Source organism: Microplitis demolitor, chromosome 7 (genome assembly GCF_026212275.2).
Source record: "Microplitis demolitor isolate Queensland-Clemson2020A chromosome 7, iyMicDemo2.1a, whole genome shotgun sequence".
Taxonomy (NCBI): Eukaryota; Metazoa; Arthropoda; class Insecta; order Hymenoptera; family Braconidae; genus Microplitis; species Microplitis demolitor.
The window spans coordinates 13,862,409-13,934,497 of record NC_068551.1 but is presented as its reverse complement, the minus strand read 5'-3'; the positions used below and the strand labels follow the sequence as shown (position 1 = coordinate 13,934,497).

Here is a 72,089-nt window from a genome sequence, read left to right as displayed (position 1 = left end):
GATTAAAGTGTCCATTGCGAACTTTATCGCTTTGAACGTAAGGTAGACTCCAAAGAGTGTTACGCTGAATGTGCCTATGGTGTTGAAGAAATTATACACCTTTCCCCAGGCTTTCGCGAGAGACAGCCTAATGGCTTCTTCATCCAGTAGATTATTAATTTTGATATTGTTGTCAGCCACGTATTGACCCGTCGCACCTCTGGCGATAGTGTTTAGTACCGCAGTTCGTTCCAATGGGAACATCATGTAGTCCTTGAGCTTTACAATGTCGTTGTCTGAATAGATACCGCCTGTTGCCAATCCTTGGGCGGGAATATACTTCCAAGAATGATTTGTTGAAGCAGTGAGCTGTTCCGGATTGGGGACTGATGACAGTTTCGGATTCAACTCATACCATGAGTCTTCTAGTCGATACATTGGCGCTAATAAAGGATTACAGTCTATTTGCGTTCCAGTTTTGACTAATATGTGCGTTCGTGGCAACATATAGTATGTATCATTGCCTCGGAGTACCGGAAATTCTTGATAGCATTCTTTCGTGTCCCGTCGTCTTACATCAACAGCTATACATTTAGCGAATCTTATTACTTCGCCTGACACGTGCGCTATGTATCCAGGCTTCTTCATAAACTGGAATGCGAATTCGTCAGGTGCCAGTGTGGCTAGGATGAGTGCATTTTGTAGGACCTTCTTTTCGAGTTCACATTCTTGTCTGATCATGTCATGGTAAAGCATCATAACTTGACTCTGCACATGTCGTTCGAGGTAGACAAACTTCGTATTTACGTATGTGAAGAGATCCATTGATTTTGTGTCTATGCGATTGGCGTCGTGGAAGAATTCACTATTGTCAGAGTCGAGTATAAAGAGTCTCGGATGTTCTGTCTTGATTAATTTAGTTGCACAGTTGGAAATATGACCTTTAGCTGTTAGTGCGAATGTTACACCTCCAGTAGTGACTGAATATACTTCCTCTCCAAACTTCCGGTTGGTACGATCTTGTATTTTATTTGCAGATCCTTCGTAGAGTATGGAGAACTTGCGTGAATTACATTGATCTGGAGGCAGTAAATCCCAGAAGGTATTTCCTCCTTCGATATCCATACACTTACCGCGTTGATATTTGCAGCGAACTCCAGATCTTAATATTACTTCGTTTTGATCCAAATTAATTGGAGTGTAGTAGTCTTGTAAAGTGAAGGTGGCATACCCGGTTACAGTAACATCTTCCCAGTTACCGTAAGCGTCGGAGTATGTTCCCCTATTACACCAACCACCGGCCGTAAATGAGCCTGCTAGGGTAATTGGGAATCTGCTCGTTGCGTTCTTTTGTATCCCTGCATGTGTTGCATCGCGATACATAAAAAGTCCGGTTTCATAGATGGTCTTACAAGTTTCGTGGCTCAATTCATGAACAAATTCCATGTTATTGTTTACTTCTCCAAATAGATGATCAAGCTTCCCGCAATGATAAATAGTGCGTTGAATAGTAAGTTTGCATTGAATGATTTTAATGTTCGAAAAACTAGTGGATTGCAGTAACTGGACTCGGGTGTCTCTTATTGTAGGCTTCCCAGTAGGTATGTTGCAATCCTTAATATCTAGCAAGGATAGCGAAGTGACATTTATCGACGGAGTCCCGCAATCATAAGCGATGAATCCGCGTGCCAGTTGGATTGCAGATGTTAACCAGAGAATAATCTTTGCAAGCTCCATAATGTTTACCTGTAGTGATTTATTTAACTAAAACGTGATGATTAATAGAACAAATAGGAAGTAGTAATTGCGTTAGTCAGATTGGGTATCAGTGTTAGAGTTAGTTGAATTTCTAGTGTTACATATTTTTAACTTATCCACATGCTTAAGTGATCGTTTACCCTTTTCATCCTCTATTATAGCTGTATTATTGTCTAATAGTTCAACTATAACATAAGGGCCTTTATAGTGTGAATCAAATTTACCTTTTCGTGGTTCTTTCATAGCATAAACCTGATCTCCAACATTCAAGGTACTGGGGTTCAGGTGAGCGTCATAGTAACGTTTGGATCGGTGTTTAGATTTAATTAAACTAGAAGCCGCGAATTGTCTCATGTCATCCATACGGTTGACTAGATCATGTAAATACGAACCATAAGTTTCGGTTTTATCAGGTGGTGGAAAGGAACTAGGTATACGAGCTCGTTTACCGTATATAAGTTCGAAAGGAGTGAAATTTGTGGATTCGTGTACAGAAGTGTTATATGAAAACATTGCAAAAGGAACGAGTTTGTCCCAGTCATCATATTTATTTACATAATGTTTAATAAATTCTGCCAACACGATGTGACTACGCTCTAGGGCTCCATTAGTTTGTGGATGATACCCTGAGGTAGTAACCTGTTTAATTTTAAAGATTTTAGCCAAATGATGAAATATTTTACCAACGAATGATCGACCTTGGTCGCTCAATATTACACGAGGTGATCCGAACTGAATTATAACATTTCGCGCAAGTGCATCTGCAATGGTTTCAGCTTTTATGTTAGGAATCGGCACAGCTATACAATATTTTGTGAGATTGTCTTGTACAGTCAAAATATGCATATTACCTGATGGTGTTAAGGGTAATGGACCAACTGTATCGATTGATATTTTATCAAAGGGTTCTGCTGGAGTGTCAGTGATTATCATTGGCTCCTTAGTCTTAATTCGGACTAATTTTTGCTCTTGACAACTTCTGCAGGTTCGGATGAATTCTGTGACGTCATCTCGCATGTTAGGCCAGTAGAAACGTTCACGGATTCTTCGATATGTTTTGGTGATGCCTTTATGACCACCCGTCAAACTTTCATGATACTCTGCAATGATATCTCGACGGACATCTTCATCAGGCATTGTTACACTTCCATGACAAATAGTCAGCGAACATTCACAGTCACTCAGGCATTCTTTGAGAAGGTCAATGACGATTGATTGGCTCAAGCCTTCCAGCATATCTCCTGGCTTTGAGATTCGTAATGATTTTATGTTATAATGGTTTAATACATTTTTGACAGTTTTTAGTACGTCTTTCAATTCTTGTATGGAAAATGAGTCAAAGTGGTTCCTTTTCAACACCGCGCTAAGAATTCTATGCTTACCATGCGGTGTTATAAGTACCTGATTAACTTTTGGCTTTTTCAATTTTAGATCTTGAGGATCTATTTTGTCTGTCTCTATCAATAGTCGTGAGGTAATAGTTGTAAACTCGCAGTCAGCGGAAATAAAGTGCAAGTAGTTGTCCCTGAAATATGTCAGATTTTCATTAGATGTATGCAGGGTTAGTTTACTCTCAATATTTTTCATTCCAGGATAAAACAATTCACAAGGAACAGTTTCAGCTACGGATTTTCTTCGTTCTAGCTGTGGTTGGGGTACTTCAATTTCTTCATCCGTATCTGTACTTGAAAAACTTTCGTTGATAGGTGGTAAATTAGCCCATCGTCTACTTGCTGCTCCTGGCGGTATTCTTTCGTCAATTTCTGATCCTGATGTTGATCCTTCAGAAGTTACTGCGGGGGTTGATCGTCCTGCAGGATGTCGAAAGGTTATGCCAGATGGTCTGCCGGGCTGAGGTTCTGGTGCCTTACCAGGACCCTCAGGTCGTGGAGATTCATATGATGGATTTTCAGCACGTCGATCCCAATAGTAGTTTTCATTTTCTGATGACGGTCCAGGTGACATTTCGACAATATTTTTAGGTAGCGGTACCTGGACAGGTTCAGTTAATGAAGGAGTTTCTTCGTCTTCTTGATTATTCACATACGTCAATTGGTAATCAGTCGATCGAGTTTTTGTAGATAATGGTCCTGATTTATCAGAACTTTTGGAAGGTGGAATACGATTAGTTGTGAGGCTAGGAAAAGCACTACTTCTACCGTGAGCCACTGGTGGTGCTGGAGCCACTGGTTGAGTGGTCTGTGATTGCTTTGAAGGTCGACCAACCTTACGTGTTTCTGGTTGAGATATCGGAATTCGGGCTATTGTTTTTGCACGCTGGATTGGAGGCGGAGGTGCTAATGAAGGGTTACTTGCTAATCTTCGCAACCTTACTCTCTCACCTATAGTGCTAGCGTTCGCTATTGCTGCATTTGTAGCGGATGATCGCAATCGCTCTAAATGCTTGGCGATTGAGCTAGATTGTCTGGCGGCTGTTTCAGACTTGGTCGTAGGTAATACCATAATAACAGGATTTCTTGACAATGCATCTGCATTTAAATTCAATCGTCCTGGCTTGTAATAGAAAACATACTCATACTCTCTGAGTCTTGTTCTCCATCGAACCAAGCGTTGAACAGGTGGTTTAACAAAGTCGATCCATTTCAGTGGTTCGTGATCACATACAAGAGTGAATCTCCGACCGTATAAGTATGGTCGAAAATGTAGGATACCATAAATAACTGCCAAACATTCTTTCTCAGTTGTCGTATAGTTTCTTTCGGCTGGTTTAAGAAGTCTTGATAAATATGCTATTGGCCTATCTTCACCAATTTTTCCTTGACTTAGTACGGCACCGATGGCGAGATCTGAAGCGTCAGTAGTAAGTATAAAAGGTTGAGAAAAGTCAGGATATTGCAGAACTGGAGATGTGCATAATGCTTTACGCAAGTCATCAAAACTCTCTTGTTGAGCTGTAGTCCAGATGAACGGATTATCTTTCTTTAGCAATTCTGTTAGCGGTTTTGCACGCCCCGAGAAATTTTCGATAAAACGCCGATAGTATCCAGCTAGACCGAGAAACTGTCTAATGTTTGTTACGGTTTTTGGTCTGGGAAATTTCTCGATGGCTTCTGTTTTCTTTGGATCTGGGCGCACACCACCATTGCCAATAATATGACCAAGGTATGCGACTTCGAGATTCAAAAATTCACACTTATCAGATTGTAGGACTAGATTAGCCTGAACTAGTCTATTAAAAAGTCGCCGGACACGTTTGCCATGCTCTTCGAGTGATGATGCAAAAATAACAACGTCATCGAGATATACGAAAAGTTCGACGTCTTGTAAACCTAGAAGAATTCTGTCCATAAGTCGCTGGAAGGTAGCTGGAGCATTTTTCAGTCCAAATGGCATTCTAGTATATTCATAGTGGCCATTAGGGGTACTAAATGCAGTTTTCTGCTGGTCTTTTGGATCCATTTTAATTTGATGGAAACCACTAGCTAAATCAAATACTGAAAAATACTTAGCTCCTCCGAGTCTGTCAAGAATTTCGACTATGTTTGGAAGGGGATAAGCGTCGCCTATGGTTTTCTCATTTAATTGACGAAAATCGATTACCATACGCCAACGTTTATTACCTTTGGAATCTGGTTTCTTTGGAACTATCCAAAGTGGTGAATTATATGGGGAAACAGATTCAGTTATTACATCGTCATTTAACAGCTTATTCACCTGTCGGGCAATTTCTTCCTTATGTACAGGTGGAAAACGATATTGTCTGACAGATATAGGAACTTCGTCGACAGTCGGAATAGAATGTGTCATCATCGTAGTAGCAGGAAGATCGTCTCCAGGGAGGTGAAAAAGAAGCGGAAATTCTCTGATAAGTTCATACACATGCTCTCTTTCTAGTACGTTTAAATGATCAAGTCGGAGACTGGCGCATATTCGCTCAAATCTATCTTGATCGGTTTCTGGAACATCACTTTCTTCAGAATCATCAAAGAAATCTTCAGAGCTACCGTCACATTCAAAGGGAATAATTTCTTGAGGAGGTATAACTAATTCTATGTCATCTTCATAGGCATTAATTGCATAAACGCAGCAAGTATAATTATTATTTGTAACCAAAGCATTACCAATAAAGATATTCTCGCGAGTTTCAATGCGGGGCAAAAATCCAGTTTTCAAATCTGTTTTGCAGAGATTGATTGGAACTATTGTGCGAGTTCGTGCTTTTAATACAAGTATCGAGGGTTCGTCTTCTAATTGGAGTGTGGTTATTTGTGGTGTATCGAATGGGTCACCGTTAGTATTTTCGAGCGGAATCGGATGTATAGGTTCGGAATCTGCGACTATGGTATTATGATGAAAAGATATTTCAACCTTTTCATTTGTTAGAAAGTCAATACCAATTATTCCGTCAGTTGGAATAGGTAGTGGATTCTCGAGAACATGAAATTTCTCGGGATTTGAGAAGAATGTGATTTCTGTTGTACCCAGAGTATCAAGTCGTTCCGTAGTGATCCCTTTTATTGAAACAGAGTCCCAGGTATCAATTACTGTGCGAGGGGCCAATGCATCTTTTCTAATTACGTTTATGTCAGCACCTGTGTCAACTAGGAAACGAGCTCTGCCGTTTCGCAACTCAGGGGCTGTTAGAGTGACGACTGGTCCTCTACCCTGGACTTCAGACCACATTATGAATTTTCGACTGTTAAGAATCTGATTGTTGGGGGACGCGCTTCCATGAGGTTCGCGCTGTTCGGCGTCGCGTCGTTCCGCCGAACTGCGTTGGAGTTTAAAGGCTCCTTAGGAGGTGCAGGGGAGTTTGGTCTCGAATTATTTTGTTGGTTTTGGGGATTACCGGAATTATTGTTATTCCCGTAATTATTTCTGTTGTAATTATTATAACCGTTATTGCCATATCTTTGATTATTATTGTTATTATTATTATCGTAATTATTACGACTATTGTAGTAGTTGGGGTTACTATTGTTGTAATTATTATTGGGACTACATTGATTGTTGTCTTGAGGAGGATAATTTGGGTAGTATGGTGGGTTATAAGAAACTGGAGGTGGATATGCTCCAGGGGGTGGATATTGGTATGGCATGGGGGGTATATATGGCATTGGAGGGAAGTAGCCCGGTGGAGGATAATATGGGTAGTAACTTCCAGGTGATCGACTTCGTGAACGATAAGGTTCTGAACTACTACGCTCAGAATAATTACGTTTATCACGTGGTGGTGTCGTATCTCGCACCGGAGATCTACTATACGAGTTAGAAGATCTAGTATTGTCTTCGCGAGCGAATCTAAACGGTATTGTGTTTCGACGCTCCTCGTCTTGAAAACTGACCATTCGAGTTCTACGCGGTAGGTCAAGATTCGCGGATTCAGATTGCGCGTAAGCTAAATAATTAGAATTACGGTGAGAGCTACCTCTCAGGTCTTCCTCGAGCCGTAATGCAATTTTATATGCATCGTCGAGAGTACCAGGATTTTGGACACTTACTCCGTATATTAAATCGTCCGGTAGTCCGCGTTTAAATGACTCGAGTGCTAATCCGTCTAACATTTTCTTCATCGCAGCTACCTCAGCGTCATTGTTAAAGCTTCCGTTTAGTGCAGTTATTGCATTAGCGCGAATTTTCTTTATTCGGGTATAGTAACTCAGGATCGACTCATTTTGCTTGAGTCGAATGGCTTGAATATCCGCGCAATATTGTGGATACGTTTTCTTAGTGGCGAAATATTCTTTAAGCGCGTCTCTAAGAGTATTCATTGTATTAATTGTCTTATCCGCGATCGCGTCTCTAGCCGTGTCCTTGAGCTTAGATTTTACTCCGTTAAAATAAGTGTTTACGAGATTTTCTGGTACGATTGTAAGGCCATTTTCTACGTCCTGTAAGAACGCTTGTAAAGGCATGTTTTTACCGTCAAAACTCGGGACTTGCATTAACGCTTGATGCAATGTCATACTTTCCCCGAGGGACGTGATCATTTGATCCGTAATGTTCGCGTGGCGGGTAATATTATGGACTTGTTGGTCTAAATCATTATTGTTAGCCTGTGGATCTAATCCATCATTGGCTGGTGGATTCATTTTGATTAATTACTTAGGAAAAGGTTATAGGAGTAATATAGAGATAGTAAAAATGAGAATTTTGGTAAATAGTACGAAGTTAGCAAGAAAATCTGCAATGGTCAAACGCAGATGAAAGTTGCGTTAATCAGAACAAAAATTATTTACCAATTAATTGTTACCAAATTAAAAATAGCGTTGAATTGAATTTATAATTGTCTCTTGTAAAGTGAGTAGTGTTTGAGATTTGTTAATTGCTTGAATGAAGTGTTGTGTCTGTTTGTGTTTGTTGATCTTTAGTTTTAGGATTCTTATCGACACTACTGGTGGGTGAATTATCTGTTTCCTGAATGTTTACAGTATTTGTTAAATTTTCCTTTTTACAGGATACGGACCCAGTGATCCTTTATCCAGTATCGCTATTAACTTTCGTATCTGAAATTTTCTCCCGGCGCGTTTACCGCGTTTCATTGAGTGTTTGAAATGTGAGTAAAAATTAAAGTGAAATAGGTTTATTTTATGGAACTACAGTTATTTTCTCCTCCGAATCTGGATGATTTATTTCCTGATTTTGTAAAGTGTTCGTTGGATTTTGTAAATATAACGGTATTGTTACGGGAGTGTATGATAACTCTCCCCTATGGTATATTGCAACTAATTTTCGCAACTGATACTTTCTTCCAGCACGCTTTCTGCGTCTCATCAAATATTTCCAAGTTGTACGTGCAAGTCACCCTTCTCAATTGCTCCAATGATCAATTAAAGAGTAAGCGTACTACAATAACTGATCTTACGAAACACTACAAGCTCTCATGGTTTTTTGAAAATGAGTGGATGAGTGAATAATGAATGAATCGCCTGGAATCCGACAAAAAGTCTGCGGTCTCCCAATTAATTCGATGAAAGATTGAATAGAATCCGTCAAAAAGTCTGCGGTCTTCTAAACAACCGTGATTAATGAGATGAGTAATGAATGAATAATAACTGATCCAAAGTACCAAAAATAACTTGCGATTTCGGGCGCAAGAAGGTGGCAAGTTATTTGCACGTAAAACGCAGTAGTACTATAGAATGAAGAATCACTTTAGGAAATCACAATTTATTTTCACTGAAATTGATTCTAATTTTAATAATTAAATTTATCGATAATAAATTGATTTTTGTCTGATACTTGCATACGCGGGTCTAGAGGCGATAATCTATAATTAAATTTCAAAAATCTTTTAGGTATGTCGATTGATGTAAGTTTGTAATTAATAGAACTTTGTGACCGATTTGCGTGTAAATATTTTTGTATAAAAGGGCACGATGGTGCGTCTTCTATGATTGCAACTAATCTTTCGATGTGATATTTAATTTTAGTTCGTTTAGTGCGTTTTAGTGTAGATGAGTTGGGCATGAACGTGTAGTAGTGATAATTTGTGTAGCTAGTAAAATTGTAGGTAACAATAAATTTGAATGTATTAAACTGAAAGTACAGCACTTTTCAACTAAAGCCTTTATTTTTCTTTTCGAAAATGTAGTAAAGGTTAAAGATTTTTTTTTTTTTTTAAAGATAAATGAAAATAAGTTTTAAGAACAGAATAAAGAAAAAAAATTTATTGCACAAGAATTTTAAGGTAAGAGTCTTAGGAGTGATTTAAAGATTTACTCCAGGATTTTATTAAAAAGATTAACAGAAATTAGTATAGAAAAAGATTTTAGATAAAGTTTATAGGTTTTTAATAAATATTTTTAATTTATTTAAATTGATTTCGATGCGTTTTGATTTTCTGCGATTTTTAGCGAAATTATTTAAAAATTTGAGATAATTGTTTCGGTAATTAATTTCAATGATGGAGTTAAGAAAACTGAATCGGAGTTATTTTTATTTTTAAATGTTAAGAGAAAGATTTCGCTTTTTAAATTCAATACGAATGTTTTTAAATTTGTAAAAGAGATTCCTTTTGAAACAAATAGTGAATATTTTTATCTTCAATTTTGAATGGTTTTTATTTTTGAAATCTAGGAAAAAAAAAATTTTGTATTAAAAATTTTGAGGATTAAGATTTGGAAATTGAATACTTAAAATTACAAGTTGAAATCTAACTCAAAAATTTCAACAAGGCAGAACGTTTATTTTTGTTAAAATTACAAGAATTGAATAATATTATAAATTTTTAGTGAAAAGAACAATTCACCAGCGCATCCCACCGCTGTCACCAAATTTTTCGACTGTCACGATCGAAGTGAGTGAAGGCGACGGGCGAAAGGGTAATTTTAAATCTATTATTTAATATCAGAATGCTGATTTTCCCCTTTCTATAACTCAGCCAAGGAGTTCGATTGAACCTCACGTGGTTAGTGTGAGAATATAGGGATTTGAGCACCGATTATTAATTAATAGATTAATGCATGGAATTATTTTTATTCTGTCATCCAACCAAGGAATTACAATCACGTGGCTGATATAAGAATGTTATAATTTCGTGTTGCTTTACAACTTATTTGTCTATTTGTACCGAGCGGATGTACTATAGACAGTCCCGTTCAATGACCTGCGTGGCGTTAGGGTAGGTCAGGGATTTTCTAAGCGAGAGGGATATTGGGTCGATGAATATGGGCCCTCGAGAAGACCGTGTTCTTTCTCTGTCTTACTTTAAAGTTACTATGACTTAAATTACCAGCACTCGAATGCCAGAGAAAAGGACAGTAAATGAAAAGACAAATGTATACAAAAAAACATGTGTAGTATATTGACAGATTTTAATTTTACAAAATATTATAATAATGAACTTACCCCAATGGGTTGATATACCTGCACACACACTCACTTCAGATTCACCAATTTGAATCTTGTGTATACAAGAGTTTACAATGTTTTTACGGTTTTATCGAGATTTACAGATTAAATCTTTTCACGAGAATGCTATGCACGCTGAACCGATAGGCCGGCTTTGCTTTCTAGTGAATTTACGATGATATATATATGTTCTTTAAATGATTTTTATAAAAAGTATTAACTATTCCCGAACAAGGACTCCGATTGCCTAAGCGGTGGACGTCACGTGAAAGAGTTTAGTTAATTTTATCGCGAACTCAAATGATTTTACTCTAGGTATCCAACCTAGGAGTCCAGATGCCTAGGCGTAGGACCTCACGAGGAAAGGCTTTAAGAATAAAATTCAAGTCGCGTAATTTATATTTCAAATAAAAGAATCGAGTTACGATTATCGATCTAGGACCCCCGATTGCCTAAGCGTGGAGCGTCACGAGAACGAATTTTGAAATCGACTCAGTGAGTCTTACTCGTGAATGAATCCGATTATCGATCTAGGACCCCCGATTGCCTAGGCGTGGAGCGTCACGAGAACGAATTTTGGATTCTTACTCGCGGATAGATCCGACAAGGATTTTAGTTGCGGCGGTAATGACTTTTTGATGTTTAATAAAAGAATCGAATTTCGATTATCGAACTAGGACCTCCGATTGCCTAGGCGTGGAGCGTCACGAGAACGAATTTCGAAATCAACTCAGTGAGTCTTACTCGCGGATAGATCCGACAAGGGTTTTAGTTGCGGCGGTAATGACTGACTTTGATTATTTTTCCGGGGTTTTTATATGAAAAAGTTTGAAAGAAAAGTGGGGCCGAAGATGCCTCTTGCATAGGTTAAAGACGAAGAAGGCAATAATATAGAAGGGTTTGATTTCTTTTGGACAGCTGAGAATGACATTTTATTACGGAAGTTCTTGGAATTTTGTAGTAAACAGGATGTAAATAGAAAAATAAGTCCGTGGTGTACTGCTTAAAAATAAAGTAATGAATATATGATGACATTTGTGATCGATATATTACATACTCTAGGAAAATATAATTTTAAAAATAATACAAAATTGAGATGAAAAATCTTTAGTGATAGGTGAAGGAACGGAGAGGTTCTGTGGGGGACCATATAAATTTTTAGAGACTGCGTGTCTATGATGACATTTATTATCAATATTTTTTTAGGTGATTCCGAGAAATGTAATTAAAATTTAAAATAGAAGAGCTTCCTATGGTGGAAAAGGGAAAAGTAAGGATCCGCGGGAGACCGTGAGATTCTGTAAAAACGATGTTTCTCCAAAATATATAGTGACATTTATTATCGATATTTTGGACACTTCTGAGAAATGCAATTAAAAATTAAAAATAAAATAAAATTAGAGATAGATTTCTATATTGGAAAAGAAATAGTAAGGATCCGCGGGAGACGTGAGGCCCATTGGTAACAGATGGTTAAAATAGAAAGGTCGTAAAAATTTGAGTTGAACTAGAACAGAGAAATGTTTTGACAAATTTATTGAGCCCTTTTCGGTGACTTTTATGATGACAAGGGACTCGGAGCCGCGGAAGATTCAGAGAAATCTTTTCGTGGGACATCTGGAAGACATTGAGTCGGTGGATTCTTTATAAAGGATCGACCGTAGTGGTGCATAGAGAAAGAAAGACGTACTATTTCCTAGTTGCTTGTTCTTATCTACGTCTCTCTTTCTTGTAACTTGACCGCTCATACTCGCATATCTTTCTGTGGGAATTCAGAGCAAGCCCAAAATACGTCATAGATATCTATATATGGTCAACGTACGCATACATAACACACACATATGTACAAAACTCATGCACATATACGTATGTACGGATACCCCTGTATTATTGTATCTTTGGTGAGTGTGCTCCGAATTCTCCAGGTTAATTCTCATAATATATATATATATATATATAAAATTAACGGAAAAAATTACTGATCTTAAGGTTCAGTTGAGTGGTGACTCAGGTGTACCGATTGTTACAAAGCGCTAGAAAAATTAGCGCTCACCACAGGGCAGAGAATCTGGCGAAGTTTAATTGACTTCGGATCCGTTACCGCTAGCATATTGTCAATTATGTTGGTATTGCGACTTCTGAAGTTCATTTTCGACACGATATTTCATGCATACGCATTGTACGGCATATGGGGCTGCAGCTTAGTCTTAGTAACAGCAATATGGGACACATTGGCGAATCTCATACTGCACCACCATCACTGCAGAAGGTACGACTTGGATTTAGAGAGTCAAAGAAGCAAGGCTCCCATACCTCGCCCGAGGTCAAGTATATCAATTATCGATGAAGAACCTGAACCTCATAAGTCTGCGCCACCTCAAGAAATATCATATGCAGAGCTGAATCGACAACTCGAAGATCAACCACTGAGGTCCAATATCCATGAGTGTACAAACAGTGAGATGTTAGCTCGTTTTAGAAACCGTGCAGAAAACCGCGAGTGAACATTGTGAGTGAAAATCGCAAGTGAACGCGAAAGCCAGATTGTGCCAATTTCATATAAACATTTTAGAAATTTAAGGGAACTGTCTGGAATACAATAAATTAATTGTTAAGGACCTGTTATTAATTACCTGTTATTATCAGGAAAATTTTATATTTGTCAATAACTATACGCAGTATATTAGTACCAGATAACTAAAAATGTTTACAAACATGAATTTAGGTTTAATTACTTTGTTTATTATAAATACAGATAAATATAAGAGTTGCTAACTGACTCAAGTCGGGAGGTAGCTACCTCATTATTCAGTATGAATTACGACTTAAGCAGTTACTTCTTGAGTAACTTAGAAATTACCGCGAAGCGGACGTATATCAATACGAATTTAGATTAATCATTTCAATAATACCAAACGACCGAGTCGGGAGGTAATTAAATTCCTAGATACTGGCAGCCTAATACTCTCATCTGTTTTGGGCGCTGATACCGGCAGCCTAAGCACTTCCCTTCCGCATCCCAAAAATTCATGCCGAGGAGCCGAAGGTCAGGCAAAAAGGCCCAGTTCCGCCGGATCATTCGAACGATCCACGAGAATCTCGGTCGTTCAGTTCACCAACGTTCCCGCCTAGAGATCGTTGCCGAGGAAGTCCTCCTCGATCTGGTAACGTTGGTCATTCCAAACCCGGTTAATAAGTTACCAAGTTGTGGTATCGCGTCGAGTGAAGTTCGTGACCCGAAGTTCGAACCGGGCCCTCCAGGCTCGTCTTGTCCAGAGGAAGCATCAAGGGAGAACACAGTCTTCTGGACTGGTATCAGTGAGGGTTGGCAGTTGATTCCAGTGGACGTTCCATCCGTCCGTCCGCCTAGTGGGAGCATTCCTTTCCACGACCCTCGTTACGGGTATTATTCTGAGGCCTATTTCAAGGCCGCCGGCAAGGACGAGTATGCACCGGCGGAGGAGAAGAAACTACGTAAGAAAGGGATTATTTGGGCCGACTTATGGAGCCCATAATCTCCCCCATGGTAAGTCATCAAAACATTTTCGCATAAAAAAGAGGAAGGTCAACAGCTGACGCACCTGGGGTCTATTGCCACCCTAACGACGTCAACCTGGTCAATTTACAATTATTCTGTCTAATTAATAGATAAGCCAGAATGTAACAATATATTTCATAATTAATTGTTAATATGATTTACCGATAAATCAACCAATGATTTATTCATAAAACTAGTAAATTTATTTATAATAAATAAATTTACCAATGCCAACTGTTGTGTTGACGCGCATGCGCCAACCAATTCAAAATAATCATTAGCACATAAATGAAATGCGCAACTAATTCTTTCAGCTCTATGAAAATCCAAATATATGCTCACATTATTCAGTGAAATCTCCTGATTCAAATACAATTTATACCTAAGAAACCAAAAAAGTATTATTAACGCCATAATTAAAACAAAATCTTATAAATAAACAAAATAATCATATTTACAAACTATCGGATGAAACGTGTGAGCAGCGTGTGCTGCCCTCTGTTGCTCACCGACCTGATGCGAGACTGCCGTTATATCTAAATATCGTGACATTATTAACCCGCAATATTTTACTTAAACCTAATCTAATTAATACCCGCAATATTTTCTTTATTAAAATTGGCCAACTACCTTTGGCATTTTACACACACACAATTATTTTAAAATCGCTTAAGCTTTGCGAGACATAATTACTACAATTTTTCCATTATAATCCTGATTTATCACTCACACACTTACTCAGTCCCCTGAAGTTATTTTTTACACACACTGAGCTTAAAATAAAATTTTCCCGCACTTTTTTTAATAAATTAATTAATTTAAAAATTTAAATAATTATTAATTAATTTATTTATTATTTAACTTTAATTTTCCTTTTATTATTATTATTCCTTTTTCACTTTCTTTACCAATCATTTTACTCCAAAATCTAAGACTTCAAAACACGTTTACCCAAATACTCAACTCAAGGTTCCGCAATTACAATTTATACATTTTCCACGTGCTCTTTCAGGTACTTTTATGATCATAATAATTATCCTTAATTCATGTACTTAATTTCCTTAATTATTTTATTCAACTTAATTATTTATTGTTTCAATAATTTTTAATAATTTAATTTTACTTAATTTCACTTAATTTTTCTTAATTTATTATTATCGGTGACTTTGATCGCGGAGCTTTTTACACTTTTACCAAGTCAATTTACTATTACTTTTATTTACAATTGTTTTATTTGTTTTATTATTAATTTTATCATAATCAATTAATATTACCGTCTAGCAATTATGACCAGATTTGACAGTTTCCGGTGCATGAGTTAGACGATTAACCTGGAAACTTCTAGAATATTTCCAGCTACCTTCCTGGAAATATTATACTAATGCAATAGCTCCAGCTACCTGCCGGGAGTTAATTAATTAATTATTTTATTGTCAATTCCGGGTTAATTTATCGACTTATAATGTTTGAGGTTAATTGTTTAATTTACGAGAAATAAATTTAGACGCGACGCTACCAGACGAAGGACTAAATATTAAATAAAATTTTCTGGCTTCCTGCCTGAAAAAATTTAAAATAAATACCCTTCCAATCAAAATTCTCTAGTATCTGATAAAAGATTTTAACAATTTATCGCTTGGTTCCACAATAAAACTCAAGCTTTCCATCAAATAATTTTACCTGATATTAATTCTGCGTCTTAAAGTCAGCGTCTGTTATGATGTCACTTAGATAATTCCTTTTGCCCTAGCACGTCTCGATGGTCCGGTCGTTCCGATGATGAATGTCATTTCACGTTCTGGTCCCCGTTTATAATTCCTCGCTCCCCACACGACTTCGGGCGTCTTCGGACTCCTACTTAATTCTCATTGGGGGACTGACGCTCGATCATTGGGAATTTTCACTTCCGGTTGACTAGTCGCATCCTATCCGGAATACCCTGGGTAGTGAGGTCACGTGATCGACCGTGCGCATAATAGATTTTATTTCGACTTAACTTCTACGCGGTAAATTCAAATTTACCCCGTTACAATATATAGTTATATATAAATATAATCGCGATATTAATTTTACTGGGTATCCCTGTATTGAACAAGAATTACTTTGAAACCATTTTTTATTCAATAGAGTATATGTATTGAACATCAAATTTATATATAGTAGGATATTTACATAAACGCGACTTAGTAACGTTAAGTTTGGGCCCATCGTGATACACACATAAACTCCGCATTGCAATAATACATTTTTTATAATTAAACATTTAATTGTATAACATTTTAATGAATTGTATCATACACATACTTCCATAAAATTTTATTTAATATATTATATATACTTATTAATATATGATATATATTTTGATTAAACTTACCCGTAAAAAATGAATCAAACATGGTCATGCATGGCCGTATATGGTTCATATATAAAGCATATATGGCCATACATGGAGCATATACGACCATACATGGGCATACAAACTTTTTAATATAGTTATACATGACCATATATGAATCATACAAGGCCATGTGTGGCCATACATGGTTGTGTATGACTATGTATGCCCATGATTAATTAAACATACATGGCCATGCATGGCCGTATATGGTTCATATATGAAGCATATATGACCATACATGGAGCATATATGGTCATACATGCGCATGAAAACATTTTAATATAGTCATGCATGGCCATATATGAATCATACAAGACGATGTATAGCCATACATAGTTGTGTATGGCTATTGTAACATGATGACAAATTCGACATCGACTCGTGGTTCGAATTTATTTGAAATTATTAATAGTTACCGGATGAGCAAATTCTAGTGACATCTAGAATCAACAATTTCGACTTCGACCGAGCAATTGATCCAACGCATGGATTGTGACGAGAGATTCGGGATAGACTCCGTACTGAACGGTCACGTATTTTTTGATTGAACAAGTCAACCCGACCAAACGAACAATTTCGACTGTAAGAACAAACTGAGTGCTCAACGAACAATTAATTGCGATAAATAAAGTTTTGTGAACAAATAACCGCCGTCGTGAACAAATGAATGAGCCGAAGCCTCGGCACGAGAACTGAGTCAAGTGTACGACTGATTGATTTTGTGTATTGAACAAGTGAAACGCGTCTTGTGTAAATAATAATTAATTACGAGTAATAATTTTATGATAGAGTAATTTACGCGTTACCGAAATAAGATATTATTTTATATTTTATTTTATTTCATCGAGCAATTATGAGAATTACGGATTATCTGTATCTCATTCGCATCGGCCGTCTTGTAGCCTTGCCGCGTAAGAATACTCTGACGTCATTAGTCAAGTATGCCGTAGTACGCAGATTGTGTGTGTACGTGAAAAATAGAATAAGTTTATTTTATTTCGTTAACCGACTGTTTTTTTTTTTAAACCGAACTGATTTTGAGTTTCGATCAATTACGATTTCTAAGAGCAATTTGTTTTTTTGTTTATATAGTGTCTAGCCGAAACCGGCAAAGTATTTTGTTTTGTAACTGATAATTTTGATTTGTGATACCGATCAATTATTGCTTCTATTTAATATACGAATATTTTTTTTGTTTAATTCTGATCAATTATTTTATCGTGATCTTAAGTGCCTGACCCTTCCCTGATTCGCCACCCTGAGCCGATTTCTGAAAATTGTTTATTGGTGATTACAACATCACCTGGCGCCCAAATTCAACAATTTCTGAACAAGTTTGCCAAAAATCGTAAGTGTATTCGGACTTCACTCCATTAGTTTCCCGGTAGTGAAAAACCCGTTACACTATATATGCCCATGTATGACCATGATTAATTAAACATATATGGTCCATGTATGGGCATACATGGTCACATATAGTTATGAATGGGCATATATGGCCATACGAAGCTATGTATGACAATACATGACCATGCATGTTCGTAACTTATTAAACATATATTGCCATATATGACCGTTTATAGTTCATGTATGGGCATATATGGCCATACATAGAAACGTATGACTATTAGGGTGTGTCAAAAAAAAAACAAAGATTTTTTGTTTAGGTTTCATAGTCTCAAAAGTTTCGTTGGGGCCTAAAAAGAATCCTCCTAAATAATCAGCTCGATATCTCAAAAATTGAGCTGGTGGTTTAAAAGTTCTTTTTCCCATTTAAAATACATGTAAAAATTTTTTTCTTAGTTTTTCGAGGAAAAATCGACGAAATAAATTTTTTTTTGGACAGTAGTGGATACAGTCTAGATAACACACAGCACTGTCTGAAATTTTTTTTTACAGAAAGAATTCAGCACTATCCCAAAGAGTTGCCATTACTATATTGTTTTTTCCGTGTATGATATACATTTCTTAAAATAGAAATCTGTTAAACTATATTGAATATAATTTCAACTATATATTTACTCGTGAGAATGAAGCATATAAGGCCATGCATGGCTATATATAGTTCATACATGGGCATATATGGCCATATATAGACATATAGATTTTTTATATAAAAAATTTGAGCTGACTCTTACAATTACTTATAAACAGAATGTAGCAGTGTAAAATAAATAGGAAATTTTTTTGATATCAATAAAAGCATATTGATGATTGTATTTTGCTTTTTCGAATGTGATTATATTCTTTCAATCTTACGTAGCACAACTAAACTTCGTTGTAACTGTCGGTGGCATAGCCCAGTCGTCAAATCATCAGTCTCTCGTACGGAAGGTCCCGGGTTCGAATCTTCCTAAAGTTGGTGCGGTCACTAGTAAGTCTAGCGTTTTTTCTCTAAATTGAAAATTTCCAATTCGATTAGGAATTCAATTATTCGCATATCTGATAATCTTTGCGTCTCCAAAATAATTAAAAAAAAAGAAATTTTTTTTTATTTTAGTGAAAATTTCAATACATAGTCATATCGAGTCATATATGGCCGTATCGAGCCATGTATGGTCATACATGGCCATACCTGGCCAATTTACACGCATGGTCATATATGGCCATACATGGTCATATGTAACCACATATGGTCATGTATAGTCATATATGGCCATGTCTGGCCAATATTCATACATGGCCGTGTATCATTCATATTTAACGAGTACGTGTAACTTAGGCAACTCTCTAGTTTTATAATTTTTTTACGATCACGCTCGCCAGTCTACATTTTTATGCATTTATACCCTAAGAATAAATTTTAAACATACATATTTTTCTTTAATGTGAACTCTAATTTCTTTTTATGTCAAATATAATGCTTGCATTTAACAAGAAAGACAAATTTCGGAAGTAAATTATAATATTATATATAAAAGTCATAAAGTCAAGTCAGTTATAAATTAATTAAAGAAACATGTCAAACATAAAGTATGATTATAGAAAATTTTTAAATTATATTAAATTTGTCAATTTTTATAAACAACAGTTGTTATATCATCAAAAGAAATTATAAATAATTGGGGTGCGTTAAAAAAAATAATAATATTGTGCTTTCTTGACCCACTTTAAAGATTAATTGAAAAAAACAATTGTTAGTTTAGTATTTGAGAAAATAAGTTTGTCGATTACGATTTTTCTTTTTTGCTCTTTTGAATTTATCGATCCATTAAAACATCGCACTCTTTAGTTGTCCCTTGGTAGGCACTACCCATCCCTGGTTAGTTACATAATCTAGAGAAAAGTCTGTAATACAAAGTTTTCAACGCGCTATAGATTATAAACAATAGAATTTACTGTAAGTAATAAAGTAATAGCATTAGTACTTACCTACAACTGCGTTTCAGCAACTCGGTCTAAAGGTTCAACTTTCTCAGATTGTCTTAGTTTACCTAGGGTAGAAGGAGGTCGTCTAGTGCGAGTACATTTCAAGAGTTCCTCTCGCTTAAATACACCATCCATCAACCTTCGTAGAAATGAAATTACAGATTTTCGACTTAGATTTACCGCATCATCATAAAAACTTTTTTTGCGGTAGATATTGTTCTTTAACATTGTAAAATATCAAATTAGAATTACAAAAAATATTTATTTTGCTGGATCAGGATGGTGAACGAAATAAAAAGCCACTTATTTTTGTGGTTTGTCCATATTTTATAAAATAAATCACAGATAATATTGTTGAGTACATGGAATGAGCACGATTGTGATTAACAAAGCACATTTTTGAAATAACATTTGATTGCGAGTAAGTTTTGTCGAGTAACATGTTATTGTAAATTACACGACACCGTACACATGAATGATATGGATATAAATTGAGCTTAGAGTTCAATAAATTATTAGCAATTAATAATTGGTATATTTATGGTATAAATCATCATCATACAATCATATGTCTTTTATAACGCGACATTAATGTATATTGATATACAAGTTTGAACCGAGCATATAAATTTAGTTTGACGACGAGTTGAGTACAGAGATTTATCGCAGACTGAGTAATTTGCCGTCACAAATAATATTTTATAAAAGATTTTAGAGATTAACTGAATAACTGGATGGATTAAGTGATGACATCGAGCACACCAGTTAACATCGAGTCCAGATAAATATTTGAGTGATGAGTAATGCATGAAATAATGTAATTAGTATGTTAATTATAATGTGGATAATAATTATCTGTAACTGCAAAGTTCACATACATGTGGTCGTTTATATAAGATATGTAGCCGGCATGGCGAAGTTAGAGCGCGGTCAACAAAGTGATCACAAAGTTTATAACGAATGTAAAGAGAAAATTGACAATAGATGAATGATAAAAAATACCTGATAAATCAGCGAGAAGTGATCACGATAATTGATCTCCTGACGTTAATTAATTTAATTATATCAAGGTAATTTTTGTAAATGCTTACTTTGTTAAATGACACGTGGTAAATATCAACTAGTGAAACAGAATAATGGTAGTTGCCGCGTAGTTGGCTGCCGGGTTGGGGTTCCAAGCATCAGAGGGCGCGTCAATAGCCGAACCACTGATTATTATCGCCTCCACCTAGCGGTTCGTTGGAGATTTATTTCTTTAGTTTTAACTTTATCGAAAGGGTCGATTTGCCCGGGAATAATGAAATATTCGACTTCGAGAGCGCGATTTATTTATAAATGAGAAATAAATTAAATTGAATTAAGTTGCGGGTTTTTCTAAATAAAAGAGATTAATAAAAACTAAGTTTCAAGAAATCTGTATTCTATCGACCAGTTCACAAAATTACGTCTTGTCGATTCGACTTACAAAATTTTTCTAATTTTAAGAAAATTATGGCAAGTCTGCGCTGATGGCTTGAGTGGGGGTTGGGTCCGTCCCAGGGGCTGGTCCATCTGATATCACGTGAGCGGCAGAATCAGGTATCCTCTTGACCACCGGCTTCGTCCACTCTGCAGCTGCGCTGTTATCCAGCGTGGTTAAAGGTTTTTCCCAGGGTGCGATGTTTTATGACAAAGGACTTGCCTTTTTACCGACGTTAGAGTTTCCCAAGTTTATTGGGCTCTCTAACTGACTTAACTTTTTCTATCTTAGGTACTATAGTGACGATATTTATAAATTTTTTACGTTTACAAAAAAAAAAAGCTTACGTTTAGAACAAATTCCATCTTCTAAATAAAAGGACAGACTTAGGGAAAATAAGTTTCCCAAGACCGTGAGTTTTCCCGAGATCTTACAATTTTATGATCTCGGAGAATAAGGAATTTCTTAAGTGACCAGGCCTAGCTTAAATAAATGGTTTGGAAATTCTCAAAAATATAATGTTACAACTAAAATACGATAGGATATATATTATATTATTAAATTAGGTATTAAATTATATATTATTAGATTGATACGTTTTAAATAATCCCGCGCGATTGCGTTTATCTCATACTCTACGCGGTGTCGCTTTAGACGCTCATACGAACCGTGATAGGATATCACATGATAGAGTAGAGCGCGGAGTTACCAAATATTCTGGTGCGAACATTTGATAATTACGCAACAAACAGAAAGGAATGTGAAAAAATAATCGATTATGGAAATAATCGATTAAAAAAGGATTATTATAAAGTAGAAATCGATTTTACAACGTGATTTTTTTTTAATTTATAATCGATTTTTTATATAAATGCACCCCGATATTACGTTTGGTCTTCTGGCTCGGAGCCCGGAACACGAACTGCTAAAGAATACTATCATAGCTCCATAATATTATATTAACGCTATCTGTGCATCTATGATGGCATTCCTTCTGTGCTTTTGAAACAGTTTAGTTGATTCATTTAATCAAACATTCACTAGATGGAGTTAAACGATGAACTGTACTATTTTACCAACATTCGTTTGATATGTCATTCATTATTCGTTGCTGAAACTTCAATTTTTAAACAATTTAAAAGGTTTTCGTGACAAAAAGTTTTTAGTGTTTTAAAAGTCTCGTTTTTAACAATGTCTACGACTAAAAGAACGACAAGTAGGTGGCATCAATATTTTAATATTGACAATAAATCTGGCAATGGCAATGCTAAATGTAAATATTGCCCTAAAATTTTGAAAACGTGCAGTAATACTACCAATTTAAAACAGCACATGGAAAGGAAACACTCTGGTGTCATTAGTATTGAAAATAAAGAGGTAAGTACCTACAAATTGGATTTAATTAAAATTATTAATTACAAAGAAACTGGATCACTTTCTAAACAAATACTGATTCGTCAATGATTTGTTTTCTAATAAATAATTATAATAAGAACACTATTTGCCATAGCACAACATTTTCGTAGCTGGTTATCGTTTTGCGACATGGTAACATGGTAACCAGGAACCAACCAAATGATAAATCAGGGCCAGTCAGGACTATATTATATTTTTATAGGTAATGCCCGCCCGAACATTAAGATTATTGACAATTGACATGTCAAAGTTTTCATTTTGACAGTTGGAGTTTAGGGTTGGGCGGATGCAAATCGGAAAATATATTAACCGATTCAGATATCAAATCGATTTACGATGTAAACAGTGGCTGATCAAGTCAAAATTTAGTTTTATTTTGATTGGCTTAAATTATTAGAAATATTCTTTTAGTTTAGTGGCTATAATATGATAAAGGATATTCTTAACCAATTTAATTTTGTTGTAGGATCATGCTGTCAAGTCGGGAAACAATTCGCAGGAAGAATTAATTGCAGACTTGTTTCCTAAGCAATCGACATCTACACGTTCTAAAGAATCTGTGATTATGATACCGACTACTTCCACATCTTAAATTGAAGATCCTGTACGGTCTTCAACTCCTTAACGACAAAAAATAGGCATAGAAGCATCATTCTCAAAAATATTGGAATTTGGATCAGGGGGTTCAAAAGACAAACAAATTACAGATGCTATAGCAGAACTGATACACCGCGACAATCTTTCCTTCAGCGTGGTCGAAGGAGAAGGGTTTGGAAAATTGATCAAATTACTTGCTCCATTATATGAACTACCATGTCGCAAAACGATAACCAACATCATTGATGGAAAATACGAGGAAAAAAAAGCTATTATTATCAAAAAGTTACAATCAGTTACCAATATATGTTTAACGATTGACGAATGGAAGGATTTACAAATAAAGAGCTATCTGGGAGTGACTATCCATTTTATCAAAAATTATAAGGTTGTTTCTTTCAATATAGCTTGTGAGCCGCTTTCGGAGAGTCATACCGCCGAATATTTATCAACCACCATTGAAAATATTTGTGAAAATTGGGAAATTCCTGATGAAAAAATAGTGGCCATCACTACAGACAATGGTGCAAATATAGTAAAAGCCATTGATATAGCATTTGGAAGAGCAAAGCATATTCGTTGCATAGCCCACACATTAAACCTTGTTGTGCAAAATTCGGTCACGGTGAATGAAATAAAAATATTCATTGATAAAATTCGCAGAATTGTACAATGGTTCCATCAGAGCGGAGTTGCTGCAGACCAATTGAGAAATTCTCAAAAGCCTGAAAATGTACCAGAAGGAAAAATTAAACACCTGGTAGGAGATGTTTCAACGCGGTGGAATTCACAATTGCATATGCTTGAAAGGTTTATAGCTATGATTGGGGCAGTGGGCGGCATTTTGTTGAATTACCCTAATGCTTCTCCTATGATTCAAGCTAGTGAAATTGCTGTACTGAAAGAGGTCGTAAAAATTCTCAAACCGTTTGAAAAAGCAAGCGAGGAGATGTGCTCTGAAAAATATGTTAGCGCAAGTAAAGCTATTCCCATTATAATGTGCTTGAAATAGTTTTTGGAAAAAACAGATCTATCGCATGATTTGGCCATTTAATTAAAAAATTCAATTATAAATGAATTTAAGAAAAGACTTAAGCACATATAAAAAGTTCATTTATTTAATACTGCAACATTTTTCGATCCTCGTTTTAAAAAATTACACCTTGATGACGGAGCATCTTTGGCAAGAACTATGAACTACATTAAACGATCCATTGATGAAAACCGAGAACCTGAAGATTGCCCACTGTTAATAACTTCGGCCGCTGATGATGTCGATAATGATGACATTTGGGGAACTCACCACAAGCTGTTGTTGGAGACTATGAGAACCAGTCGAAGTCACATTCAGACATCAGAATTGAGCTTGTACACAGCTGCGCCTCTAATAGGATTAAAAGAAGACGCTTTAGAATACTGGAAAAGCTATGAGGGAGCTTATCCCAAACTCACAAATTTGGCGTGTAAGCACCTATTGGTACCGTTTTTTTCGGCTCCAGCAGAGAGATTGTTCTCGAAAGCTGGCGCTATATTAACGAAGACCAGGAGCCGAATATTATCCAAACGCTTACCTAAGCTGTTATTTCTGAACTCGTTGCCTACGGATTTCTAGTTTTTTTTTTTATTTGAATAATTTGATTTTGTTAATTTATTTTAATTTGATTATTCTGAAACTTTAATTTGTGTTGATTTTATAAGAATTTACTATTTCAAAACGAATATCTAGTTTTTTGAATTTGAATAATTTAATTTTGTTGATTAATGTAAAAAAAAATTTGATTGTTTAAAAACTTTAATTTGTTTTGATTATATAAGAACTTACTGATTCTGTTGTTTATTTCTAATAAATAAATCTATTGATATAATACATATGGCCTTTATTTTGAAATTAATTGAAAAATTAAGAAAAAACCTATTTATATTATAAAATCGATTTTTTTCTTAAGAAAAGTCGATTATTTATTAATCGATTTTTCAAACGTAGAAAAAAAAACGATTAATTAAAAATCGATTTTTTATGTACAATGTCACATCCCTACAAACAGAATAGTCTAAGTGGAGAAACAAAAAAGAACGGTTAAATTGACGGAACATTATCAGTTATATCATTATTGTTATTAAACTCTCTAAATTTACTGAATTAAGCATAATTTTTTTTAATTTCAAAAGCAAAAAGCTATGAAGTTTGCTTTACTTCAATAGTAAATATTATTCTAATAAATATATTTTAAGTGCTTTAGCTTCATAAGCTTTACAGCTTCAACTATTACTTACCGATTCTCCACAGTCTTTTCCATACAATTGAGAATTCGAACTGCCATTTCCATCCGTTTCAACTTTCTCAGCTTCTGGTGGCAGTAAATCAATCTTATTATTAACGTTTTCGTTTGGTCCATCATAAATTTCAGTCTCGTCACTATTTTCATGATGACTGCTATCATCAGAATCAGAGCTAACATATCTCTTCGAGTGTACCCGAGAAGGTTTTTCAGCTTTTTTACTTGTAGAGCGTTGGACTAAATAAATTAGAATTAATTATTATTGCAATGTTACATACATGCCAGTTGCAGATAAAAATATTACATTTCTTCATTTTACGTAATGATAGTATCTTTTTCTGTTATTCAACCATTAGTTTAAGGTCTCCTTTACTTGGATTCTTCTTAGAATTATCAGTGGCTAGCACGCTTTCATTTTCCTTTTTATTGCTTTTATTGTTTTGGATCGCTGTTTTAACTTGGTTTTGGAGATATCTGGATTTATCATCAGGTTTTTGTTGAATTAGAAGTTACTTAATTATTAAAAAAAAAAAAAAAAAAAAAACGATAAGTATTCTTATGATAATATTTTGAATATTTTATTTATTCATTTTTGATATTGTAGGATATACTTTTTTGGGCTTTCCCCTTTCAGAATTATCTGAATTTTTAGTGAAAGACTAACTTTTTTTAGGCTTACGTGGTCGCTTTTCAGGAAGTGGTGACTAACTCGAGGAAGTAAAAAGTTTTCGCTTAGATTTCAATTTTCTAAAATATTACAATGGATTTGGAATATTTATAAAGTTTTGATAAATTTTTTTTTTTTTGTACACAAATTATAAATTATTAGAAAGTGTAATAAAATAACTCTTGATGGATTCTTGAATTTTAGTTTATAATATATTTACATGACAAAAAAATAAGATTTGGATAGTAAATTTTTAAACAATAAATAGCTTACGATAAATCAACTATAACTCTGGAGTATTTTTGTTTTCCCCAAAAAAATTGCAAATGGTCGTCATTTTCTGGTGGTTGATTGATATCATAAATAAGTTCAAAATCCTCCACTGTGCAATAGGATTTGTTAGTATCACAAATGATAAGATAAACCATCTCAGCAGCTTCTTGCGATATATTCAATCAAAATGTATGTAGTATCGGATTATAGGATGGGATACTAAGATTGATAAAGATGTTATTATTATGGGATCACGGAGCAGTTAAAATGTAAGTGTATTTATTAGCAGTAAAATTGCAGAGACAAAAGGATAGAGGTCTGTCTTACATCGAAGTTAGTTCGAAACTGCCTCTTCGAGTCCCATACAATTTGGTTCTTACTTGCTACCTGGGTTTCTCACCCCACACATCGGTCATACTTCGCTCTTACACTATGGGTACTTGTAACATACATTTTTTGCCCCGAGAGAAAACTATACTTACGCTCCCACGTATACAAATATTTTCTGAAATCTTTTAACAAAACATCTGTTCATTTGGGAATTTTTCTAAATCTCTTTATTTACAACCTTTTCGAAAAAAATACTTACTGCTAAGTACAAAGGTGCAATAAAACAATAAAATAAAAAAACTTAAACCTAAAAATAACCATTCCACATGTTTGTGCACAGATTAAAATTGTTTAATTAAAATTTTCAGACGCGGTGATTAAACTGAAATTAGCCGATAGCTGTCAAATTTCAGAACTTTTTTTAACGAATAAATTGTGTTAAAAAAATTACTTTCAAAAATTGAGTTCATACTTTTGGTAATTTCCTTGATGTGGGATGAAAAAAAATTTATTTACTAGAAAGAAAATTCTAAAAATTAACAGCTGTTTGCTAACTTCAGAATCGTGTCACGGCGGGGTATCGCGGCAATCAAACTATTAATATATTCATCATCATATGTATGCATACAATATGTGTGACATAACCATTTAAATGGATGTATTTGTTTACAACTTAACCCGTATATAAATATTTTGATGGTTTAAAAAAGTTATGACTGTTGTAAATTCAATTTAAATTTATATAAATTTATGTCATTTAATCCATAAAGCTATCAATAATATGTCATTTTAAAATTTAGAAAATGGATCTCCGTCAGTAAAAACGAAAAAATACAAAATTTACAAAACAAATCCCAACGCACCAGTAAGTATAAAGTATATGAGTATTTTTCACATTTATAAACAAATTATCGCAAAATATATTTCGTAAATGTGCGTATCAAAATTTTAACATATGCTTCATTTTACAAATCAAAAAAAAATTTAATTAAATGTAAATATAATTTATAAAAATACTGTTGACAATGTTTAATAATATTTTTTTACTGTATACATAGGTTCCAGTAAGAACATTGGATAGATGGGAAGCTAAAAAACTTGTCACTGCTGATGAAAAACCAAACTCATCTATTTTTCTAGAACTTAGTGATAATGAATCTATTAATTGTATAGAGGGAGATATCCGCGATGATAATAGTTGTGATAGGCTAAACAGTGACAGTAGTTATAATGAACAATGCCATGATAATAGTTTTGATGAACAAATAAATAATGATAATGAGACTAACAGTATTATTAGTGATCACGAAATATATAATATTGAAGACTATGAAATTGGTGATGGGAATAATGAAGTAATTCGTTATGTAGATAATAACGATAAAAGTAATGCTAGTTATATATTACTATATGAAAATAGCAATATCACTGTGGATGAAAGCGTTTTTAATTTATTAGATTTTTATATTCAGCACCGTCTTTCTAAGTCTGCTTCAAAGAATGCATTAAGAACTCAATTGGTAGGATTGCCTAGTGATAATAGAATGCATAAAACGGTATCGAAGTTGCTGCAGTTTATTGATAATATATCACCTACCTATGAAGTTATGAAGCACTATTATTGCAAAAATTGTTTATTCTACATTGGCATTAAAATTGAACATGTTTTGGAGTGTCCTTCTTGCAATATAACTAAAAATGATTTTGATTTTTTCTTTGAATCAAACCTCGAAGACCAGCTAAAATATCTTTTTGAAAAGAATAATCTCGCAACAAAAATAACACTATCGCCGATATCACATAATACGGGTATAATAAGTAATATAACCGATTTCACTGAATATAAAAGAGTAAATTCTCGTGAGAACCGAGGGAAATATGACTTAACTTTAATATTTAATACTGACATAATATCTTTGGTCAAGAGTGCAAGTAGTCGTTGCTGGCCTCTAATGTATAGGATCGCTGAACTACCGGAGAATATACGAGAATCATTTATTATAATGTTAGGATTATGGTATGATCCAGATTTCAAGCCAAACATGAATACATTCCTTCAACCATTTCGCACTAAATTGCAAGAAATGTAAAATAAAGGTTTTACGTGGGTACATCTGCAACCCAAAGAAGAATTTTCTTCAAACGTTGTAGCTCCTTTATTAATTGCAGATGCACCAGCGAGATCTAATTTACAAAATATTCTACTGCATAATGGTACCTATGTTGTAATATCTGTGAAATAATGACTAAAAAGTGCAAAAAAATGAAAGGAAACAAAACTACACGTATGTATCCATTTGAGGTAAATTCATCAATGTTACGGACTGGTGACTAAATGATGAGGCAAGCAGAAATCCGCGAGGTTATTGAAAAACCTCATTCTAAAGGAGTTAAAGGATTTTTAATATTATCATCTCTACCATTACTGGATCTTGGAATGTGTGTTCTATCTGAATATATATATTCAGTACTTTTTGGAGTTGTTAAGCAATATATCAATTTATTATTGAATAAGCCAGGTGCTTGGAGCATAAAAAAAGATGTTAAAAAAATTAATAGTTTAATAAATAGTATCAAACCTCTTCAATCATTTAACCGATTGCCAAGAGCAATAACTGAATTTGAATTTTGTAAAGCTTCGGAGTTCTATAACTGGATACTATTTTATTGTTTGCCAACTTAAATTGAATATTTTCCGGAAAAATACTTTCAACATTTAATGCTATTAGTTATGGCATTGTACGATTTACTTCAAGATAAAATTCTTGATCCCTATCTTTTATGTGCTCAGAATTGGCTTGATATATTTGTAGAACAAACTTCAAAGCTATACAGCGATAGAGAAATGACTTACAATTTACACCAGTTGAAACACCTTGGGCTTTGTGTTAGACGATGGGGTCTACTTCGGTCGACATCGGCTATTCCATGAGAAAATGAAAATGAATATATTTCTCAATGCGTTCATGGAACAAAAAATAAGGAATCGTTGACAACCTGAAAATTGTTCGAGGAGTCCAAATGCTTAAAAGTAGGATATTAGAAACAAATTCTAGTAAATAAAGTCGAGAATTATGAAATGATATATTGTCGGGCAAGCAGTCAATAATGGACTTTCCGAGAATAATCGTTTATTACTTATATCGGAGGGATTTAATTATGAAAATTTAAATGTTCATGCGAGAGCAAAAATTTTTCATGAAATTTACACGTCACTATTACACAAAACTATCAAAACCAATAGTTATACAGTGGAGACACAAAAAATTGATACAGCCTGTTTTTAAATTTTTCAGTTTTTCGAAAATTTTTCAGTTTTTTAAGATTTTTGAAAAATTTTTTTGTTTTCTTGAAAAATTTTCGGTTTTATGAGAAAATTGTGACATTTTCGAGTTTCTGAGAAAACAAAAATTTTAAGTTTTTCATACTTTTTGGAAATCTTTCCTTCAATTTGCTGAAGAAGAAATTAATTAATTCTATCATTTCGAGTTGCTGTCAAAGAACAATTTTTAATTGTTTAGGTTCCTGAAATCATAAATAATTTGTACTGTGTTGTGAAATTTATCGTTGACCTGGGATCCTCCATACTAAAACCTACTTTGCACATTGAATTTTGAATTTTTAGTAGTGTCTATGTCACATGAGAATTCTGTTTTATTATTTGATAATTTGAAAGTACATATTAATCTTTTATTCGCCGGGGTTTCCTTATTATTTCTTGCCTTCATAATTTTTATTCTCATTAGAATAATATTATTTTTCCTCTCACTCACTCTAGTGTACGAAAAAAACTTGCGCTTTGATCGTGGATGCATTGTAGCTCCACGATTTTATCAAACATTCTTATGTATCTAATTACTTCTCTTATGATGCAAATAGGTTATTCGCCTTGGAGCATCTGTGAGAGAAGGTCGTTCTATTATTTTTGAGTTGGCATAAGTCTTTTTTTTTTATTTGCAAAGATTTCCGAAGTCGGTTACCCCGGACAAAGAGAAAAAAAATTCATTAACATTTAGATTATTCTATTTAAAATTTTGTTTAATTGTGAATCTTTAGATTGAAGTGAATTTGTCTATAGTGTTATTTACTATTTAGTATTCAAGTGTATTTAAACTCAGTGATAATTTTTAAGTATAATTTACTATAAGTTGTCAGTGTTGTGTAAAAAAAAACAATATTCAACATGCAACGTGGTCTGCTTTTAGAGCTTCTTCGGCCGATTCCCGGATTTTGGATGATCCCTAAGGATCCAATTTGGCATTTCTGTGAAAACAGGATTCATAGATATTAGGTGTGGGAAGTTGTTTCCTCTTAGCCCCCGGTTGATTATTGGGGCAACACTTGCCGTAATTTTTTGGAGGTAAGTTTTCGTAATACGATTTTGTTCTCAATTATTTTTTTCTTACTTTTCTTTTTTCTAACTCAAATTTTTGGAAATTAAAAAATTTGTGTTCGTCTTGAACAACATATATGCCCATATAGATATAATAATTTGCCTATGTTTGTATAACATTGTTATTGAAATTTTCAAAAATTATTATTTTATTTGAAAATTCGATTATCTGAAAAGTTTTCAAATTTACTATTATCTTTTTTATCAAAATTATAATTTACTTTTGGAAGATTTTCCAAAAATTTTCATTTGAAAATTTTCATTTTTTTTTTTTTAAGTTATTTTTTTGAAAAAAATTTTTTTTTTAATTTTTTTCTTTTATTACTTGATTATTTAAAATGTTTTCAAATTTATTATTATTATTTTTTCCGACATTTAATTCGTTTTTGTTGAACTCGCTCCAAAGGTTCAACTCTTGAGCACTGGGTGGCGTCCGTAAAGGGACTCTTTTGTAGGGACTCTACTATACCGTCTTTTTTTCACGGCCCAGGCCGTGAAGTTTCATCCTCTCTTAATTTTTACTAACTTTTCATGTACACTCAGACAAAATTGAGAGAGATCGTAAAAAAAAAAGTCTCATTCTCATGTACCGACCAACGAATTTGCGTAAAGTTTAAACTTAGTTACTATTGAGTGGCGCTAATTATTTCTCTGCTGGCAGTTTACTACGAAGCGGACTTAATGTTAATAAAATAATAACCACGCCATTTTATTAACCATCAATACACAATACAAGTAAATTGTCAGCGTATATTTTTAAAGCAAGTAATACAAATTAGTCAACTATTTTTTCAAGAAATATCTATATTCACCTATGAGTATGAATGAAGCAGACATCAGACAAATTTAAAATTATAATTAAATAGAATAAATAATTTAAAAAATAATATTTATAATAAACGCACGTATTAATATTTGAATTTTTTAAATAAGCATTGTATAAAATTTAGATTTATTAATTATTTAAGGTAAAAGTCCCTATACCCGCTTACTTTTCATTCTAGTGAGATTCAATCACTCAATATAAATTAATGAATAAAATGAAAAACCATATTTTTTTTATAGTTATTTTTTGAAGTTTTGAGTATTAGAATAAAATTTTAATTTGAAGAATAATGTTGATAATTAATTATTATTAATTTTTTAAATAAGGTCCTTGAGTGTATCCATAGTTACTCACTAAAAGTTGTCATGTACCATTATTCAATCAACACATGGCCCTATAGTCGCTCGAAGACAATATCAATTAAACTATGATAAGTTTATTGATTTAGAAAAAAAATTATAAATTATATTACTTGATTCTTTCATATTATAAAATTTCATAAATTTTAAAAATGTATTTAATAAGATATAGTTATAACAATTCTGAAAAAATTGGACGTAACCTACATTTAATCTAACGAAGGAACGCTAAAGTAAAAAATGCCCAGCTATGCGTGATTTTTAAAACAGTCATTTAATTTAAATGTATAATCTATTATAAAATAGTTTGATTCATAATATTTTAATATATTTAGACTCACCAATAATTATTTATCAATAATAATATTTTTAGTTGTAGTTTTTTTTATAAAAATGATAAAAAAAACGCCTTATACAGTTAAAGTGAGCGACTAATGGTACTGAGCGGGTATAGGGACTTTAACCTTACTCTATTTATTAATAATTTAAAATTTGTCTAAAGTCTGCTACATATACGATTATATTCACCTACAAGTGATTGAATGAAAAAAAAAAAAATCTGGGCGTCCGTTGACTCTGCGGGCCAGCCCCAAAACTTCCCGCTTTTTTCGACCTCAAAGAGCTCGAAAACATTAGTGTAGATATATTTTCGAGCTCTTCAAGCTCAAAAATGCTATCACATGCAATTGTTTTTTTACGATCTTTTCAAGCTCTAACAAGTGACCTGTTATGCTGAAGTTTGAAAATTTAAGAATCGAAAATCATCAATGAAGCGGTGTTTAAAATTTAGTTCCTGATTATGTTCAGTAAAATAAGTGAATTGAGGCAGAAATCAATATCAGGGATCAAAATCAAGATTTAAATAAGTTTTGACTCATGTAAGAAACAATAAAATATGAAATATCCGATAAAAATATTAAAAACTACGTTTTATCGATTTTATTGTTGATAATATGATTTAAACTAAAAACCAAGTTCGATGACATTATATGATCAAAAGAAACCATAAAAAAGATGAGTTGGTATGATATCAGGCACATTTTAGTACGTTATATTATGATTTATCCGGAAAAAATAACATTAAATGTTATTTTTTTAACTTTTCAACGCCGATATTTTTTGAACTAATCAATCGATTTTGATAGTTGACGTGGCAATCGGCGCGTTTTATTGAATTCTAGAGCTGATTAGATTTTGAAGTCGATCGTATAAGTCGTTTTCGAGAAATCAATAAAAAACTAAAAAAAAAGTGTTTTTTTTTTTTCGTAATTCGCCAATATTTTCAAGTCTATTCGATCAAATAATCTGAAATTTTCAGGAAAGTTGATGGCCAACAAGCTCTTTCGATTGCCACCTCAACCATCCAAATCGATTCATTAGTTCAAAAGTTACAAAGAGTTTACACACACACACACACACATACCTACATACATACACACATCTGGACATCATTCTGAAAATAGTCAGAATAGCTTCCTAGATTTTCTTAGCGGGAAGTTAAAAAAATGTCATTTTTTACCTCCTATCCCTCAAAAGTTAAACTTATGGAGCGATAATAACAAAAAATATTGTACGTCATTTGGCCGTTTAGTGGCGATTTTGACAACGACTTTTTTTCGATATTCGCTTTGATGTTAGTGACGCGAATGTTCGAAAACGATCGTAAATTTCCGTCCTTGGCAACGCCTCGGACGTTAAAATTACGCCCGTTTCGAACTTTCCCGCCACAAACCTTAAGCTCATGTCGAAATATCGTCGCTGTCAGAAAACTACCACTTCACGGCCTTATCACGTAAATATCTATTTTCGAAAATTTTTCAAAAAAATTTTTTTTTTTTTTTTTAAACTTTCTCTTTTTTTTTTTTTTTTTTTTTTTTTTTTTACATATGAATATTTTTTAAGTATCTTCTATGCTGTTCGGACGCGGAGTATGATGATCGTCTCAGCACTTGTCCGTTGGATTTGTCGATGAAGATTGTTCCGTTACGGCAAAGGGTCTTTAGGAAACGCGCCCTTTGATTTCTGAACCACCGTCTGCAGCACAACGATGCCCAATTCTTCGTTTGGCGGCTGTTTGATTTAAAGCCCTTACGGACCGCCAACTTCATTTTTCAAGTGTGCAACGCTATATATTAACCGCTTATTATTCTGAGTAAATGTTTATCTTTCATGAATAAAAATGAATTCTTTTTGGTGCAAGAAAGAAAAATTTTATATTTGATTCATTATTATTATTATTATTTTTATTATTATTATTATTATTATTATTATTATTATTATTATTATTATTATCATTATTTTTTTTTTGTTGCTGTTTTTCTTGTAATTTCTATCTAGATTTCGTAAGCAGCCAAGCGGATGCCTTTTTCCTGCGATGTGCGTGGTAATGTGGTTCGTTGTGGGGGCGCCTGTTTCCCGAGTTTATAATGGGTCGAGAACGTCACCCTTTTCGGCTGCTGATTTTCCGGACTCTGTCCGTTTGATCGTGTTACTGGAGTAGGAGAAGTTTGTGTGAGCGGTGTATTCGTCTGAGTCCTAACGCTCACTTCGTAGCTGGTCGAGTGCGATGCACCGCTCTCTTTCGAATAACGGGAATCATCTTTGAATTCTGGAGGCGGTTCGACAATCGTGAAGGTAAGTTCGAACCCAATGTTATCTTCTCCAAGATTCTTTTTTTCATTTTAGTTTCTCTTGTAGGTTTTGTTTACGTCGACGTTTTTCCAAGCTTTTTGCCAAGGTTTTAAATTAAAAAGATGATATTGTCTGCAGGTATACTTTATTATGCGTATACATAGTAGCGTAAGTTGGATTATTAAGCCTGTGTTTGTGGTTGTGACTGCTCTGGGTGTAGATTTTTCTTGTCTGTGCATCCATATTTCTTCTATACGGTGGATGCTACTTCTTAAGCTCTCACCACATGGTGATTGCAAGCTTGATTCGTCCACCTGTAATTTTTCGACTACTATGGAGATGTTTGCTGCATTATCTTTTGTCAACTCGTCGTTGTGGTTCTGCCAATTTATTTCTGGAAAGCTGGTGTTGATGCTCGTTGTGATTTCTTCTTCTACTCCTTTTATGTATAAGAATTTGTTTTTAAGTGAGCATCCTGAGCTTAAGGATAACAACCCAGAGCTGTTCAATGCGTATTATAGCCGGATGTTTTGCCCGCGTTTCAAAATCATCTTCTCTTGTTCGCAGATTGAATATAGCCAGGTGTTAGCCTGGTGCAGTTTGACGAACTGGTTTTCGCAGGTTGAAAATATTCTCACGTCGCATGATCCCATGACGTTCAACGAAGTTTTAGTGAATAGGTGTGGCTCGCAGTCCAAGGTTTCGCTAATTTTGTGGATGGCTAGGTCAGGTCGGCATGTCGATTCGTCTGCTATTTCCTTGCAGGATTTTATGAAATTTTTTTCAGCAAGGAAGTAATGGTCTGTCTCTGAGTCGACTGCTAAAAATTTTGTTTTTGGTCGGACCAGTATGCTCCTTATAATACCGCGGATATTTTGAAGTGTTCTCGTTGGAATCATTCTGTATGATTCAAAAATGTTTTTGTTTAGCAGAGGTATGGCAATTATAGTCAGAAATACATCGTTTGATCTCGCTGCTTCTACTTTGGCTACTGCGCTGAGGGCTTGAAGATTTATATGGTCGAGAGGCTGTGGTGGGTTTAGCTTTGGAAATCGCTGTAAGACCTCTTTTAAGGCTTTAGTGAGTTGTTCTGGAAATAGTACTCCCCCTGGGATTATTCCCCTTTTGGGGTTATGAATAGCTTCTTCAGCCTCTTTCAGATAGCGAATTTGAGTGACTAGGCGACGTTCTTTTTCTTCTGAAAGCTTCATCAGGTATTGACGAAATTCCCTTTTTCTTTCCAGCTGTTGACCAGCTCTAGCAAATTCATTAACTCTGTCGTTCAATAGTTTCACCATAAGGTCTGTTTTCTGTTCATGTGACAGGATCTTGTTTATCTCAGCCTTTATTATATGCGTGTTTTCACCTATTAAGTGTGTTATTTCCGCTTGATCTTTAAACAATCTATCTATATCCTTTGAGATGTGGTCTTGATCATCCATATCCATGAGGCCGAAAACTTCTCTTGCTGCCTTGCCAATGAACCCGAATCAAGAAGCTCTGGACATTAGCTGATCTACTTGTGACATTTTTGTATTCTGAAGATTTTGTTTCAATCTATTGACGATATCTATTTTATCTTGGCTTAACTGAGACAAGGTCTCATATTTCATGTATGTTAGACATTCTGGGCGGGTCAAAAATTTCATACAACTGTCTCTGGTCTGCATGTTGTCTTCTATTCGATGAGAAGCTAGGTTAACCAGAGCACCGATGTCGATTACTGATATTACTTTCCATTCTCGTTCCACCAGATGTATTTTTTTGAATTTATCAAATGTTAGTCCTGGATTGAATTTGTTTGGTGATATGGTCAGGAACTCTGCTACTGCACCTTCAATAAGCCATTGCAGTAGAAGGCTTCTGAGGATCCACATGGTCTTTCGAGTTACGTGAAACAAAAACTTTTGACAAAATTATTTCTATTACTCTAATGCAGGTTTTCATTTGCTTGGATGTTTGATTATTTGTTTCCCGTTATGGAGCTCAATAACGAGGTTATCCTTATTGGTGATCTCAATGACTTCAAAGGGGCCCGCGCAATAGTTTTCTAGTTTATTCTTCCTCGCTTCATTAAGCGAGTAGACAAAATCGCCAACTTTGAAGTTTACGGGGTGTAAAGACTTATCGTATCTTTCCTTTGAGTCGACCTTGGCCTTGACCAAGTTGTTGCAAGCAATATCTCTTGAGGTACTTAATCTATTAATTAAGTCCACGAAATATTCTTGGTACGTATCGATTTTTCCATAATCAGGGAATTCTGTTGGGGCACGAGCTCTTTTACCGAAGAGTAGCTCGTAAGGTGTGAATTTTGTACCTACATAAACTGAGGTGTTGTAATTTAACATTGCCATTGGCAAGTAAACGTCCCAGTCGTGGAATGAGTCGATAAAAACTCTGTGATATTCCACGAGAGACTGATGGCTTCTTTCTAAAGAACCATTAGACTGAGGATAGTATCCTGAAGTCGTGACTCTATGAATCTTCATAGTTCTTGTCAATTTTTCCAGCAGTTTGCTCGTAAACGAGGTACCAAGGTCTGATAATATGACTCGGGGGCACCCGTAGAGAGATATGTAGTTCTGCACTAATGATTCTGCGATAGTTTGGACCCGTATATCGGGTAAGGCTAGTGCTGCACAGTGTTTCGTGAAATTATCTTGTATAGTTAATATGTGTATGTTCCCGTTCGGTGTCATAGGTAAGGGGCCTACGGTGTCGATCGAGATCTTGTCAAAGGGGTCAAATGGCGTGTCAGTGATGACCATAGGCTGACGCGTTTTGATGCGTGATAGTTTCTCCTTTTGACAAACAGCACATCTTTTTATGAACTGATAGATTCGTTCTTTCATTCCAGGCCAATAAAATTTTTGGCGGATTATTGAGGTTTTCTAGCAACGATCTCAACATTGTTGGTGTTTCCGGTGCTAAACAAATTTCTTGATCTCTTGAAGATGGGGTTGATACAGCTGTGATTGTTGGAGTATTGGCCGTTTCTTCTTCAACTTCCTCTGCAACGAATTCATCTATCACCTCTTCATCCTCTACCTCGTTATCGTCCAGGTCTTCCTGTTCGCACTCTTCTCTGATTGTGTTTTGAAACAAATCTAATGATCTTTCAACTTCCTTAACTGTTTCGTTGTACAGTGGCAACTTGGAAAAGGGTGGTATTTCCTTGGATTGGGTTCAGTCACGACTGGATCATTTTCCAACTTTTTTGATTTTTCGTTACACCATTGATCAAAGTACAGAATAGATTTCCTGAGGCTGGTTCTTGGTGAGTTTTCTTCAGGGATATCTTCGTCCGAAGGGAGGTCTTCTTCATCCCCCCTGGGAGTTCTTTCGAAGTCTTCATTTCCTTCTTCATTGCCGTTATTTCCTTCGTCACTTTCGGCACTTGAACTATATAAGCTTGCCGGACGTAACTCCCAAATTGTATCTTTTCTTCTTATAGTGATGTTACTTGCAGAAGGTAAGAACACGTCCTCGTCGTCAGAAATCAACTGAACATCTGACACATTTTTCGAATTGTTATCAGAATCATCAGATTCTGGTTCTTTGTAGTTCAATGTAGGTTTATGTGAACCGCGACGTAGTTCTGCTTTTTTCGTGTAAACCGTGAACGGTCTGCCGTACCGATAAAGGCGGAACTGCTGGATGGCGTATACGACGGCCAGGCACTCTTTTTCATCTGGAGTGTATCTGGTTTTGGCGTCATGCAGGTCCCTAGATACGCAGGATACGATTTTATCGTTTTTTGAATTATTTGGTTCTGCTTTATCCGGAGTCTCGCTCGTTGACTCCACTTCTTGACTAAGGATACCCGATATCCCCACATCAAAAAAGTTGATGGCCAGGATAATGGGTTTATTTCCAACTGGATATGCTAGAGTCGTATTTTCGCATAAGGCTGTCTTGATGTCAGAAAAAGCTTTCTCAGCTTCTTGGGACGAGACGAAGGTCTTGGTTTTACGAGTTAAATCCGTTAGGGGCTTAGCCCTGACGGCGTAATTGTCGATAAATCGATGATAATAATTCGCAAGACCAAGGAATTTCCTCATTTCAGTCTGGTTTCGAGGTCTAGAGGCATCTCTTAGAGCCTGTATTTTTTTCGGATCGGGTTTCACCCCTTCCCTTGATATGACATGGCCCAGGTAATCTACCTCTGAACACTTGCATTTCTCGGGTTGAAGGGTCAAACCGGCATCACGTAATACTTGGAATAGTCTACGAATTCGTACACCATGTTCCTCTAGTGTTTTAGCATGTAAAATAATGTCATCTAAATAGATGAGGATCCACTTCAATGCACCCAGAGTATTGTACATCATCCGCTGGAAAGTGGCAGGTGCACCTTCTAACCCGAAGGGCATTCGAGCATATTCAAAGTGCCCGTTTGGAGTGGAGAAAGCCGTTTTGTGAGCATCTGCCGGGTTCATAGGTACTTGGTGAAACCCACTTGCTAAATCAAATACACTGAAGAACATAGCGTCATCTAATAAACCAATTATCGGCGGAAGTGGATATGCATCCCCGAAAGACACCTTATTTAAATTTCGAGAATCGATCACCATACGCCACTTCTTGTTATCCTGTGCATCTGCCTTTTTAAGCACGATCCATACAGGAGAGTTATACGGTGATTTTGAATTGCGTGTGATACCTTGTTTTAACAAGTTCTCTACTTGTGTTTTAATTTCATCTTGGTGTTGTTTTGGAAAACGATATTGTTTTATGTTTACCGGTTCATCGGTGGTTGTCGGGATTTTGCAAGTTGCTCTGTTAGAGCAACCAAGATTATCGTCTGGTATATGGAAAATGTCCGCATATTCTTGGACGATTTCTTTAATTTGTTGTCGTTGTTTTGTGTCGAGGTGAGACATGGGAATTTTTGTTAGGGTTGCGATCCTTTCTGATACAGGAACCAGTGCTTCCCCCAAAAGAAGCCCTTCAGTTACCTGTATGCGGGGTAGATAACTTTGAGTGAAGTTAGTGTTTAAAATCGGTATGGGTATTACCATCCTCGTTCTTGGAGGTACCGTGAAGAAGGGTGGTTCGACTATATCCAAACTGAACTGGATTGGTTGGGAAGGTCGTGAGAGTACTTTTAGAAGTTGCTCGAAATATAAAATTTCGGCCTTCTCTCTGTCCAACCAATCATTTCCCAAAATACCGACACCCGGGTCCGGTAGATCTTCCTGAGAAACTTGGCATTGGACCATAGTGTTCAAAATTTTTAGTTCGATCGTACCCATAATTTTCACCGGGGTATTATTAATTCCTGCAACTCGGATTTTATTGTGAGGATTGATGTAAACGTTCGGTTTGAGGGCTGAATGATTTACGATTGTGACGTCTCCCCTGATATCAACGACGAAGCGCTGGTATTTGCCGAGTTATGTTTAATACGAGACGTCAACCTTAGGGCCGGCGCCAACCGCTAGAACCTGTGGTTGACATAAAAAACCTTTAAGGACAAATGGGATGGGTCGTGTAGGACGGCTTCTAAGCACTAGGGTGTACCAATAAAAGGAGATATTGGCCTTTTCTCGTGCTAGGAAGTCGTTACCTAAGATAGCGAGATAACCACCCAACGGTCGAGGTACCACCTTGAAATTTATAATTTTATCAAAAACTTCTAGGGTGACAACGCCAACTATTGGTAGTTTATTTGAATTGATCTCCCCCACGTGTCCCATATCTTTTTGCAGGAAGACACTATCTAGTGCTAACGCTGTTATACTGATGAAATTGTAATTTGCACCAGAATCAATTAAGACATCGCATTGGCCACCGAGGAGCTTGGTTAATTTTAAAGTTATCACAGGTCCTTTTCCGGTAACCAACGCTATGCCATCTACTGCTTGTTTTTGCAGTAGTCTGCTGCAGTCATTGGGTGAAGCTTGCTGGGCTGGCTCACAGTCGCCTTTGGCTGGCGAGCGCCCGCCGAGTTTAAAGCCTGTTCCAGGGGGTCTTTCTCTTTAGTTACAGCTCTCCTGGGACAGCCTGGGCAGTTGCATGGAGCTTTGCTTTTAATGTGGCGCCCTATTTGAATAGAAGCCAAATCTTGTGCATCTACTTGAGAAGTCTGTAATGGTTGTACTGGGGTTGACGCAGGTTGGACTGGTGCTGGTTAGAGTGGAGAATGTTGGGTTGGTGCTGGGCCATATTGTTAATATTGACGGTAAGGCCTTTCATAGCCTGAATTGTAATTTTTTGATAGGTCTTACGATATTGGAAACGAGGTGGGTAGTTAAATTGACCTTGGAAAGGCAACGCCGGAAAAGCTAGTGCTTGGTCCGGTTAGTATTCGGTATCCATGAACTCCTCAGCTTTCAAGTGAGATTGCTGGTATGGATAGCCAGGGAGGTTTTGGTGATCTCTCAACTGTCCATAGTAGTCCATGGGTTCAGGCATCACTCTGTATGCCAGAGCCCTGGGTACTACGCAAAGTTCAGATTGAGGTTGTGTCGACCAGCTGAGGCCTTGGACAGGCCTTCGATTCTGTTTCTGAAAATAGGATTGATACTTATTCTGCTGGACCGAAGGATCAGGTTGGTAAGCTTGAGGTTTCGGCCTCGGTTGCTGTTGGCGCAATTGCGCATCATACTTTTTTGTTTGTTCCTTAATAGCTTCGAAGAGGTCTGAGAGATTCTGGTATTCTCGAGTTGACGCCAAACATTTTAAATAGTCTGGGAGAGAGTCAAAGAACGTGTCGACCGCCAAGCGCTGTGCTTGGTTGATTATTGCCGCGGGATCTGCTTCTGGGACGGAGGATTCGATTTTCCGAAGAATCGCTCTCAATCTATAGAAGACACTTTCTACTGTTTCGAAAGTACTCTTCTGGATGGTCGTCAACTTGTGGAGGTAGATTTTCAGTGGATCTCCTGTCCGGAAATTACTGCGAAGAACATTAAGTAACACCTGTAAGGAGTGTATTTCCATCTCTTGAAGGAATTGACGAGTACGACCTTTCAATTTCATAAGAGCTCGAGCCACAAAAGGCCTCTGATGTTCCTCTGGGACCATGTGGAGACATTCTCTTAGTTTGTAATCAAACTCTTCATAGCTCACTCCACCATCACCAGACTATTCAGGAAGGGTCTCAAACAACTCCCGAGACAGTGGATACGTCCACCCGTCCCGGTATTCTCTATCGTCCAGAGCATCAGTAGTGTTGAAAAATCGAACGTTAAATTTGTCCTTAACACTAAGGTTCTTTTCTTTAACTTAAATCTCTGGGATTAACACTTAACTCTTAAATTTAAATTATGGTTTTACACTTTGAATTTATTGAGTTTTTCGCTCATATGAGTACGGTCTGAATCTTCGACTCCAGCCATTCACTCGGAGAGAATCACTATTTTCACACTTAACAATTATTATTAAAAATCACCCACGCCTCCTCGTGTTTTACGCGAGCAGTACTTCCCGTGTGATGATTTTCATGGAAAAGAAAACAATTTTGAAACGACGATTTTGAATATAAATTTTAACGGTAACAAGCAATTTGCTACGCCTCCTCGAGTGCAATATCGAAACGATCTTCCCGTGGGATTTTATAGTATACTTGACTGCTTGGATTTTATTAATGAGAATGTACTACTTGGTTTAGATGAAATAGAAAATAGAAACGTAACACGGTTTAGAATTCACGCGAGCCAGCAAGGAAGATATATTAACTTCTCAAGCGTCATAGGCTGCCGCACCTTGATGTTCGTTGTTTTTATCACTTCGGTTCACGGTTCTAGAGACAATAATTGAGAATATTGTTACGTCCAGCTCAGACGCTGAACATTATATTTTCTTTTTATTGTAATTAATTTTATTTTTTTCATAAAAAATTAGTTGGTGACCAAATTTTACTTTAAAAAAAAAATTAAGTTTGATAAGACATAATTTGATTTTAAGTATGCTTTTAAAATAAGCCGAGGTTGTTTGTCTGACAGTTATTGAAATGTTAGAGCAAACACCTAAATGAAATTTTAATGACCCTTCCGGTCACCATAGAGTAAAAAGGCCCAAAGGCCAGCTGCAAATACTTATTTAGAAAACAATTAAAGGATTATCTACAGAAACGGACGCAAAATATTTATAAGAAAAAGTAAATTTTAGAAGGAATTTTAACAGTGACTCATTTTTAAATAAATAAAATAAACGAAGTACAGTGCTCCCCCCCCTCTAAGATATCAGACTCGAGGCTCTAGTTCCAGGAAAAATATCTTAGAGAGGTACCCCTTCCACTTTTAAAAAGTGGAGCTATTAAAAATATAAGCATGCGCAGTGGCCTACGAAGTATTTAAAAAAAGCGCGAAATATTTGAACGAATTATTTATTTTTTTGACATAGTTATCATTTATCACAATATTACACATGTTTTACAGTCCAAAAATATTAAATTTAAATTTCGTCTTTATAAATAAGAAAATTAAAATTAACCTGAAACTCACTACTTAAGTTATATCTTTAAAAGATATTACATAAAATATGGTATTAAATAGTACGTAAAATTAAACTTTCAATCATATTCCTGCACTAAAGTATCAAACTTTTTTTTATTTTTTTTCCACTTTTGAACTGTTTGCGGGGTTACATTAAGGTAATTAGCAATAACATTTTTTGGGACCCCATTACTTAATTCTTTTAAAGCATTAACTTTAACCGAAACGGGCACCGCTGTCGGTTGTTTACGCTTTATTGTGTTATTATTTTTATCGCTTGACATAAGATATTTTTTCATTTATCATAAATAAACTTAATAGTACTAATATCACAACAATCTTAAATCTTACTATCTATAAGTATATCTATGTATAAGTAAACAGCTGACTTATAGCAGCGGCTCAAGCGCAAGCGCAAGTAAATTCCACTGAGTGTAGTGGGAAAACTGAATTGAGTGGAGGTGGTAGTAAAATGAGGGGAAGTGATATCTTACAGAAGGATATCTTAGGGGAGGAGCACTGTACATAATCTTATAAGCCCTTACATTTGTAAGTGCACTTTTGTAGATAATATTTCGGTGTCCACGTAAACGTAAAATAGATACCCAAAGAAATGATTTTAATGACACGTTGTCCAGAATATTCAAATGAATAATTTTGAATCGAATAAATTTTAAATAAAAGACTTTTAACACAGAATATTCACATAGATAATACGCAAAATAAATTTTTAACTAAAGAAAATTCCAATAAATAATTTTTTAACGAAGAAATTTAACTAAAAAGAGTATCTGAATAAATAATATTAAAATAAACAATTCCTGTCAATTAAAGAAATAGACTAATAATATTACATAAATTTATAAGAATGAGTACATGAATCGGCGGGACGTCAATCAATGATGAAATTTATTAAATAAATAAGTAAGTTTGGCAATAAACAAAATCACTACAAATAAATTAATAAAATAAAAATTCATGCGAATAGATAAAAATTTTATATGAATGAAATAAGTAAATTTATAATTTCTAAATAAGGAAAATTCATAAAAATAGATATAAACTTCTATTATATAAAATTATTAATAAAATAAAATATTGTTATATATAAAATATTGTACATGTGGTAGTATGTGTGGTTGCGCACGCACATAGGCCAACATTCAGGCGTGCCCTTACTACTTTCCCGAAGAAAAATCCGAAGGAAAGGGAAAGGATCCAAAGGAACTATGCTCCGATTGGACACCGTTTTCCCCAAATAATAGACAAAATAGGACCAAGTAAAACACATAAAAAGGGCCACAAAATTTAAAATAGGAGCAGTTTTTCAGTCACAGAGTTAGTCTCAGTTCTCAGTCCTGGGTCAGTAAGGATGAGAAAATTTAAGTACAAGTGTTCTCACACTTATATACTAGTTCCGTACTAGTTTTTCATTTACAAGTGTTCTCACACTTTATTGTTTTATTGAGTTGTACAAGTGTCCTCACACTTTATTTTATTAACTATATCGCTAGTATTTAGTAAATATTGTTTCAGTCAGTGAATAATTAGTTTAGAAATATTAAGTTAACGTCGAAACAAATTAAAACATCGGATAGTACAGTAAACTCAGTGTGCACCAGAAATATACTCCAATCTCCACAACTTCAGGTACCGTAATCTTGAAGTTTATGTATGCCAAAATATAGAAATATTCCCAACATACGGAAATATTATAAAAGAATGTATTGTATTGAAAATTCTATAGTCCTCTGTAGTATTTAAAATGAATTTTATCGTAACCATTTTATTGTAAATTAGAGTCGGCTGACTAGCCACCTAATACTTTTAATATCAAGTTTATTGTATTCAAATCATCAAAATTTCCAATTGTATAATATATAATAATTTAACTTGTATATTCAAATCTTTTATTTCAAATAAAGCCTTCCAGATAATTGATCAGTGTGATCCCGGTCTATTGGTCGAAAGACTAGGGCCAAAAATAAAAATAAGAATAATTTGTCCAAATATGACAGTACAAGCTACTTTTTGGTCATAACAATACATAATTGGCTGAATCTAGAATACAGTCAAGTGTAATTCCCTGATTGGAGGAAACGTTGATGACGTGCAACGAGGTGTTGGCCGAAGTTGCTGTCCCTAAAATTGTTAACGCTGCACTTTACAGCGAGCGCGGCAACGAGGGCACTTTAATATATACGGCTTAATAGATACACATATTTATGTGTTTATGGAATTATAAAGTTTTTTTTTTAATAGAGAAAATGAATTATATTTTGTAATTAAACAATTAAAAGTAGATCATCAAAGTATGAAGATTCATTCAAAAATGCAAGAAGCAATAAAACATATGTTATCTGTTATAGAATCTAGAGTATGCTTGTCAATTAAACTAAAAGACGTGAAGAGTATTGTCCAGTTTGTACGAATAAAAGACTATATATGGGGCATTCCAGGCCAAATAGACCACTCTTGACCCCCACCTCTTTAGATTTGGCTGAAAATGTTTCTCTATTTCTACCCGATCAAAAACGTTTCTCATAATTTTTTCAAATTTTTTCGCCCAACCAAAAAAAAAGTTATAAATTTTTGAAAAATGTGACTTTTTTTGTTTTAAATAACTATAACTTTTTCAAAATTCAACTGATTGGGACGTTTTTTTTTATAATTTTTGTTTTTAAATTTACTTTTTGAAAAAAAATACGAAAACATTATTGCAACCTATCTTCATTGTTTTTTTGCTGGCAATTAAAAAAAAATTCTTTTAAGCATAAAACAATAAGTGTAGAAAGAATTTATTTGAATTGCCAGAATCTGTCCAAAAATGGACTAAACGAAATTTTTTTTTTATTTTCTTCGTTTTTGAATGTTGTGTGAAGAGAAAATACAAAAAAATTATCCAGAAGGTCCTTCTAATTTTTAACTTGATTTTTCGAACAAAATTTAAATTATTTCGATGATTACCATTTAAATTTATTGTTTTTTTTGAGATTAAAAGTTTTCTGAACACTCTCAAAAATTTTAAGCATGGTGATATGAGAAATAAGGTTAGTTATAGAAATTCTATTTTTCAATTGGAAATAAAAAACATAAATCGAAAAAACACCACTCTGAAAAAATTGAGGATTTGCAGAAAATCTCAAAGTTGGATTTAAAAAAAAAAAAATCAAGAATCGAAAATGGTAAACATCAAAAAATTTTTATTTTTTTCCAAATAGCTAAAAAAAAAACAATGAAGATAAGTTGCAATAATTTTTTCGTATTTTTTTTTCAAGAAGTAAAATTAAAAACAAAATTTTTGAAAAAAAAAAACGTCCCAATCAGTTGAATTTTGAAAAAGTTATAAATTTTTAAAATAAAAAAAGCCATTTTTTTTTTTTAAATCATAATTTTTTTTTGGTTGGGTGAAAAAATTTGAAAAAATTATGAAAAACGTTTTTGATCGGGTAGAAAAAGAGAAAAAATTTTCAGCCAATTCTAAAAAGGTCGGGGTCAACAGCGGTCGATTGGCGTGGAATGTCCTATATGTGAAAGATCCGATAATTCAAAGAGGGTCTGGTAATTTTATCATAAAACTTGATTTAAATTAAAAAATTAATAATTGTGATGTATTTCTGTGTAATCTAGTGTACAATAAAACTTTATATATCTCGAAAAAACAATATGATCTAATTATCTATAGTGTTGATTTTTACGCTATTATCTAAATCTACATTTTAATCTTATAAAAATAATAAACAATCACAATGTGATAAACATAAGTATAAATTTAGAGAACGAATGCAATGAAATAAATTTCTTTATTAAATTCTGTATACTAATACAGAATTATATATAATTTCATGTAAATTTATTTGGAATTGTTGAGATAATTCTGTATATATATATTGAGACAATGTGGATTGTCTTCGTCGCCGTCAGCCTTGCGGTTTCCACTTCCCCGTCTTGTAGCCGTTTGAAACTACACAAGTCATAGTGCCGTGGTCACACGACTAATTTTTACGTTGACGCATGACCGTAAGGGTAAAGTGGGGACAGAGTCCTACGCCCAAATTTATCGGTCAATCACTTCGATCCTGGATCAATCAGCAATAAGTCGCATAGCTTATTCAATATTGTAAATACTAGTAATTTTACTTGCGATTCTGTCAATTTATTATCAATCTACTTGCGACTCTGTAAACCGAGCAATTAACTTACTTTACAGTTTGTATTATTAGTAATCGTCTTGCGATCCTATTTTACTGGTAAAATCATTCAATAGTTTGAAAAAAGTATTCTTAATTAAGTAAGAATTGATGAGTTCATTAACAATAAGAAATCTATCGATAAGTAATAAGCCGTGAGATAAGTTAGTTAGTTTTACATACGTTGCCGTGTTTAAATGAGTGCGGGTCTTTGCTTTGCAAGAACCCCAGCCCACTGCTCTGTCCAAGAAAAATCAAATATTGTTAGAGGCCAGTCTAAGCCAGGGTTCAACCCGCAAATTCTGGTGACTGCTGGTAAAAATCGCAAAAAGAAAAAGCGATTTGTTTCAATATATATATATATTGTAACGAATGTGAAATTGATATTTTAAAATATTTGAATAGCTAGAAAACAAATGCCTTCTTCTCTTGTTTTATAGATGCGCGACTAGAGTCAGTCAACCATATATTGACAGCATAACAGCAAACATATCTGTATTCAATAAACTATATATTTCTCTTGCCTTTATTTTACTGCTGTTAATTGTAGTGTTATTATTTCTAATATAAGTGTGTTATCATTGTAGTATAAGTGATATTAATTATAAGTAACCAGTTGCTACAATTTGGTGTCAGAAGTCGGATAAGTGCGCGTAACCTTCATGTGTAGTGTGAATTAAAAAATATAAAATAAAAAAATATATATCTGTCAAAATATCGCGACGCGACGGGAAAAGCAAAGATTAAGAAAAAACGATCGTGATTTTTTTGAAATTACTAAAGACGCAAATAATAATAAATTTAAAAAATAAATAAATAAATTCAGTGATCAATTAAACGAGTTTAGTGAAAACATTTTTTTTTAATTTGTGATGAAGTGCGTATGTAAATTTATTCAAATTTAGTGATGAATTAAATAAGCTTCGTGAATATTGAAGTACGTGTAGCAATATAAGTAAATTCGGTGATTAATTCAAAAAAAAAAAAAAACAACGAAAAAAGTTCCGTGGATATGTGATACATTGTTAAAGTTTGCGTAGTAATATGAATAAATTCGGTGATGAATTAACTAAATTTTGTGGATATGTTTTATAATATAGATTTCAAGTGCGTGTAATGATTGAAATGAATTCAGTGATTAATTAAATAGGTTTTGTGAAAATATTTTTCTTAATCGTTGTCAAAATGCATATTTGAATTTACTTGTGTGATATACTACGTAAAAAAAAAAAAAGTTTGTGATTAATAAATTAGTGTTGTGAAAATATTTCTATTAATTTGTGTTAAAGTACGAGTATACGTAATTACGTGTGTAATAAAAATATAAAATAATAGTGATCAAAACATTAAACGCCGGATAATGTTATAATTAAAAAAAAAAAAAAATAGTGAAGCTGGAAGAAAATTTTTTTTTTTAGCATCATTTGAGGAGTTGGAGTTAACATTATGAACAACTTAAAAATTCGGAAAGAATAAATGGGTGATGTATCATTATTTAATAATAATAGTAGTTAAGTAAAATCAAAAATAAAAAAAACGTCATTTTATCAAACACAAATTAGTCAAAAATATCGTGATATCCAATCGCTCTTTTGTTTTTTAATCGATCAACGTGATTAATAAACCGGGTATATTTAATGATTTTGTGTTGAAGAACGATAGATAATAAAAACATTTTGTATAGATAGTCAATTTGAAAATTTTTTTTTATTGTCCTGTCGGGGCTGTGTAATACTTTAAGTATTTTATTGAGTCAATGAATATAAATTTAGACGCATAACTAAGGAATTTTGTAGAACTACTGAGATTACTATCATGATTTAAATTTAAAAAAAAAAAAATGTCAATATTAACGGAAATAATTAATAATTTAGTTTACTTCAATGCGATTGGGAAGGTCCTTATGAAATTGAAAATAAATTAAATGATGTAGTTTACAGAATTAGGAAAATACCAAATGGAAAGTATAAAGTCGTACATGTAATTCTACTTGCACCACACCATGATCAATAAGAGAAAATAAAAGAAAAGTCCGGCTGGAGCCCTGAACAATCTCAGTGTAGCCGTTGTAAAGGGTTTCCGGGATTCTGTAGTCAATTAGTAAGACTAGGATATCTCTTTCAAACTGATAGAATTAAAAGATTTATCTGAACGACTCACTAAAGACTGGTATAGTCCCTAAGAGAAGTCTGGCAGTGGAACCTAAATGGCCACACTGTAGACGTCGTTGGAGAGTTCCCGAGATACTGAATGAAGTATGGCTGGGGCTCTGAACGATCTCGGTGGTAACGCTGTTTGGGAATTCCCGGAATTCTATTAGGACTGGAAATGTTCTGAGTTCGATTATCAATTGGAAGGACGTCTGACTGAGGGCCCTGAACGATTGGTCGTTGCGGGGGATTCCCGGGATTCCTGGGCCTTTGATGAGAGACTGGATGTTTCTTTTGGTTTGAGTGAGCTCAGCTCCAGTCAAAAGTCTGAATTCTTAGAACTTATCATTGGTCAATAGTATCCTGACTGGAGCTTTGGGATCCATCCGGAGTTGACTTCGTCAGCGTTTCTCTTTTGTTGATGGCCACGACTTCTGAAAAATAGATGGATACCCTGGAGAGTTTCCGAGGAACTTACTTTTATTGAAAATTAAAAGAAATTAATTAATTGAAAAGAAATTAATTTAAATTTGTTGTAACGTGTATTATTCAGTATTCATTGATAGCTAGTAGTCAGTATTTATTGATAGCTCGAGATAACATATCGGCATATGGACTGAATGTATCGAACGGTAGAACATTGAGGATTTAAAATCTAAAAGTACAAAATTGATCACACTGAAAGCTTCTAAACTAACAACTAATAAATAATAAGATGTAACGATAAAATATGTTTAAGTATAAAATTTAATAAAATTTTAGAGATACTTGTTTTGTTTTCTTTATTATTATGTGCAGATAATATTTCCAATTTCATTGGGGAAGGAGAGAAGGAGTCCATTCCTAGTCCTTCAAGGAGAAAGGAAGGAGTTGCTGTTCCCATCCCGTACCTGTTCCCATTCCCATTGAAGATCAATTTTTATTTCAATTAAATTATAGACTATTTTTTTATTATCTTTGCGCTAGCCTACAGGGTTGTTTTTTTGCTATGGTGTTTTTTTCCCTGTAGAGTGATAGATAGAGTGTGTTGGGACCATAGCGGAATCGAACCGAAATTGTAAGTAATTTTTGTTTCAATTAAGTTCGATTCGCCCAACACAATTTTTATCGAGACGATAATTTATTGAGGAGGGGGTAGTGTAACGAATGTGAAATTGATGTTTTAAAATATATAAATAGCTGGAAAACAAATGCCTTCTTCTCTTGTTTTATAGATGCGCGACTAGAGTCAGTCAGTCATATATTGACAGCATAACAGCATACATATCTGTATTCAATAAACTATATATCTCTCTTGCCTTTCTTTTACTGCAGTTAATTGTGGTGTTATTATTTCTAATATAAGTGTGTTATCATTGTAGTATAAGTGATATTAATTATAAGTTGAAATACTACAATATATATATATATATATATATATATATATATATATATATATATATATATATATATATATATATATATATATATATATATTGTAACGTATCTTTTTCTTAGATAACTCGATTAAACTTAACAAAATTACACATAATTCTCATTCAACAAATTTACTCAATAACCCGAACTCAAAATTCACAGATCGAGCTACGTTACACTTCGCCCACCGATCACTCCTCTCGTTTCCTCCAGATCCTGACGGCCGCCAGCCGACTTTTATTTCCTCGGTATCGGCAACCGGTCTAAACGTACACGTAAATTAAAACCTAATATTTAAATTCTTCGGAGATGAGAGAAATGAACGGAGGTAGCGGCATGTCCTGGTGCGCTCAGTATGCTATGTTATGAAGAGAAGGTCGCGGTTCTTTTTACGCGGAAGAAGCCGAATAATCACAATTTAAATTAAACAAATTAATGAAAAGAAAACTAAATAAAATATGGTAAAGACGACGCGAGTTTGACGCGGAGAGCCCATCAGGCCCGCGGTCGAGTACTCTCGGTCCATCAAACCAATAAATACCTGAGTACGACATCAGGAACCTCTCGTGGACGACGAATCTCAAAACTTAACATAATTCTAGGTAAATAATAAAATAAAATAAATAATGCGGTACCCAAGACGACAAAATCACGACAAACGGCTCCAAAAACTCAACAAGCAGAGCCACAAGCTCCAAACGACATCACCCAAGGATGTGGTCGAGGCCTACCTTTGGGGCTCTCCGACTCACAACCACTCGCTCCAAGACTCCAAACTCGACTACTGGGTCGACTCGTACTCAAGCGACTCCAAAATCCAACTCTCAGACACCATGGTCAGTTCTCAACTGCTCTTCTCTCGTCTCCTACTCCATTCACTTCTACACTCTACTACTTTCTGCCACTCTTACATTCTCGCTTCTCCATTCATTCTTCCCCACTACATACAAGCCGTGGACTCGCGGGCCTTCCCGCGGGGTCACTCACCATGATATCCGAAGTTACGGAATCTTTGACTTCCACGAGCATCGCAAACGAGGCCTGCCATCCCTAAATGAACGTAAACGTACCTCAGCTAACTCCGAGTATCAACACGAAGGGGTGGCGACATCTCTGTCGCTCCTCCGTGATCACCCCGTCAACCCCGAGGGCTAAGCCTAGGCCTAGTCATCATCACTGGTCGGGAGGCACGGTATTTTGGCCACTATCCGCAACACAGTTAGACATCCCTCGTTAAATCCACGCTCAACCACACAGACACTCCAACACAGACAACATACCGTATCCGTTCTCGTACTCTCAACACACTGACTTCACCGCACACATAATCCATACTCTCTACTCACTATCTCCTACACACAACCCGACACACGTACTGGCTCTATCTCTCTCTATCCCACAGACTCACACTTACTCCACCTCTAACTTCCTCTCCTCGGCAATGTGACGTCACAATATATATATATATATATATATATATATATATATATATATATATATATATATATAGTTATGTTGAGGGACAAGGTTCATAGTGCTAGTATGTTCCAGAAGTCACCAGAATGTATTAGCCATACTAATGACCATTGTTGACTTAGACATAGTGGTTAGTTCTTACCAGTACACCATCCTAAGCGGACGTGTATCTTGTACTTACATATACATTGTGATATACGTAGAATATACTTAACGTTATAACCACGAATACATATATCTATTATTTATTAATAACCGGTCCGTCCTTATCATCAGATTATGAGCCCAGATATCGCGAGTATCTCATTGTAAAAATTTAAGTAGTTACTAATGAAATAAAGAAATTATTAAGAAGCACGTGAAAAGCGCGAGAAGCATCGAGAAGCTTCGATTGCGTACAGTGGCGTGAAATTCGTCATTGTCAGACACTAGGCGTAAGAGCTCGAACATTTCTGGCGGGAAAATCGTTGTGTGCTGTGACTAGCGTGAAAAGTTGATAGTGTCGATTTTTGTAGTTTTTAAATGAACAGTAAAATGGCTTTTTCAATAAAAATAAATCCCCTTACCAGAGATAACTACCGGTCGTGGAAAACACAGATGCAGGGTATTCTCATGAGTCATGAAACGTGGGAGTATGTCCTCGGTGAAAAAACCAAACCAACGACAGGACCAGAATATATCGCGGCGTGGGTCAAAAAGGACAGAAGGATGATGGCAGATCTTCTGATTGCGTTGGGGACAGACGAGGTAGCAGCGTATGATGACTTAGAAACGTCGAAAGAAATCTGGGATAAGATCAAGGCGACGTATGAATCTGGGGGACCGGCGCGAAAAGTGTATTTGCCGAAGAAGCTGACTTTGTCGAGGATGACAGAGGAGGATGATGTGAGGAAACACATTACCGAGTTTATAGAGACAGTCAAAAGACTACAAGAAGTTAAGTTGGAGATAGCCAATGAGATGTTGGTGATCTTGTTGTTGAACAGCTTACCAGAAAATTACACAGTATTTAAAACATCGATAGAAACACAGAAGCAATTACCATCACTGGATGAACTCAGGGTCAAAATTCTGGAATGCCAGGAGGGACATGCAGAGTATCATGTCGAGCCAGTAGAAGGAGCAATATATTCGAGGCAAAATCAGAAGAAACAACGTGGACAATATGGTAGAAAGCCAGAGGCGTCGAGTTCCAGGGACGAGAATTTTTGACGGAAAGTCGAGTGTTTCAAGTGCCATACAAATGAGTCATCGTCAAGTATCAGTGAACAGGCAATGTAGAGTAGTAGTGATAACGCGTGTTGGTGTATAGACAGTGGTGCGACAAGTCATTTGTGTAACAGTAGAGACAAGTTTAGTGAATTTAAGCCTAAAATGTGCGAAGTTGAGTCTGGCAACTGATAAAAACACTAAAATATTGGGAACGGGAAACGTTTCAGTGAAAGTGTCAACCGGTAAAAGACAGTGGGACATTGGGTTTAAGAATGTATTATACGTACCAGATTTGAGAACGAATTTATTCTCGCCGGCACGAGCCACAGACTTTGAACACACAGTGACCTTCAGGAAAACTGAAGCGTTGGTTATAAATAAAAACAATGATGTGATTATGCGCACGCAGAGACGCGGGAATCTGTACTTTATAAAAGACATTAGAGACAGTTTTAGCAATGCCGAGACTAGTGAAAAACCAGGGATAAATAAATGGCACGAAAAGTTGGGGCATGTAAATGAGCGAGACCTGAATGTCATGGCCAAAAATAAATTGGTGTATGGTTTGGAAATAAGTGAGAGTGATAAGTTATCAGAATGTGAGGTATGTATAAGAGAAAAACAGACCAGATTACCTTTCCCCAAGACCAGTGAACAAAGAACTCAGAAATTATTAGAAATAGTTCATTCAGATGTGTGCGGACCAATGCGACATGCATCTGGCTCAGAAAAAAGACATTTTGTCACTTTCATTGATGACAAGTCCAGATGGTGTCAAATATACTTGATGAAAAACAAATCTGAAGTCCTGGAGAAGTTCAAAGAATACAAGAACGAGGTGGAACACCAGTCTGGGGAAAAGATAAAGGCGTTACAATCGGACAACGGAAAGGAGTATTGTAACGCGGAATTCGACGAGTATCTACGGAAAAATGGAATTCAGAGAAGACTGACTGCACCTCACATCTCCCAACAGAACGGCATTGCAGAGAGAAAGAACCGAACACTGATAGAAATGGTACAATGTATGATGCAACAGGCAGGGGCACCCCCTTACCTGTGGGCCGAGACGTTAAGTAACGCAAACTATACCAGAAATAGATGTCCGACCAGTGCGTTAAACAGAGAAATACCGTATTGTGTGTGGAAGGGGAAACCTCTCACGGTTAAACACATGCAAGTGTTTGGAACGAAGGCTTTTGTCTTGGATAAGACGCAAAAGCGTGGGAAACTAGATTCCAGGTCAGCACCAGGAGTATTCGTAGGATATGCACTTACCTCGAAGGCATATCGTATTTATTTTTCCCGAGATAGATCAGTGAAAACTACACGAAATATGAAGTTTGTCAGCTAAATTGGTTTTAAGGTGCGAATATAAGGAAATATTTGAAAAGGAGAGAAACACTGAGGTAACAGAGGAGCAGTGTGAAAAGAGGCCTCGGAGAAAGAGGAAGCAACGAAGTCATGGGAAGACGTAGATTTACCCAGCAATGTAGGAAGACCGAGGAAAATATACGGCACGGTACCAGATAAACAGAGTGAGGATGACCACAGAGCTGCTAGCGAAGAAGAGAATGAAGAAACAAAAAATAATGCGATGGACGAAGATGTATTCGCATATCTAACAGTGACAGAAAATCCGACTACATGGAAACAAGCGAGTAAGACAAGAAATGCGGACTCGTGGAAGATAGCATTAGAAGAAGAGATGCGAGCCCAGATAAAGAACAAGACATGGGAAATCGAAAAGAGACCCAGGAACAGAAAAGTAATCGGAAATCGCTACGTATTTTGCACTAAATCTGATGGCAAAAGAAAGGTCAGATTAGTAGCAAAAGGGTGTTCTCAGAGGCCAGGAGAAGATTTCACCGAGACATTTTCACCAGTAGTGAGGTCAATGTCGGTGAGGATCATGGCAGCGATAGCAGCAGAATACGATTTGAAAATTCACAAGGTGGACATAGTGACTGCATATTTAAATGGTGAATTGCGCGAAAGTGTATACATGGAAGGAAATACGCGACGGGAAAATAATAGAAACCGTAAAGCGCTGGAGAGAGGACTTGAAAGCGGGGAGTGACAGTGTATGTGCTCTGAAAAAGTCGTTGTATGGGTTGCGCCAAGCCGGGGTTGAGTGGCATAGAAAATTAGTAGATAGACCAAATGTATTAGGTTTTAGTGCAGTGCCACAAGATAAATGTTTATTTGTTAACCGGAAAGGTGACAGAGTGATGTATATAACGATATACGTTGATAATATATATTATTAGCTAGTGACGACGAGGCTTGGATAGGTGAAATTAAGAAAGCGTTGTCAAAGTCATTCGAGACTAAAGAACTCGGGGTAGCTAAAAGCTGTATAGGGATTGAGTTTGAGCGGGACGAAAAGTCACGTGTGTTCTTGAGACAGAGACAGTATACCAGGGTCGTACTTAAACGTTTTGGGATGGATGAGTGTAAACCGATAGACACGCCCATTGAGGCTAAATGTAATTTAGTAAAACTAAAATGTGCGAGTGAGTCAGAAATAAATAAGTATCCGTACCAGAGTCTAATCGGAACGTTGTTGTATCTTGCGATAACTACCAGGCCAGATATAACTTACGCGATCAATTATTTAAGTCAATTCAATACCAATTACAATGTCGGTCATTGGAAAGCCGCTAAAAGGGTTTTGAGGTATTGAGGGGAACGATAGACTACGGGTTGAGATTCGAGCAAACCAGGCTAGCTCTATTTGCTGTTGTAGATGCTAACTGGGGAGGGGACTCAATGGATCATAAGTCATATACGGGGTATGGATTCATTCTGGCGAGATCTGTAATTAGTTGGGAGGCGCGAAAACAGAAAACGGTGGAACTCTCAAGTACAGAGGCAGAGTATATGGCAGTAGCGGAGGCTATTAAAGAGGTCCTATACTAGAAAGGCTTATTAGTTAGTTTGGGTATACAGGAAGACTCAGAAACTGTCACGATAAAACAAGTAACATTTTTTTTTGTTTAAGCATAAAAATATGCGGGCTTGCGGAAAAAAAATTTTGATTCAAGATAGTTATTTACTAGGTGCAAGAAAATTACAATTTTCTGAATCGTTAAAAGAAATTTCTTGTATCAAGATTGATTTTATTGTTTCAAGTGAACTGTAGTACTTTGTGAAAAATCAATTGTAGGAAGAAAAATGATAAGAGACTCAATCGAATTTTAGGATAAGTCTGACAGTTTCACCGAAAAAGTCGAATAATACTAAAATTTACTATGAATCCAAATTTGACCTCAAATAACTTTCGAAAAATTAAATTTATCGAAAAATTACAAGAGAACTTTTTTGAACAGCGTTGAATTTTTAACACAAGTATTCATTGAATTGTCCGATACTCTAATTCCCTGGTGAGTGATAAAAATTTAAACTATACAAAAAATTTTTCTTAAGTTATTTGAATCGGAAATTGAAAAATGCGATGGACTACCTCTAAAACTTGAATTAAAGAGCCGATCTTCTGACAGAATTTTTATGTTGACATATTTTAATCAATTTCTGGTGGTACCCAAAAAAAAAATGTTGTTTTTCGGCACACTCTAATTTTTATATTATAGATTGTATAAAATAATTTAAACTTTTAGTGTTGATTGCAAATACATTTTACAATTATCTGATGTTTTTGTAAATTATAACTACATAGAAAACACAATTTACTCGAATCCAGAAAAATCTGGAAAATCAAAATTATCTTGCACCAAGTACATAATTATCTTGATATTTTTATCTTAAGTCAAAAATTTTTTTTTCAAATCGACATATTTTTATGCTTAAATCATGCATTAAGTTTAGTAATATTACAATACAAGTGTTGTAATTTTTTTAAACAATTCATATTGAAAATTATTCGTAATTTCAGTATATTGTATTAAGTATACAGTAAATCAAATTACAAATAATGTTGGTTAATTTTAAAAACTTTTTATTTGAAACTAGTCAACGGTTCGGTAAAATTACAAGACTTGTAAGAAAAATAAAAATTTTTGGAGAAATTACAATGGCTTATGTAATTTACAAGTCAGAGTTGTAAAAATACTGAAAATATTTGTAAACGTTTAATGACTTAAGTGTAATTTCAGTTACAATTTTTTTTTTTTTTTTGTAAATTTACATAAAATTGTAGTATATCAAATTACAAACAATGTTTGTAAGTTTTAAAAACTTTTAATTAGAAACTGATCAACGGTTCGGTAAAATGACAATTCGTGTAGGATTACTACATAAAGATAGTAAAACACAAACTCATCTGGCTAGGTTTCCTAACACTTTGGTAGATTACTCGAATGGTATTGTATATTGTATTGACACAACACAGATTTATAGTTTAACTCATATTTTGTTTTGTAAAATATTTGTAATTTTACAAAATTTCTTAACGGTGTCGTTTCGCCAGAAAAATAAATAGATCTTCAACTTTACTTCTAGCTCTAATAACTTCTAAACAGATGGATTTATCAAAAAATGATAAGACCATTTCTGTAGAGCGTTTCATTTCCTACAAAAATTTGTATTAGTTTATTCGATTTATTGATTTGTTAACGAGTTAAAAATAGTCAAAGTTGAAAAAAAAAAAAAAATTTTCCTGTGTTATTTAAATGGGAAATCGAATTTTTTAATGCGCTAGATCTGTAATCAACATAGTATTTCTTTTCTTGCGTGAAAATTTTTTTTTTATGTTGAACTATATGATTTTTTCCACATGCACTTAAAAAAAAAAATGCTGTTTCGAAATGACGCACCCTAATATAAATTCGGGGCATTCCACGCCAAATCGGACAGTTTTAAGAATTTTAATTTTTAATTTCCGTTATTTTTTGGTATTTTTTAGTACTCATCAAAAAACTCATCCTCCTAAATTTTGAGATTTTTTTGATCATTGGTTCAAAACATATAAAATTTTCAAAAAAACCGCTCTTTTCATGGTTTCATGCTTATAACTTCTTGGAAAATATTTTAAATAAAAAAACTGAAAGAATAAAAAAGTTTCGTTATTCCATGTACTTTTAGAAAAAAAATACAAATGATTTTTTAGATAAATTTTTCTACGTTATTTATGAGTTTTAAAACTTTAAAGTCGTTTTCTGAGAATCATGCATATTTCGATTTTCCTGAAAATGTGTGTCAACAAACTACTATATATTCCACAACTTATCAGGTAGTTCCGATCGTGGGACCTCCGTGGCTACTATTTTTTTTCGATTATTGAAAATTGAAAAAATTTTTTTTCCACTATAAATTATTGTCCGTACCGATTTTTGATACTGTACACTTGTTTATCTTACATATTAGAAATTGATTTCGATATTTTTTTGTTCTCAGTAGGAATTTAAAAGCAGTAAGCAAAAGTTAATGCTATTTATGAGCAGTTATAACAAATGTTTTGATTTATTGAGAAGCAACTATTTCGAAGGAAAAGAAACATTAGATTTGCTATGTAACTCAGCTAAGACCATTACAGGAGCTCTAAAATATCATATAATTATTCAAATAAGCGACGAAACTGTATTACAAACGTTTTTAATTATTTCCGTGTTCTCTTAAAAATTTTACATTAGTGAAAAATTATTATTAATTCACATCTATTTCCTTAGACGTTTAATAATTTTTCTGTGGAAATAAAATTTGAAAATTTTGATGATAATTGTGTGTCAGATACTTATGAATAGTAAATCCTGAGCATGATATTTTTTCTACACATTTTTTTTTTAAAAAAAACTGGAATGTGAAATTTAAAAAATAAAAAAAAATATAGATCCCATCGTTATCTCATTATGAGCATCGCTGAAAAAGTTGTAGAAAAAGTGACAGTTTGCTGTGAAAAATTATGAGGAAAATCGATCAGTACGTGTTTTTTGTAAATCAACAACTTATACTTAAAATTTAAAATTTCAATAGTAGCGTGGTTCAAAACATTTTTTTTTATTTTTTACTAAAAATATGTCTAAAAACAAACATATTTTGACTCTATGAAAATTTTATTTAAACCACTTTTCGCGAAGTTGTAGGCATTTGAAAAAAAATCTCTATATTGTTCAAAATTTGATATCTCGAAAACGGTTAAAGGAAAAAATTTGAAAAAAATCATGAGGGTCTCTATCAACCTATACTAAAAGATAAAAGAGTTTCAAAAAAATCCGAGATGCAAAAGACAAATGGTGTTCGATTTAGCGTGGAAGGCCCCATATAATACATAATGTGACAATTTCAATTTGAATGTTATTGAGCATTTTTTTTTCAACTATCAATTTAAATCAAATCCTCATTACTCAAGGAAAAGTTCAAAGGTTTTGCAATTAATTCAAAAATATGAGTCATTACAAATAAATGAATTTAATCAATTTTAAATGTTGTGTCCATTAAACAATTAATAGTTAAATTATTCAAATCGGTTTTTTATATATAATTATAAATCAAGTTATATTTGGGGCATTTCACGCAAAATCGACCACTTCTGACTCCGACCCCTTTCGATTCGGCTGAAATTTTTTTTTCTTTCTTTCCCCATTAAAATCATTTTCCAGAACATTTTCAAATTTTTTTTAACCAACCTAAAAAAAGTTATGAGTTTTTCAAAAATAATGATTTTGCTTTTTCAAATAGCTATAACTTTTTCAAAAATTGACTAATTAGGACTTTTTTTTTCTAAAAATTTTTGTCTTTAAATTTACTTTTCAGAAAAAAATTTTAAGATGATAAACTTTATGAAATTTTTGCCATTTTTGAGAATAACCGTTATTTCCTTAAAGTCCACCATTTTTTATTTTTTTTTTATTTAAAAAAAAAAAAAACTTCAATTGATTGTGTGATTTTTCTCGCCAATCTCAGAGTGGACGGACTTTTCCTTATAATTTGTTTTATATATTGAAAAAAAAAAAAATTTTTTTTGCCCAGTTGGGCTTATTTTACTAAACATCATTTTGGAAATTTTTGAGGGTTTATAGACGACTTCAGAGTTTGAAAAATTGAGACGAATAAATTAATTAACAGTGGTAATGCTTGAAAAAATTTGGAGTTTTTAAAAAAAAGTGAAAAAAAAAATAGAAGATACCGGTAAATAATTTTATTGTAATTTTTTTCATAAACTAAAGCTCAAAAAAAAAGACAATGAAAAAAAAATAATTGCTATTTGGTTTATTTTTTTCATTTTCTTTGTTTTGAAGTGTAGTTTATAAAAAAAATTACAATAAAATGATTTATAGGTATCTTTTATTTTTATTCCACTTTTTTGAAAAAAATCATAATTTTATCGAGGATCACCACTTTCAATTACTTTTTTCGTCTTAATTTTTTAAACTCTGAAGTCGTCTACAAATCCTCAAAAATTTCCAGAGTGATGTTTTTTAAAATAAACCCAACTGGGTAAAAATTTATTTGTTAATTGATAAAAAAAAATCAAAGGAAAATTCCGTCCACTCTGGGATTGGCGAGAAAAATCGCAGAATTAATTGAAGTTTTTTTTTTTTGAAAATAAAAAAAAATAAGAAATGGCGAACTTTAAGGAAATAACGTTTATTTTCAAAAAAGCCAAAAATATCATAAAGTTTGCCATCTAAAAATTATTTTCTGAAATGAAAATTCAAAGACAAAAATTTTCGAAAAAAACCGTCCCAATTAGTCAATTTTTGAAGAATATATAGCTATTTGAAAAAATAAAAGCCTTATTTTTGAAAAACTTATATCTTTTTTTGGTTTGGGTAAAAAAATTTGAAAATTTTCTGGAAAATGATTTTAATGGAGTAGAAACGGAAAAAAAATTTTCAGCCAAATCGAAACAGGTCAGGGTTAAAAGTAGTCGATTTGGCGTGGAATGCCCCATATAATTTAATCTGATTGTGTTTGAGAAATAAGTCATATTTGCAATAATGTACGAATTATTATGAAGTTATATTATTATAGATGACTACTATAAAATATGTCTGATAACAATTCATGTGTAATCTTAAATCCATCCACGAATTTTTCATATCTACAAGTGGGCAATAGACGAGCGGAGCAGATTACAATCCATCAATAACAAAAGTTGAGCAGCATCCAGGTGGAACATGAATTGGATTGGTGACCTATCCCGGAGAAAAAAAATGATTTTATACAATTTTACACTGAAAATGGCCGGATTAAATTTTACAAAATTTTATAAATTTTTATAAAACTTTATAAAATTTTACCAGACCATTTTCAGTATAAAATTTTATGAAATAATTTTTTCTCGGGAAACTTGGGCCAGACTTGAATTTCGAGCTTGCTAAAATTATAAAATAGTATATTGTGCAACAGTGCGATAAATTATTGATTGCCCACGAGAATAAAGTTGAGCGCACGAACGAAGTGAGTGCGCTCATTCGCTCGAGTGGACAATTGACAACATCGCACGAGTTGCAGATACTATTTTTAATTACGAATGCGACGCTATAACTAAATTGTTAAATTTGTACAGTTTGAAAATGTAATATTAATATTTTTTGAAGTTTGTGATGAGACTGGATCTAGAGTTTCAAAAGGAATATTTTCTTTATCTTGTACATTTATGTCGATCGGCGCTGCAGGTGCTGTTTCAATAGCAGGATAAATTTGGTGCTGTTGATCACGTAGAGTAGACGGCCTGGCTGATATAGTACTAGCAATTTGTTAACCGATTCGTTTTTTGTTACCCACGGAATCTTCGACGTAGCCTTCAGCAACTGAACTGGATTTCCATCCCCGTGTCTCTTGATGGTAAGTAGATCGGCACCAGAATCAGCTAACAAAGTAGCTGAAGTTCTTCTGAATGAATGTCCAGTATACGATACTGGATTTTTTAACTTCAAATACGTTGTGACGGTCTTCGGCATACTACCACAGGTGTTGATACCGATGTCTTGTGCTGTACCTTACCACCTCGATAATTTACAAAAAATCTTGTTGAAGCTAAGTTGGGAGGTAGTGAATCAGCATATTTTTTGTGAATATGGTAAAACTTATCTGTAACTACAAACGATCGAAGCCTGCTAGTTTTTGTTTTCGGAATTTTCACCAATAGCACGTCGTCTTTATCTTGTATGTCATCCACGGTCAAGTCACACAATTCATGCCGTTGACATGCACCTTGCACTTCAAAAATTAAAGCTACCTGAAATTACAAAAGTTCAAATAAGTTTGCTTATTTATTCATAAACTAGATTCAAATATTAAATTGATTTGATAACCTTTATTGCCAAAAATTAATTGCCTGGAGCTTCCTGTAGGAATTGATGAATTAGCTCAGCACTTAAGGTTTGAGCTTTATTGCTTTTAATATTTTTTTTTTTTTTTTTTTTTTTTTTTTTTTAATGAAAACGCCATCAAGCTCGAATATTTATATATATCAATTTTATGTTTGATGTCAATCATGCTTCGCAACATTGAGTACGTTGCCCACAAACTTGATGGCTTTTGAGTTTCAGCCAGTTCACTAAAATAAGTTAAAAGTACCGTTTCTGAAAGGCTTTTAATTTTTCCACTGATCGCCAATTTATGAATCTTTTATATGCCACTTTGCTCAGTCACGAGCTTGATGAATTTGAATCAAGCTTCGTGCATTTCCGCTCGGTTCGGGAGTTGCCGAACTCGCTACTGACTGAAGGTCAGAATAGTGCCGGGTCACTCGCTATTTGGGCCCGGCACATACAATTTCTAACTCAGGATCGTGTCAAGACGTCCTGAGAACCCGCTACAAGCTGACCAATCACAAAATTCGTTTTATATTGGTCAGCTTATGAGAGAGCTCGCTATCAACTGATACCTGTTGGCGCGCTTTTAAGCCAATAGGAAAATTCGTTATATGCAGCAAGGCTGCCACGTCGACACCAAGCTTCTCGACGATTCAACGACGCTACCATTATTCATTCTACAACTATCTGTCTAACCGCTTCGCTCAGATGTTTCTACAACGTGTCTTTGCTACGTGCAACCTCGTGCTTGAACAGCTTCGCTTATTATTCTTGTGTAATATTAAATCAAATCGCTACGCTAAATTATCCTCAATATTTAGACAGTACATCAAGGCTGCTATTTATTGAGAATAAATAAATTGTTCTTGTGACAATAATTAATTGTTAATTAATTATCATTGAATTAACCGCTACTGACCACGTGTCAATTTTATACGTGACTAAAATCATTGAGTTGCATTCGCTATCGCGTATAAATTATCTAGTCGCATTCGCTCTTGTATATAATTCTCATAATTTTAAGTGTAAATAAGTGTGAATAAATCTATAATTTATTTAGTGACAAAATCTGTGTAATTTTTAATTGTTTAACATTCCTCGCCTAAACCAGATCCAATTAGTTTATTCGCTCATTTTACACACTTCATATTTTGGCTGTGATATTTCAGGACTTGAATTGTTGATCACTTCGTTTGCTTTTGCAAGAATCTCAAGTGGTATGGACTCCTCGTCGGTACTTTCGTCAGATTTCGGGATCAGGACGGGATTGACACTCATTTTGTAGTATTTTTCAAACTTTCATATTCATGAAAATATAAAATTTATAACTGATGCCAATTCCACGTCTTAAGTATTGACCAAGCAAAATGTGCATGCGAAAAGTATACTTATCGCAATTAAATAAACGTTTCATTTACACAAAACTCGTGTTGTAATTGTAAAATGGGCAAATAGCTACCTTTTAACCGCAACAACGAGCGCTAAGATGCTGCTTATCCCACATGAGTGATAAAAACACAATTAGGTTTGACTTTCTTTTGACTAAGATGTTTTACTTATGACTGACTTACGCCAATTAAGTAAATTAACATCATGTTGCCTTGGATTTGACTTAGTTGATTTAAATTGTTCAGTTAAAAAAATCCTATTGAATTTTAAAAAAGTAATGCAGAAACAGTTATTGATAGTATACATAACATAGATATATTACACTCATAGTAATTAATTGAATATTTTATAATTCTTTAATTAAATATGAAATTCATAACGAAAACCTATAGATAATTGTAACAAGGTAAAATAGATTCCTATTTTAAATATTGATGTTTAAATTTGAATCTGTCCACGGTCGATAACGGGTCCTAATTATAACCCTGTCTATTAAATTAGGTGATTCAACGTGTCACCGGGTGTCGCTAATCAGTGAGACCCGAACATTTGTCCCTTTCCTTGGCTAATAAATTAGTAAGAATGAGTTTTCTGGGGGTGAATCGAAGAGACCCGAATCGAACAAGATATAAGTGCTTGTGGAACCACAAATCGAGAGAGACGGTCAGACGACTGGAAGTGCAAGACGCATCGAGAGTACAAGTAATTATCTGAGTCCATTTCCAATTTACGCGGAACGAGGTAATCAAATTTAACTACTAACTTTGATTATCAGGCCCTCCTAGGCCGATACACCTAAATAAATGATAATTAATAATTTGTACTGATCATTGACAGATTATGAATAACAATAATAATTGGATTGAAATGAGTCGAGAGAACGAGACGAGACTAACAGAATTGCAGACCGCCAGTTAAAGCAAGTCTACCAGCTAAAGTAAGCAGAATATCAGCTTATAGAGAAGAAAGCAGAACATCAGTTAGCAGCTCGTCGTTTGGTTACAAAATATGATATCGAGGTAAATTCCTATTAATTATTGCCTGAAATTAATTTATTAATCAGCCGAATTAATTGTAATTTGTTGTTATTACATTATTGGTCTCGCGGGTTAATTGGAAGTCTCAGGCCTTTTGGCCATTACAGCCACGTGTAAAATTTTATTCAAGGCCTATCGGCCGAAATAAAATAATTTTCTCGCATATAAAATCACGTGGTTAATAATTCAATTAAATTCAGTATTAAATTATTAATTTATTCCAGGCCCGTCGGCCACTGTAAATTAATTTCCTTGTCACAAAATAATTTAATACAGGCTGAAATCAATTCCATTGGCCGAGTTAATTAATTAATTAAATAAATTTACGTAATTCTGTCCGTAAATTTAGGCCCGGGTGATTCCAATTCACGGGCCGAATTTTCTAGTCAATTTATAACCTTGTATTCTAGTCACGTGTGGAAATTATATTCAGGCTCTAGAATTAATTGATTAATTGGATAAATTAATTACACATTCTAGCCATAAAATTAATTATAGTTTAAGTAAATCAATTACAACTAAAGTGACGACAAAAATCTTTGTCGGAAAATTTATTAATAGAATGGGGTAAACATCATGCTGGTTATGATTGTAACGAAACAGATTATTTCGTCGTAGAAAAATCAATTGAGACATAATTAATTAAGTGGAAAAATTATGAGTCGGAGAATTGATTGATTGATACTTAAAATTAACCAAATTGCATTAATAAATTAATAAATGCAGAAAATTTTATATTGAGAATTTAGAATCTTAAAAATTTTACAAGGCAAAGTAAAACTTGGAATAGATTCAACGTTAAATTTAAGGAAATGAAACTGTATCTGTGATTTAGGTCCATTAGATAAATTAAGCAGGCTTAAGATTAGGTTCAGGGGACATTAGAATTAAGGAAATTGCGGCTTAACGTCCAGGGGACGGTTTTTTTAAGGAAAATTTGGTAACTTCCAGGGGAACATATATTGCAGGAAAATTTGGTTAATGTCCAGGAGACGGTTTTTAACAAAACGTATGAGTGAGCGTCCAGGGGACGATTTTAATTAAGGAATTAAGTTGTGTCATGGGAATTAGTTTGTCGTATGAAATATTAGTTTACCATGAGAGTTAGTTTGTCATAAGTAAAATTAAGAAAGGAAAGGCAAGGTGCTTATTTTATAATAAAATGAAATTAACTTTTCACATATATTATTTCAGTCTATTTCACTATTCCTTTACTCTCTCACAAAAATATTACGGAACGACCCTGATTGATTTATAATAAATTTTACAACATCCAATTCTAAAAAGCCGAGTCTATCTTTCAGTAGCACCCTAATATTTGACTATAATATTTAGGTACGACCAGACTTGACAAGGATAACCCCTCTGCTATGTAATTATTTATCAAAATTTTTAAATATAGTCGAAATAATTTTAGGAAAAATAATTATTATGCTCTAAAAAATAGAACTTAGTTTTGACTTATGTTTGGCGTGCTTTATTAAGTCAAAAAAGTCAAAATGAAGTTATTTTTTTTACCTGGAACCTGCTCTAAGAATTGTGACAAAAAGTTTTTTAACGATTTGAAAACGTGATTTCTCAAATACAGATAATCTATACAAAAAAATATTAGTAAATTAATGACTGTTGCGTAATTACAACTACATTTGAATTCAAATATAGTTGCACTTTCAGCAGATAGAGGCAGCACCTACTGGGGCCTAATGACTAATATTTAAGCTTAATCAAGCGCAGTGCGGTGCATGCACTTTGACTGTTTCCTGCCTTGTGCCGAGAAGACGGCCGCCATTATCTTTCGGTATATACATTCAAGTAAAAACACATATTGTTTTTAATCGTATCGTTTTGTACTCATCGAAAAGTAATAAATTGAAATACTCATCTTATAAAATTCAGTAATCGTCAAGATCAATAAAAATATATTTATTTTTATAATTTTGGGCACCATAGCTCATAACTAAATAATCTCAAGAATTCCAGTGATCGCCGACCACGTTTCTTAAGAGGTTATTCGAACGGGAAACATTACAGGTGCCTATTTATTAAATAAGTAACTATAACAAGTGCTCTAATAAATAAAATAGTCAATAATATAATTATTTTAATTATCATTATGCTCAATATTTTAAGTAAATTTAAAATAAAAGTTTCACTCGGTAGCCTTTGCAATCATGCAACCACGTGTTCAAAAAGTGAATTCAATTCAGTGTAATTTATTGTAAGCTCATTCGACTCAATTTAATTAAGTGATCATTATTCTTAGAACTCTATGAACTCAAATATTTAAGCAATTGGTGCAATTATGTAACCCAGTGGCATTGCCCGGGAAAAACAAGTTCATATCTGGCTATACATCATAAGATATGACCATATAAGATCATATATGAGTCATACATGTTCATATATGACCAAATATAAAGGAAGAGAAATTTCTTCTGACTTATACACAAATCATATAAGATTATATATGGTCACGTATGATCATATATGATACAACATAAAATATTTTTACTCGATATTAAGTCCATAATAGATCATATATGATTACATATGGGCATATATGAACATACATGAAGATACAACCGAGAAAAAAAAGTTCATATCTGACTATATATAATTAGATATGACCATATAAGATCATACTTGAATCATATATGTTTAAATATGATTCATATATGTTAATATTGAGACAATGTGAATTATCTTCGTTGTCCTCAGCCTTGCAGTTTCCATTTTTCCCCGTCTTGTTGCCGTCTGAAATTACACAAGTCATAATGCCGTAGTCACATGACTAATTTTCACGTTGACGCATGACCGTAAGGGTAAAGTGGGGACAGAGTTCAGAGGCGAGTCCCAGGCCCTCGATTATCGGTCAATCACTTCGATCCTGGATTAATTAGCGTATAGACGTTCTTATATTAATTATTCAGTATTAGTGCCGGCAATTTACTTGCAAAAACCTAATTGTAATTCGAGCAATTAACTTGCGATATTCTGTACATTATTGGCAATTATCTTGCAATTATATTTTATTGTTTAGTTATTAATTTTTATAAGTAAAGTTAGTTTAAGTAACTATCTTTGTACGTACTGGCGAGATACTCGTAATATAAAGTTATACTGTGCTACACATTTCTCTACATTACATCCTGCGCTTGCATTTTCTTGTAAGTAATTTTTATTATTATAATTGGCAATAAACTTGCACATATTATTAATCATTCATTTTACCTACTATTTGTTCATCCCATTCATATCCTATTTTACTGGTAAGATCCTTCAATAGTTTAATAAAAGTATTATAAATTAAGTAAGAATTGATAAGTTCGTCAACAATAAGAAATCTATTAATAAGTCATGAGCCGTGAGGTAAGTTAGTGAGTTTTACATAAGTTGCCGTATTTGAATAAGTGCGGGTCTTTGCTTTGCAAGAACCCCAGCCCACTACTCTGTCCAAGTAAAATAAAAATTTTTTAGAGGCCAGCCTAAGCCAGGGTTTAACCCGCGAATTCTGGTGGCTGCTGGTTAAAATCGCAAAGAGAAAAAGCGATTTGTCTCAATATATGATTCATATATGTTCATATATGAGTCATACATGTTCATATATGCGAAGAAATTTCTTCTCATTTATACCCAAATCATATTTGATCATATATGATTATGTACGATCATATATAATACAACACAAAGTATTTTTACTCGATGGTCAGTCCACATAAGATCATAAATGATTATATACGGACATATATGAACATATATACTTACGCAAAAAATTAAAGGAATAGAAAAATTTTATAAATTTTTTAGTAACTTTAGAAAGGCTGTAACTGTGAATAATAATTATTTTCATCAAAATTTTCTAAGAGCTCAGGCTATTGCACAAACATGAGAAATACCGCAAGACAAAAAATTTCTTAATGCAAGAAAATGACAAAAGAAAAAAAATTTCAAAAAATAAATTTCGAACACAATAAAAAAAGTTTCAATTTCTTTGAAATTTTTTTGAAATTGCCTTGCATTTGCTGAGTAACCAACGCAAAAATTCGAAAAAGTCGAAATAAAACTATTTTTTCATTTTGGTTATAATTACACAATTAAAAGAACAAAACTTGTTCCTTTAATTGTTTAGCAAAAATTTGATCGATCATTCCCAAAAAACTGTTCGATAGTCCAATTTGAAAATTGATAGGGTTATTAGGGGTATATTAAGCTAAAAAAGTTCCCGGCAACATTAGTCGTTTCATCAATATTTACAGAGTAGTAGTTGATGTCCTTTTTTTGTACTTACTTTTAATGGATGCTAAAAATGAAAAAAAATTTTTTTTTAGAAAAATGATGAAAGGGTCTTGTAGGGAATCTATTCAAGTTTTGAACGCCGCCCTTAAATTTACTGTGTGATCATTAGTACCTGAAATATCGATGATCAAAGCCAAAAGGACCATTTTTTGTTTGAAGGCTGATATATCTGCAATAAATCGTCCTACGAGGTTAAAAAAAAACAAATTGAATCTGAATAAATTTGCTAAACGACCTATGCATTGGTTTAGTTGAAAGAATTTTTCTAAGGTCCGTGGGCTCTTCGGAAAAAAAAAATTTTGAAATTTTTTGTCTCGCGGTATTTCTCATGTTTGCGGAATAGCCGGAGCTCTTAAAAAATTTTTAATAAAAATGCACCGAAACTAGAGATTTCAAACTATAAGATGCTTTTTCTTTAAATCTCGATGCGATTATTTTTCACAAAGTTACAGCCTTCCAAAAATCACTAAATAATTTATAAATTTTTCTGTTCCTTTAATTTTTTGCGTTAGTGTATGAACATATATGAAGATACATTAAACGTTTTTAACCGATATACAGGCCATACAAGATCATTCATGATCATGTACTGACATGTATAAACAGATATGAAAAATATAAAAAAAATTTTAACCGATATTCAATCTATATAAGATTACATATGGTCATGCATGATCATATATGAAGGACCATAAAAATTTTTCAATGATTTTCAACTCATCAAATTTTTTACAAGCTGTTTAATTTTTATGAAATCAGATATAGTCAGGTATAAAGAGACATGAAAATTCTCTGCACGATGTTAAACCCATATAAAATCAGATATGATCAGGTATGAACATATATGATAAAACTTAAGTTTAAATTATAAGTTTAACTTTTAAGTTAAACTTGAGTTCAAATTTTATTTTTTTAATTTGTTGAAGATAAAAAAAACTTCTGATTCCACATTAGAAAACAAACTAATCAAATACAATGTAAAATATCAATATAAACGTAATGATTGTCGAGATTTCTAAGATCAATATATAAACCTATTGGATAGTCCTAACTATTAAATCTATGGTTTGGCAGAGTGGTACAAGTTTCAACTGATACGCAGAAGAATCCAGGTTCGAATCCCAGAAAAATACCGAATACTTTTTCGTAGATAGAAAAATTAATAATGAGTGAACAATAAATATTAATAAATAAATTTCAATTAATGTTAATGAACAGTAAAATTCAAACATAATTTTTTTAGTTTAAAAAATTTTTGTTAAACCTATATGTTGTCATGGCTGCTACCATGTCAAATCTATGTCCCTGGGATCACACGTATGTATGGGCCTAGAACTTTCGGGTGAGTTCGAGTCTTTTCGTATGGAAAACAAGTTACCACCACTTTCCATATGTGAAGACCATATAAAAAGACCATGGACTTTAGCTCATCAGTTCTGTTGGGAATCAAACTCTGAACTATACCGAACTCTGGACACTTGACGGTGTTCGTGGCTAGAGGATTGATATCCCGATTGAGCATTCGGTCAACGATAGCTGGACATACGAACCGGACCTTGATCGTCGTAAGTCGTGAATTATTATCGATCGGAAGCACCGGTAGCGTTAATTATCTTCATCTTATTTCAATCCACTTAATTTCATTTTTATTTTTATATTGAATTATACCACGAGAAACGCAAAGAATTAAAGAATAATTTACTGCGAGAAGTGCGAAGACTTTATTTTATTTTAATTTACGAAGATTTAGAAACGGATAACCATTTATATTAATGCAACAAAGCATACTAAATAAATAAATAAATCGATAAATTAGAATCATATTAATTAAACTCGAGAACGCGTTGTGAATTAAGTGTCCTGTGTTACTGCTGACAGTCCTGACACCTCACCTAAACCTGTTTAGGGTAAGTTTTAAACATTGTAACCATTATCCGGTGTTTTTACTCTTATATACTTTGAAAGATTTGTAAACTATATGCATGAAACATTTAATTTCATATTTACTATTTTAAATATTGCCATTTGTAACCCTTTTGTATTTTGAGAATATTCAGTCTTCATTAAATAAATACTCGTTAACGTAAAACATTTGAAAAGCATTATTTTTCAGAAAAGTTTACTTTAACAATGAGCCACTAGCTTCACGAGACTTTTCGGCAGCCCACTTTCCTT

General features: G+C 34.0%; 1 protein-coding gene across 1 annotated transcript; it reads left to right on the top strand.

Annotated features, from left to right (window-relative positions):
* The first annotated feature begins 22,506 nt into the window (after nucleotides 1–22,506).
* On the top strand, nucleotides 22,507–24,940 carry LOC106693911 (E3 SUMO-protein ligase ZBED1-like). Its single transcript, XM_014443475.1, has 4 exons — nucleotides 22,507–22,692; nucleotides 23,198–23,290; nucleotides 23,717–24,305; nucleotides 24,438–24,940. Exons 1-4 carry the CDS (start codon nucleotides 22,507–22,509, stop codon nucleotides 24,938–24,940), a joined length of 1,371 nt encoding a protein of 456 aa, XP_014298961.1.
* Nucleotides 24,941–72,089: the final 47,149 nt, after the last annotated feature.

Coding starts and splice junctions, on each gene's coding strand:
- LOC106693911 (XM_014443475.1), top strand. CDS start 22,507: ATGTCTACGACTAAAAGAACGACAAGTAGGTGGCATCAATATTTTAAT. Junction 23,291..23,716: donor CTACACGTTCTAAAGAATCT/GTGATTATGATA, acceptor AAAAATTATAAG/GTTGTTTCTTTCAATATAGC. Junction 24,306..24,437: donor TGAAAAATATGTTAGCGCAA/GTAAAGCTATTC, acceptor ACATATAAAAAG/TTCATTTATTTAATACTGCA.